This window comes from Coregonus lavaretus (assembly GCF_964263955.1).
Source record: "Coregonus lavaretus genome assembly, contig: HAP1_SCAFFOLD_2368, whole genome shotgun sequence".
NCBI lineage: Eukaryota > Metazoa > Chordata > Actinopteri > Salmoniformes > Salmonidae > Coregonus > Coregonus lavaretus.
The window spans coordinates 6,878-78,966 of record NW_028162129.1 but is presented as its reverse complement, the minus strand read 5'-3'; the positions used below and the strand labels follow the sequence as shown (position 1 = coordinate 78,966).

Genomic DNA, 72,089 nt, shown 5'->3' with positions numbered 1-72,089 from the left:
ATTCAATATGATGTCATCGTTACCTGTAGTATACTGCCGTTAACCCTCTAACTCTTAGAGTATTCAATATGATGTCATCGTTACCTGTAGTATACTGCCGTTAACCCTCTAACTCTTAGAGTATTCAATATGATGTCATCGTTACCTGTAGTATACTGCCGTTAACCCTCTAACTCTTAGAGTATTCAATATGATGTCATCGATACCTGTAGTATACTGCCGTTAACACTCTAACTCTTAGAGTATTCAATATGATGTCATCGTTACCTGTAGTATACTGCCGTTAACCCTCTAACTCTTAGAGTATTCAATATGATGTCATCGTTACCTGTAGTATACTGCCGTTAACCCTCTGACTCTTAGAGTATTCAATATGATGTCATCGATACCTGTAGTATACTGCCGTTAACCCTCTGACTCTTAGAGTATTCAATATGATGTCATCGTTACCTGTAGTATACTGCCGTTAACCCTCTGACTCTTAGAGTATTCAATATGATGTCATCGTTACCTGTAGTATACTGCCGTTAACCCTCTAACTCTTAGAGTATTCAATATGATGTCATCGTTACCTGTAGTATACTGCCGTTAACCCTCTAACTCTTAGAGTATTCAATATGATGTCATCGTTACCTGTAGTATACTGCCGTTAACCCTCTAACTCTTAGAGTATTCAATATGATGTCATCGTTACCTGTAGTATACTGCCGTTAACCCTCTAACTCTTAGAGTATTCAATATGATGTCATCGTTACCTGTAGTATACTGCCGTTAACCCTCTAACTCTTAGAGTATTCAATATGATGTCATCGTTACCTGTAGTATACTGCCGTTAACCCTCTAACTCTTAGAGTATTCAATATGATGTCATCGTTACCTGGCTGAAATAAATCCATTCTTCCTGTAGATAGTAGATGTATCTGTAAAGCTGTGACACTGCATCACCTCTTCCAGTTATTGGTCAATATCGCCAGGGCCTACAGCACCTTACAGAGGTTCCAGATTTCTATACATTTATGTCTGCTAGATGATATCTGCTGAGGGGCTTGCTGAATAGTTGATTTGTTGATCGGGTGTGTTAGTGCTGGGCTAGAACAAATATGTGCAGTCCTGGGAGTCCATTGAGAATCACTGGTCCAGAAGATGATTGTAGCATGAGCTCCTGAGTGGCGCAGTGGTCTAAGAACTGCATCGCAGTGCTAGCTGTGCCACTAGAGATCCTGGTTCGAATCCAGGCTCTGTCGCAGCCGGCCGTGACCGGGAGACTCATGGGCGGCGCACAATTTGCCCAGGGTAGGGGAGGGAATGGCCGGCAGGGATGTAGCTCAGTTGATAGAGCATGGAGTTTGCAACGCCAGGGTTGTGGGTTCGATTCCCACGGGGGCCAGTATAAAAAAATAATATGTAATCACTAACTGTAAGTCGCTCTGGATAAGAGCGTCTGCTAAATGACTAAAATGTAACAGCACAGCGATAGAGTGAGTCTACAGGGGAACTGTAGAATAGTAAGGAGAGCTCCAGTCCAGGGAAGTGTATCCTAACGCTCCAGCCCTGTTAGAGAGATACCTTCAGTCTCTCTATGTCCTGTCCTGCCATACTGCCAAAACACAACGCAGACCAAGCCAGCCTGCAAGATCCACCGTAGAGGAGATAACTTTGTCTGTGAATTAAGTGTGTGCGTCTTGGATCCCGTTCAGAATCTGGAGGTTACGTTTTTAAAGGGTAGAAAATACAATATCATTCATTTCAAAAGGGAAGATGACATTCTAACGGACACAAGATTAATTTGTATTTCTTGTTCAAGCCTTAGTGCCACCTGCTACAGTCATGGTAATATACAACACCCACTGCATAGTGTAGATAAACCAGTCTACTAAGACAATGGTGTGGATGGAAAGGAAGGCTTCAATCATACTAAACAGGCATTATTATATAACATGCTATATTGTTCTTATTCATTCATTCGTTACATATCTTTTTTTTTTCTTCTTTTTTTTTTCTTCTGTTTATATGTAACTGTGTGAAAGCTAGGCAGACAAACAAATAATTGTGTACAGTCCAAACAGAGGAACGCAAAGAGAAAATATACAGGCATAAGTGTACTGTTTTTCATTTGTTTCTCATTGATGAAAGGCACACGGTGTGCTTCGAATCAACCAGCCATTATACCTAATGGTCAAGCAGCTGGTTTTAAAGGATCAAATCTGAATTACACATCCATTATTATTGACTATGCCTCTCAGTCCTCCAGAACTAGTCTCCTTAAATGGTATTGCTGCTGTAGAAGCTAGGGATGCATTCTTTATGGTCTGAAGAGATCCTAATCTCTCTCTTGTTATGATCTTATTATCTCTCTCTGTGTCCTATGTACAGTGCATTCAGTGCACATTTTGTTACGTTACATCTTTATTATAAAATGGATTAAATTGGTTTTTCCCTCATCATAATGACAAAGCAAAAACTGTTTTTTAGAAATGTTTGCACATATTAAAAATAAAAAACTGAAATAATACATTTACATAAATATTCAGACCCTTTACTCAGTACTTTTCAGCGTTTACAGCCTTGAGTCTTCTTGGGTATGACGCTACAAGCTTGGAACACCTGTATTTGGGGAGTTTCTCCCATTTTTCTCTGCATATCCTCTCAAGCTCTGTCAGGTTGGATGGGGAGAGTCGCTGCACAGCTATTTTCAGGTCTCTCCAGAGATGTTGTTTTGGCTGTGTGCTTAGGGTCGTTGTCCTGTTGGAAGGGGATCCTTCGCCCCCAGTCTGAGGTCCTGAGCGCTCTGGAGCAGGTTTTTATCAAGGATTTCTCTGTACTTTGCTCCGTTCATCTTTCCCTCGACCCTGACTAGTCTCCCAGTCCCTGCCGCTGAAAAACACCCCCAGGTTTCCTCCAGACGTGACGCTTGGCATTCAGTCCAAAGAGTTCAATCTTGGTTTTATCAGACCAGAGAATCTTGTTTCTCATGGTCTGAGAGTCTTTAAGTGACTTTTGGCAAACTCCAAGCAGGCTGTCATGTGCCTTTTACTGAGGAGTGGCTTCCGTCTGGCCACTCTACCATAAAGGTCTGACTGGTGGAATGCTGCAGAGATGGTTGTCCTTCTGGAAGGTTCTCCCATCTCCACAGAGGAACTCTAGAGCTCTGTCAGAGTGATCATCGGGATCTTGGTCACCTCCCTGACCAAGGCCCTTCTCTCCCAATTGCTTAGTTTGGCTGGGCGGCCAGCTCTAGGAAGAGTCTTAGTGGTTCAAAACTTCTTCCGTTTAAGAATGATGGAGACAACTGTGTTCTTGAGGAACTTCAATTCTGCAGAATCTTTTGGTACCCTTCCCATCGACACAATCCTGTCTCGGAGCTCTACGGACAATTCCTTCGACCTCATGGCTTGGTTTTTGCTCTGACATGCACTGTCAACTGTGGGACCTTATATAGATAGGTGGGTGCCTTTCCAAACCATGTCCAATCAATTACATTTACCACAGGTGGACTCCAATCAATTTGTAGAAACATCTCAAGGATGATCAATGGAAACAGGATGCACCTGGACTCAATTTCGAGTCTCATAGCAAAGGGTCTGAATACTTATGTAAATAAGATATTTCTGTTTTTAAATTTTTTATAAATTGTATTTCAAAAAATTTGTTTTCGCTTTGTCATTATGAGGTATTTGGTGTAGATTGATGAGGATTTGTATTTATTTAATACATTTTAGAATAAAGCTGTAACATAACAAATTGTGGAAAAAGTCAAGGGGTCTGAATACTGAAGGCAGTGTGCAGTATACTGTGTTCATTTCACCTCACCTCCTTTCTTTCTTTCTTTCTCTGACACTCTTCATATTGTCTTGTATGTCTTATTAGACCTCTCTCTCTCTCTCTCTCTCTCTCTCTCTCTCTCTCTCTCTCTCTCTCTCTCTCTCTCTCTCTCTCTCTCTCTCTCTCGCTCTCTCCCCCTCCCTCCCCACCTCCCTCCCTCTTCCCTCCACTCCTCCACTAATTTGTTCTCTCAGTTCCATCGTCCCCCGCACCCCTTACTGTGGTTGTGTGATATCTGCTGCTGCTCTCTGATACTCCCTGACTCAGTGCCTTTCATTTTCATCATAATCCAGCTACACCTCCGGACTGACAAATCACTTTTACTGCCTTTTCTCTTCTGTTCTCCCTCTCTCTCTCTTTTCCCTAATTTTCCCCCGCTGGTTTATCTCTTTTCCTTGGGGCTTTATTTTGTTCTCTGTAATTAAATGTAATTTCTTCTTCTTCTTCTTCTTCTTCTTCTTCTTCTTCTTCTTCTTCTTCTTCTTCTTCTTCTTCTTCTTCTTCTTATTATTATTATTTTTTTGGGGGAAGGGAAATAAAAACAAGTTTCTTATTTTGTTATGTGATCATTGTCAAAATAGAATGGATGGATACATCCTCGCCCTGTGTCTGTATATGCAGTATGTCCCAAATGGCACCCTATCCCCTACACAGTGCACTATTGTCAAACCCTATGGGGAATAGGGTGCCATTTGGAAAGCAACCTGTGTGTCTTCATGAAATGGAACATGTCTTGGCAGTACACTGAAACGCCACCACCACCAAACTATGGAGTGAAAACAATATAATTCTTTTAAAAAATTCATAATAAAAAATTAAGCCTTTTAACTGAAAACAGCCTCTGTCATCCTGTGTGTGACCCGTACAATGCTGTAACTTCAGTTTTATATTCTACTCCTTTCAAGCTTATCGCCATGGTAATAAGATGGTTTTATCTCACATCATATACAGTGAGGGAAAAAAGTATTTGATCTCCTGTTGATTTTGTACGTTTGCCCACTGACAAAGACATGATCAGTCTATAATTTTAATAGTAGGTTAATTTGAACAGTGAGAGACAGAATAACAAAAAAATCCAGAAAAAACGCATGTCAAAAATGTTATAAATTGATTTGCATTTTAATGAGGGAAATAAGTATTTGACCCCTCTGCAAAACATTACTTAGTACTTGGTGGCAAAACCCTTTTTGGCAATCACAGAGGTCAGACGTTTCTTGTAGTTGGCCACCAGGTTTGCACACATCTCAGGAGGGATTTTGTTCCACTCCTCTTTGCAGATCTTCTCCAAGTCATTAAGGTTTCGTGGCTGACGTTTGGCAACTCGAACCTTCAGCTCCCTCCACAGATTTTCTATGGGATTAAGGTCTGGAGACTGGCTAGGCCACTCCAGGACCTTAATGTGCTTCTTCTTGAGCCACTCCTTTGTTGCCTTGGCCGTGTGTTTTGGGTCATTGTCATGCTGGAATATCCATCCACGACCCATTTTCAATGCCCTGGCTGAGGGAAGGAGGTTCTCACCCAAGATTTGACGGTACATGGCCCCGTAACATCGTCCCTTTGATGTGGTGAAGTTGTCCTGTCCCCTTAGCAGAAAAACACCCCCAAAGCGTAATGTTTCCACCTCCATGTTTGACGGTGGGGATGGTGTTCTTGGGGTCATAGGCAGCATTCCTCCTCCTCCAAACACGGCGAGTTTAGTTGATGCCAAAGAGCTCGATTTTGGTCTCATCTGACCACAACACTTTCACCCAGTTCTCCTCTGAATCATTCAGATGTTCATTGGCAAACTTCAGACGGGCCTGTATATGTTCTTTCTTGAGCAGGGGGACCTTACGGGCACTGCAGAATTTCAGTCCTTCACGGCGTAGTGTGTTACCAATTGTTTTCTTGGTGACTATGGTCCCAGCTGCCTTGAGATCATTGACAAGATCCTCCTGTGTAGTTCTGGGCTGATTCCTCAACGTTCTCATGATCATTGCAACTCCACGAGGTGAGATCTTGCATGGAGCCCCAGGCCGAGGGAGATTGAAAGTTATTTTGTGTTTCTTCCATTTGCGAATAATCGCACCAACTGTTGTTACCTTCTCACCAAGCTGCTTGGCGATGGTCTTGTAGCCCATTCCAGCCTTGTGTAGGTCTACAATCTTGTCCCTGACATCCTTGGAGAGCTCTTTGGTCTTGGCCATGGTGGAGAGTTTGGAATCTGATTGATTGATTGCTTCTGTGGATAGGTGTCTTTTATACAGGTAACAAGCTGAGATTAGAAGCACTCCCTTTAAGAGTGTGCTCCTAATCTCAGCTCGTTACCTGTATAAAAGACACCTGTCCACAGAAGCAATTTCCCTCATTAAGACAGAAATCTTTCTGATTGAGAGGGGGTCAAATACTTATTTCCCTCATTAAAATGCAAATCAATGTATAACATTTTTGACATGCGTTTTTCTGGATTTTGTTGTTGTTATTCTGTCTCTCACTGTTCAAATAAACCTACCATTAAAATGATAGACTGATCATTTCTTTGTCAGTGGGCAAACGTACAAAATCAGCAGGGGATCAAATACTTTTTTCCCTCACTGTAGGCCTGTCCAGGCAGCTAGCTAACAGCAGTACACTAATCAAGACTTACACATCTGTGCCAGTTCCATTTGTGATGATAATTTTAGATCCTACTTCTAGTTTAAAGCAACGTTTGTTTACAACAAGTGTAGCTAAAGAGTATTGTATTGTAGTGTCATAGTAACGGTTATTTACAAGTGTCGTATTTTGGATTCTGTCTCACAGAATGATTCCTTCCTTGCCTGATAGATGAATGTTGTTGCCTCAATTCGTTGGTGCAATTCAGAACTAAAGGGATTATCAAAACATTTTCAGTTGAGAGGAAATCAAACAATAGAGCGAGCAAAAAGCTAAAATGTTTAAATATAGCTACCGAATCTAAAAGACTGCCCGCTCACAGCGGACACAATAAGAGTTATATGTGGAGTGAGCAGAAAGTGAAGAATCTAAACTCCATTCAGCCCAGTGCTCATCTCTATTGTATGTGGGGTGGTAAGTGTGTGTGTGTGTGTGTGTGTGTGTGTGTGTGTGTGTGTGTGTGTGTGTGTGTGTGTGTGTCTGTGTGTGTGTGGACGTGTTTAACCAGAAGTGCCCACAAGAATAATAAACCAAGAGAAATTTGACCAACTGGGGACATTTTGTTGGTCCCCACTAGGTCAAATGCTATTTCTAGGGGGTTTAGGGTTAAGGTTAGAATTAGGTTTAGGGTTAGGAGCTAGGGTTAGTTTTAGGGTTAGGGTTAGGAGCAAGGGTTAGGGTTAGGGTAAGGGTAAGGGTACTGGTTAGGGTTAGGTTTAGGGTTAGGGGTTAGGTAAAATAGGATTTTGAATGGGACTGAATTGTATGTCCCCACAAGGTTAGCTGCGCAAGACTGTGTGTGTGTGTGTGTGTGTGTGGACGTGGGAGGAGGAATGTCCATTTGACTCCACTCAGTAACAGCAGATCAATGGTCGAGAAGAGGGCAGGGGGAGAGATATAAATAAATTGATTATCTGAAATAAAACTCAAATTAAACAAACCAACAGCCTGGTGGCACTCATCCTCCTATTATCACTCCTCAGAGAGAGAGAGAGAGAGAGAGAGAGAGAGAGAGAGAGAGAGAGAGAGAGAGAGAGAGAGAGAGAGAGAGAGAGAGAGAGAGAGAGAGAGAGAGAGAGAGAGAGAGAGAGAGAGAGAGAGAGAGAGAGAGAGAGAGAGAGAGAGAGAGAGACATACACACATATTTATTCTCCTATTACACTTGGAGAGAGAGCCGTGTCAGACGTTGGAAGGCCACATCCTCTGGCCGAGCGCACACACACACACACACACACACACACACACACTCACACACACACACACACACACACACACACTCACACGCACTCTAAGAGGAGGATACGTTTTAAAGGATAATGTGAGTGAACTAGATGGATCAGAGGACCAGAGCAGCCAGCTCATTGATCCAACGCTTCCTAACATGAAAATAAATCTTAACTGTCATTGACAGTTCAGAGGTCAATTCCACCTGACACCTTAACCCCCTAGCATTTGATAAGTTAGTATGAACCCATCTTCTTCCTGCTTCATCGAACATACTCTCACTCTCCAATTACTGCGGATGTAGCCCAAATCGCACCCTATTCCCTATAAAGTGCACTACTTTTGACCAAGGCCCTTGGTATGCACTTAGAACGGCTACCTCTGAAACATGAATACTTTAAGCGGGGTACTCTGCTCTCAAGCGGACAAAAGAGCAGCAAACAAAGGAGTTGCTTCTGCTGCACCATTCTCTGTCAAATATAACGCATTGCGGCGCTGCTCCACGCTGCCCCACGCTGCCCCACGCTGCTCCACGCTGCTCCACGCTGCTCCACGCTGCCCCACGCTGCTCCACGCTGCCCCACGCTGCTCCACGCTGCCCCACGCTGCTCCACGCTGCCCCACGCTGCCCCACGCTGCTCCACGCTGCCCCACGCTGCTCCACGCGGCTCCACGCTGCCCCACGCTGCCCCACGCTGCTCCACGCTGCCCCACGCTGCTCCACACTGCTCCACGCTGCCCCACGCTGCCCCACGCTGCTCCACGCTGCCCCACGCTGCTCCACGCTGCTCCACGCTGCCCCACGCTGCTCCACGCTGCCCCACACTGCTCCACGCTGCCCCACGCTGCTCCACGCTGCCCCACGCTGGTCCACGCTGCCCCACGCTGCCCCACGCTGCCCCACGCTGCTGCACGCTGGCCCACGCTGCCCCACGCTGGTCCACGCTGCTCCACGCTGCCCCACGCTGCTCCACGCTGCCCCACGCTGCTCCACGCTGCCCCACGCTGCCCCACGCTGCTCTTTACATCAACCTTGTTCTGTTTCCTCTTTTACTAAACAACGTGTTAAGGTGTTTTTTGCTCATAGACCCACCAGATGAAGTTAAAGGACTAATGTTTCAACGTCCCCTAGAGAAGGTGTTCTTGCTCCTCTCATCTCTCCTCTATAGCGATAACATTTGTCCTCAGCTTCCTCTCCCGCCTGCTAATCCAATTGTTTTCCTGTTAAATTGCCTGTCATACATGTATAAAAGATTTGACCAGAAAAATCACTCCATCTTCAGAATCCCCCTCCCCCCAAAAGAAAACAGACGAATAAATGGGAGGAGAGAGAGAGGGGGGGGGATCTTGCATAAATCGTCTTAGCAGTGAAAGGTTATTGACCTATTACTGTTGCACTATATACAGAGTATACAAAACATTAAGGATACCTGCTCCAGGTGAAAGTTATGATCCCTTATTGATGTCACTTGTTAAATCCACTTCAATCAGTGTAGATGAAGGGGAGGAGACAGGTTAAAGAAGGATTTTTAAGCATTGAGACAATTGAGACTTGGATTGTGTATGTGTGCCATTCAGAGGGTGAATGGGCAAGACAAAATATTTAAGTGCCTTTGAACGGGGTATGGTAGTAGGTGCCAGGCGCACTGGTTTGTGTCAAGAACTGCAACACTGCTGGGTTTTTCGCGCTCAACAGTTTCCCGTATGTATCAAGAATGGTCCCCCACCAAAAGGACATCCAACCAACTTGACACAACTGTGGGAAGCGTTGGAGTCAACATAGGGCAAGCATCCCTGTGGAACGCTTTCGACATGACTCGGCGAATTGAGGCTGTTCGCTTTCGACATGCCTCTGCGAATTGAGGCTGTTCGCTTTCGACATGCCTCGACGAATTGAGGCAGTTCTGAGGGCATAAAGGGGGGAGGATGCAACTGTACATTAGGAAGGTGTTCTTAATGTTTTGTACACTCAGTGTTGTGCTATGCCAAATAACACAGATGCATTACTTTAATGGACCTGTCTCAGAGGTGAACTCAGTCTTGTGATTATTGGGTTGATGTGAAGAACAGTGGGAAGTTACATCTATTTCTGTCAGAGAAAATGAAAAGTATTTTAACGGTACTGTGAAATTACTTTATATGTATTTATGGAGCTAATTAAGCTTTATGTACCTCCACTGTTCTGGATTTTTCCAGTCTGTGATAATTGGAAAATACACAGTAAAAAAAAATCTAGTTGTATGAACTAAATATTCTGCCACCATGTCGGTGTCAATAACTGATTTCACCTGTATTGCTGCACTTTGCACTTCAAAGTAAATCTCAGCTCTGTTAAAATGTCACTCAAGAAAAATGATTTTATTTATCATAGTGATTAAGGAGTAACATTAAACATTAAACAGAAAAACCTACAATTGCTCAAATAAGAGAATAATCAATGATTAGAGAATAGTCCGATTAATTGATTATTAATACAGACGTGGTGGCACAGCAGGAAGTTCGGAATGCCATGAACCAAGAGGTTGTGAGTTCAAGTCCTAGATGAGGACTTGTTGAATAATAATTACTGCATAAATGAACATGCACAATGTATGTCAAAGTCCGTCAAATACGTCAGTTGAAATCATTGTATGTTATTACAGTGCTGTGTGTGTAACTAGTTCCACACTGTTGTTTTTTTTTTAGGTAAGATGCCAAAAATAATAATGTTAAGTTCAGGTAACACAATATTGAGTAAACTAAAAAAGGCTGTGGAACCAGTTAGTTAATAATAATTAGTGTACTGTGTATATACACAAACAAGTTGTGTCTCAAATTAGAATGAGTCAACACTAGCAACAGTTTACACAGTATATAAACCTCCCTTTCCTCCCGTGTGTGTGTGTGTGTGTGTGTGTGTGTGTGTGTGTGTGTGTGTGTGTGTGTGTAAGAGTGTGTGTGTGTGTGTGTGTGTGTGTGTGTGTGTGTGTGGTTTCGCTGACCCCTAAAACCCAGCGTGGTCTTGAGGTGTAGTAGGGTTCAGGTTCCATGGTGGTGTGATGATCACAGAGCCATAATAACATAATAACGCTATGATCATCACACACACACACACACACACACACACACACACACACACACACACACACACACACACACACACACACACACACACACACACACACACACACACACCACCACCACCACCACCACCACCACCACCACCATCACCACCACCACCACCATCACCATCACCACCATCACCACCACCACCATGGTGTCTCTGCATAACACCATGCTGTCAGAGAGACCTGTGATGATTAGGCCTAATAATGCAGTCTAATTGTGTTAGTCTGACAGATGGCCTCACATGAAGACACCTGACAACACTGCTGACATGGCTGTCAGTGTAGGTTAGTCTCTGCATGCAAGTGTTGCATGTACGTTCATTGCATAGCCAACGTGTATTACTGTAATGATCCTAAAACCTATGTATGCATGATATACAGTGGGGGAAAAAAAGTATTTAGTCAGCCACCAATTATGCAAGTTCTCCCACTTAAAAAGATGAGAGAGGCCTGTAATTTTCATCATAGGTACACGTCAACTATGACAGACAAAATGACAAAAAAAATCCAGAAAATCATATTGTAGGATTTGTTATGAATGTATTTGCAAATTATTGTGGAAAATAAGTATTTGGTCAATAACAAAAGTTTCTCAATACTTTGTTATATACCCTTTGTTGGCAATGACACAGGTCAAACGTTTTCTGTAAGTCTTCACACACTGTTGCTGGTATTTTGGCCCATTCCTCCATGCAGATCTCCTCTAGAGCAGTGATGTTTTGGGGCTGTCGCTGGGCAACACAGACTTTCAACTCCCTCCAAAGATTTTCTATGGGGTTGAAATCTGGAGACTGGGTAGGCCACTCCAAGACCTTGAAGTGCTTCTTACGAAGCCACTCCTTCGTTGCCCGGGAGGTGTGTTTGGGATCATTGTCATGCTGAAAGACCCAGCCACATTTCATCTTCAATGCCCTTGCTGGTGGAAGGAGGTTTTCACTCAAAATCTCACGATACATGGCCCCATTCATTATTTCCTTTACACGGATCAGTCGTCCTGGTCCCTTTGCAGAAAAACAGCCCCAAAGCATGATGTTTCCACCCCCATGCTTCACAGTAGGTATGGTGTTCTTTGGATGCAACTCAGCATTCTTTGTCCTCCAAACACGACGAGTTGAGTTTTTACCAAAAAGTTCTATTTTGATTTCATCTGACCATATGACATTCTCCCAATCCTCTTCTGGATCATCCAAATGCACTCTAGCAAACTTCAGACGGGCCTGGACATGTACTGGCTTAAGCAGGGGGACACGTCTGGCACTGCAGGATTTGAGTCCCTGGCGGCATAGTGTGTTACTGATGGTAGGCTTTGTTACTTTGGTCCCAGCTCTCTGCAGGTCATTCACTAGGTCCCCCCGTGTGGTTCTGGGATTTTTGCTCACCGTTCTTGTGATCATTTTCACCCCACGGGGTGAGATCTTGCGTGGAGCCCCAGATCGAGGGAGATTATCAGTGGTCTTGTATGTCTTCCATTTCCTAATAATTGCTCCGACAGTTGATTTCTTAAAACCAAGCTGCTTACCTATTGCAGATTCAGTCTTCCCAGCCTGGTGCAGGTCTACAATTTTGTTTCTGGTGTCCTTTGACAGCTCTTTGGTCTTGGCCATAGTGGAGTTTGGAGTGTGACTGTTTGAGGTTGTGGACAGGTGTCTTTTATACTGATAACAAGTTCAAACAGGTGCCATTAATACAGGTAACGAGTGGAGGACAGAGGAGCTTCTTAAAGAAGAAGTTACAGGTCTGTGAGAGCCAGAAATCTTGCTTGTTTGTAGGTGACCAAATACTTATTTTCCACCATCATTTGCAAATAAATTCATAAAAAATCCTACAATGTGATTTTCTGGATTTTTTTTCCTCAATTTGTCTGTCATAGTTGACGTGTACCTATGATGAAAATTATAGGCCTCTCTCATCTTTTTAAGTGGGAGAACTTGCACAATTGGTGGCTGACTAAATACTTTTTTTCCCCCACTGTATATTGTCTGTCCAATGTAACCACATGCACTGTAATTACACTATAGCCTACCTACCTACGGGATACAACTGCTGTGCCTTCCATGTAACAACATGGTGTTTACATACCTCCTTGGTCATCTCACAGTCAAGCCCATCCATAGCAAACTTTCATTTAGATTCTGTGAGTTCACTGGCCTCCTCTCTCCCAGGGGACCACACACACACACACACACACACACACACACACACACACACACACACACACACACACACACACACACACACACACACACACAGCGAACCACCCAGGGAATCCGAGCACCTGTTAAAAATCCACCAGCAACTCATTATCAGATCAATAGCCATTCGTCAACATCTGTCTTATAATGGATTCACCCAGCACTCAATATACTTCCAGTTGTTTCACCTCTGATCAATTCACCTTACAAATCGGCCCTCTGAGGCCCTCTGTTAATGAAGTAGGAGAAATAGATACATTAATTGAATGAATGGCTGTGTCCCACATGGCACCTTATATTCCCTATATAGTGCACTACTTTTGACCAGAACCCTATGACCAATCCCTATGGGCCCTGGTCAAAAGTAGTGCACTATATAGGGAATAGGGTGCAATTTGGGATACAATCATAGATTCATTAATTGAATGAGTGAATACATTACGGTCTGTATTGAGTAGTGTAGTTGTTCCCAACTAGGGGTACTTGAGAAGACGTATGAGACCATAGGCCTACTGGTAAAATGTACATGAAGGGGTACTTCAGGCAGAGCAACGTTCAGCTGGTGGTAGAGTAGCAGAGAACGGTTGGGAACCACTGGAGCACTGTAGCGCCAGCTGCCGCTCGCTGCACGAGACAAAATAGCACCGTATCCCCTTTATAGTATTGGCCCTGATCAATTTATTTTTATTTTTTTTTATTTTTATCATTTAGCAGACGCTCTTATCCAGAGCGACTTACAGGAGCAATTAGGGTTAAGTGCCTTGCTCAAGGGCACATCGACAGATTTGTTCACCTAGTCGGCTCAGGGATTAGAACCAGCGACCTTTCGGTTACTGGCACAACGCTCTTACCCACTAAGCTACCTGCCGCCCTAGTAGTGCGCTACTTAGGGGATAGGATGCCATTTGTGATGCAGTCATTGTATACATTAAAGGTCCAATGCAGCCATTTTAATTCAATATCAAATCATTTCTGGGTAACAGCATGCGCTGTAATTACACTATAGCCTACCTACCTACAGTTTAATTGTGTTACATTTACATTTACAGTCATTTAGCAGACGCTCTTATCCAGAGCGACTTACAGGAGCAATTAGGGTTAAGTGCCTTGCTCAAGGGCACATCGACAGATTTTTCACCTAGTCGGCTCGGGGATTAGAACCAGCGACCTTTCGGTTACTGGCACAACGCTCTTACCCACTAAGCTACCTGCCGCCCCATAATTTAGTTAGTCTGACAGATGGCCTCAAATGAAGACACCTGACAACAATTAACTACCTTCCTGTGATTGTTTTCAATTAAAATGGTCAAAAAAATTAATAAAACATAGCTTGTAATCAAAGAGTAGTTTTTCAAGCAAGAATTTTGCTAGGACTGTCTGGAAGTTGTCTGAGTGAATACATGTGTGTGTGTGTGTGTGTTAGTTACCAGATCTCAACCCAGATCTCAACGCCTGAGACAGAGTTTTCCACCACAATCAACAAAACACCAAATTATGGAATTTCTTGTGGAAGAACGGTGTCGCATCCCTCCAACAGAGTTCCAGACACTTGTAGAATCCATGCCAAGGTGCATCGAAGTTGTTCTTGCGGCTCGTGGTTGGCCCAATGCCCTATTAAGAAACGTTATGTTGGTGTTTCCTTTACTTTGGCAGTTACCTGTACATACTATATGACATGAGAATGATAATTAATACTGTTCGTTGAAACCTTGATTCTGCATCTCCTTGACACTAACTCTCTTTCGCTCTCTCTTTATCCCCTCCTCTCTCTCCCCCCTCTTTTATCTCTCCCCCCTCTCTCTCTCCTTCTCCCTCTCCCTTCTCTCTATCTCTCTCCACAGGTGCAGGGACTGGAGAAGCATGTGGCCAAGGACAACACAGGACTAGACCTAGGTCCAGCAGGCTCAGTGATGAAGACCCTACCGTATGGCATGGGAGGGGGAGCCGTAGGCACCGCAGGGGGAGTCAAACCCCCTTACCAAACCACCTCCCGCATCTTCTCCACAGGCATGGACGGGGTCGGCAACCCGCCCATGAAACCCCCTCTGAAAACCCCCACCTACAGCTTCCTCAACCCTTACGACTGGGCCAGGAATCAGTCTCTTCTCCTGGACCAGACAGGCTATCGTAACAAACGCAAACCCTCACAGAAGACGGCCCAGAAGACCAAGAAGATCTTCGGCTGGGGGGATTTCTACTTCAATGTGAAGACCATGAAGTTCAGCGTCTTGGTCACCGGAAAGATCATTGACCACATCAACGGCACGTTCACCGTCTACTTCCGCCACAACTCGTCCAGTCTCGGTAACGTCTCCGTGAGTATCGTCCCTCCAACTAAAGTAGTGGAGTTCGAGGTTCTCCGGCACCACCAGCCGGGCCTCCACGCCCAGCTCCACCCTGAGCTCCACACCCAGATCACTCAACAACAGACCCCGCACCAGTCCACCATCGACCCCAAGGAGGTAAAGACCTTCAACTGCCGGGTGGAGTATGAGAAGACCAACCGCTCCAAGAAGCCCAAGCCCTGTCTCTACGACCCGTCTCAGACGTGTTTCTCAGAGCACACTCAGTCCCACTCTGCCTGGCTCTGCGCCAAACCCTTCAAAGTCATCTGTATCTTCATCTCCTTCTTTAGCATCGATTATAAGCTGGTTCAGAAAGTGTGTCCGGACTACAACTTCCAGAGCGAACACCCTTACCTTGGATAAGAGAGGAGCGAAGAAAGGGAGGGGAGAAAGTCTTGAGCGTGTTTGTGGGGATCTGTTTAAGCAAAGGGCCAAATGCAGAATCACTCATCTTGATCTCTCGCTTGCTCAGAGAATGTGTAGTTATTTGGGATGCAAGATGATTTGTAGATCAGTGATCCTGCGCAGTCCAATCTCGAACACGCACAATGTCAGGACCAATGACGACGGGGATAGCCTTTTTTCTGCTCTCAACCTCCCGTTGGATTGTGTATATTATTCAAATGAAGTACTGGTAGTCGACATCATAGATTATATAAATATGGCAGATTTTTTCGAACAATTTACGTAAAAACCTTTGTATTATTTGCCTTTGATTTGAATGTAAATAATGTTTAAAAAACATCTATACAGCTCTTACAAATTGGTTATTATCAGTGTTAATTCATTTTTGTCTGTTGGAGAAATCGATTAAAAACTTCAAAACAAGCTTGGAAGTATGGACGTTTGAGTTGATGACTTCATATCCTTCCTGTTGATATAAATGTGTCATGCTGTCCTTGTATAATCTCGGAACCCAGAATCTTGGAACCCGGAACCAAATGTAATATGCTTAACAGTCTGTCACAGGAGACTACTCTTTGTATGGCATTATTGGTTCTAGAAGGTTATCATGGTTTCAGTCTTACTTTTAGAATCCTGGATACAAGATCATTATTATGGAGTCCTGGAGTTATTTGGATACAATACGATATGATATTGTACACCGTACTGGGATTTATTTTCACATCCTATTATATTTTACATTCACTTAACACATTTATTAGACAATGTATGAGGCAAGAGCATTGTATGAGGCAAGAGCATTTTATGAGGCAAGAGCGTTGTATGAGGCATTATATAAGGAAATAAATATTCAACAAATTATCATATCTGATGAGGAATTTATTCAGCTGGGTAATATCAAAACATAACTATTCTATAGGATTTTTCTGTCCAATCAGAATATTGTACATGTATGTCCAAATAAATAAAGATTGTGGATACCCTTTTTGAGAATGTATGAATGTTTTAATTTTACATTAGGAGAGAAATTGAAAGAAATAAAGGAATCTTAAAGGAATCTTTAGTTTGACATCAGGATTTTCTTCATTCAGATTCAGTGTTTTTCTGTCTGTCTGTCTTTCTGTCTTTTTTTCTGTCTTTCTGTCTTTTTTTCTGTCTGTCTGTCTGTCTGTCTGTCTGTCTGTCTGTCTGTCTGTCTGTCTGTCTGTCTTTCTTTCTTTCTTTCTTTCTTTCTTTCTTTCTTTCTTTCTTTCTTTCTTTCTTTCTTTCTTTCTTTCTTTCTTTCTTTCTTTCTTTCTTTCTTTCTTTCTTTCTTTCTTTCTTTCTTTCTTTCTTTCTTTCTCACCATTCCTATACCTCTATTCTTATACTATGTATCAATGTCGGCTCGCTGTCTCTGTCTTGCTACACGTTCAGGGAAATTGCCCAGCCTAGATTGGAGTCTGCAGATTTTCATTAAATAACCCAGTCCTAGTGCTTACTTGGATTGTACTCTATATCCTATTATGTTCTTGATCAATGACGTTCAGATGGAATGAAAGTCCCGGAGCTCTACTACACATGTATCTTCTGGATCCGCTCAGGACACACACACACACACACACACACACACACACACACACACACACCCATGTATCTTGCGGTTCAGGACACAGAGATGTATGTAGTTCTACGTACCAGGAGACCACCTCTTTATCACATACTCACTGACTGTTGTGGTTGGGAAGTGTATCCATGTTATTAGTGAAACAGCGCCGGGAAGATGGCTGCCGTTTTACAGCCCTCTAACCAATTGTACTATTATGTGTGTTTTTCCGCGTTATTTGTAATTTATTTTGTACATAATGTTTCTGCCATCGTCTCTTATAACCAAAAAGAGCTTCTGGATATCAGGACAGCGATTACTCACCTCGCATTGGACGAAGATTTTTTCTTCAACGAGGCGGTCGCGAAGGATATCCTACAGACACCCGACAAGGCCCAGATCCCCGTCATTCGCGTGAGGAAGAGACGGAGATATCGCGGACGCAGATCCGGGTGCCTTGTAAGGATCCGACGGCGAGCGAGTAAACTGCCTCTCCCATCAATCCTACTAGCCAACGTTCAATCTTTTGAGAATAAAATGGACGAGTTAAGATTACGGTTATCCTACCAACGGGACATTAAAAACTGTAATATCTTATGTTTCACGGAGTCGTGGCTGAACGACAACAATGATAACATTCAGCTAGCAGGCTATACGCTACATCGGCAGGACAGAACGTCTGACTCTGGTAAGACAAGGGGCGGCGGTCTGTGTATATTTGTAAACAACAGCTGGTGCACAAAATCAAATACTAAGGAAGTCTCGAGGTTTTGCTCGCCTGAGGTAGAGTATCTTATGATAAGCTGTAGACCACACTATTTACCAAGAGAGTTTTCATCTATATTTTTCATAGCTGTCTATTTACCACCACAAACCAATGCTGGCATTAAGATTGCTCTGAATGAGTTGTACAAGGCCATTAATCAACAGGAAAACGCTCATCCAGATGCAGCGCTCCTAGTGGCCGGGGACTTTAATGCAGGGAAACTTAAATCCGTTCTACCTAATTTCTACCAGCATGTTAAATGTGCAACCAGAGGGAAAAAAACTATAGACCACCTTTACTCCACACACAGAGACGCATACAAAGCTCTCCCTCGCCCTCCATTTGGCAAATCTGACCATAACTCTATCCTCCTGATTCCTGCTTATAAGCAAAAACTGAAGCAGGAAGCACCAGTGATTCGGTTAATAAAAAAGTGGTCAGATGACGCAGATGCTAAGCTACAGGACTGTTTTGCTAGCACAGACTGGAACATGATCCGGGATTCTTCAGACAGCATTGAGGAGTACACCACATCAGTCACTGGCTTCATCAATAAGTGCATCGATGATGTCGTCCCCACAGTGACCGTACGTACATACCCCAACCAGAAGCCATGGATTACAGGAAACATCCGCACTGAGCTAAAGGGTAGAGCTGCCGCTTTCAAGGAACGGGACTCTAACCCGGACGCTTATAAGAAATCCCGCTATGACCTCCGACGAACCATCAAACAGGCAAAGAGTCAATACAGGTCTAAGATTGAATCATACTACACTGGCTCTGACGCTCGTCGGATGTGGCAGGGCTTGAAAACTATTACAGACTACAAAGGGAAGCACAGCCGCGAGCTGCCCAGTGACACAAGCCTACCAGACGAGCTAAACCACTTCTATGCTCGCTTCGAGGCAAGCAACACTGAAGCATGCATGAGAGCACCAGCTGTTCCGGATGACTATGTGATCACGCTCTCCGTAGCCGATGTGAGTAAGACTTTTAAGCAGGTCAACATTCACAAGGCCGCAGGGCCAGACGGATTACCAGGACGTGTACTCCGAGCATGTGCTGACCAACTGGCAAGTGTCTTCACTGACATTTTCAACATGTCCCTGACTGAGTCTGTAATACCAACATGTTTCAAGCAGACCACCATAGTCCCCGTGCCCAAGAACTCTAAGATAACCTGCCTAAATGACTACCGACCCGTAGCACTGACGTCTGTAGCCATGAAGTGCTTTGAAAGACTGGTCATGGCTCACATCAACAGCATAATCCCAGAAACCCTAGACCCACTCCAATTTGCATACCGCCCCAACAGATCCACAGATGATGCAATCTCTATCGCACTCCACACTGCCCTTTCCCACCTGGACAAGAGGAACACCTACGTGAGAATGCTATTCATTGACTACAGCTCAGCATTCAACACCATAGTGCCCTCTAAGCTCATCACTAAGCTAAGGATCCTGGGACTAAACACCTCCCTCTGCAACTGGATCCTGGACTTCCTGACGGGCCGCCCCCAGGTGGTAAGGGTAGGTAACAACACATCTGCCACACTGATCCTCAACACGGGGGCCCCCCAGGGGTGCGTGCTCAGTCCCCTCCTGTACTCTCTGTTCACCCATGACTGCATGGCCAGGCACGACTCCAACACCATCATTAAGTTTGCCGACGACACAACAGTGGTAGGCCTGATCACCGACAACGATGAGACAGCCTATAGGGAGGAGGTCAGAGATCTGGCCGTGTGGTGCCAGGACAACAACCTCTCCCTCAACGTGACCAAGACAAAGGAGATGATTGTGGACTACAGGAAAAAAAAGAGGACTGAGCACGCCCCCATTCTCATCGACGGGGCTGTAGTGGAACAGGTTGAGAGCTTCAAGTTCCTTGGTGTCCACATCACCAACGAACTATCATGGTCCAAACACACCAAGACAGTCGTGAAGAGGGCACGACAAAGCCTATTCCCCCTCAGGAGACTAAAAAGATTTGGCATGGGTCCTCAGATCCTCAAAAAATTCTACAGCTGCACCATCGAGAGCATCCTGACTGGTTGCATCACCGCCTGGTATGGCAACTGCTTGGCCTCTGACCGCAAGGCACTACAGAGGGTAGTGCGTACGGCCCAGTACATCACTGGGGCAAAGCTCCCTGCCATTCAGGACCTCTATACCAGGCGGTGTCAGAGGAAGGCCCTCAAAATTGTCAAAGACTCCAGCCACCCTAGTCATAGACTGTTCTCTCTGCTACCGCACGGCAAGCGGTACCGGAGTGCCAAGTCTAGGTCCAAAAGACTTCTCAACAGCTTCTACCCCCAAGCCATAAGACTCCTGAACAGCTAATCATGGCTACCCCTGAACAGCTAATCATGGCTACCCGGACTATTTGCACTGCCCCCCCACCCCATCCTTTTTACGCTGCTGCTACTCTGTTAAGTATTTATGCATAGTCACTTTAACTCTACCCACATGTACATATTACCTCAACTACCTCAACTAGCCGGTGCCCCCGCACATTGACTCTGCAACGGTACCCCCCTGTATATATAGCCTCCCTACTGTCACTTTATTTTACTGTATATATAGCCTCCCTACTGTCACTTTATTTTACTTCTGCTCTTTTTTTCTCAACACTTTTTTTGTTGTTGTTTTATTCTTACTTTTTTTGTTTAAAATAAATGCACTGTTGGTTAAGGGCTGTAAGTAAGCATTTCACTGTAATGTCTGCACCTGTTGTATTCGGCGCATGTGACCAATAAAATTTGATTTGATTTGATTTGATTTGATCCATGCTATGATAAATCTCCTTGACACCGCGACTCTGTCTCTCTTTCTCTCTTTCTCTCTCTCTCTCTCTCTCTCTCTCTCTCTCTCTCTCTCTCTCTCTCTCTCTCTCTCTCTCTCTCTCTCTCTCACTCCCCCACCCCCTATCTCTGTCTCGAACCCTTTGTGTGTGTGTGTGTGTGTGTGCTTGTGTGTGTTCAATAATAAATTGCCATGTAAAAAAGTAACTACACAGGTCATGCAACAATATCGAGGACAGTTTGTTGATATTGCATTCTCTGTACATATCCACATAAGCAAGGTGAGCAGCCTGTGTCCAGGCCCTAAGGACTGAGGTCAACCAGACTAGACACACTGTCTCGCCAGCCCTTCAGTCTATAGTGCCATGTATTTACAGAGCATATTTATTTTGAAGAATCTTTACAAGGTAAAGGTAAGCAAACATAGTCTACAATGGATGAAGGAGCCCTTGAATGAATACGATATGCAGATATTAAGTAAGGCAGTAAGTATGCATGTCTGATGTAGCCTATGTATTGATATTTCAGTTGAACATGTTTTACAAACAGAAGGATCATATATCATGCAATATATTTGACAAAATAATCACATAACACAAATTACACACCCTCCAGAAGAAGGGAGAAAAGCTGCTCTTATTTTTGATTATTTAGCTGATCATGTCCACACATTTAAAATGTATAATTTTATATTTCATGGGATTTTATAACGTTCACGGCTGATAACACATGTGAAAAAATTACGTCACTCTTGTGTAATGCATAAAAACTACAAATCCCAGATTGGCGATGTAAAAATGCAAAGCGCAAGCATCCGCCTCTTTCCACTGACTGATCAACTTCAAAACAGGCTTTCCTAGCGTGACCCTCTCAGAGAGTGAGGTGGTTAGATTGAACGTTGCTGGCCTTTTGAAAATTTACGAATATGCTGTCATTGACGTTGAGGCAAATTGCACGGGTGAGTGAGTACTTTTTAATTTAGCCAACGTTACTCAATGATAGATCTAGCCAGCCAGCTAGCTTCAAATCAAATTACAGCAAAATAGCATGCATGAGCAGCCAGGTGGCTAGCTAAGCTAGCTAAGGCAGCCACGTTTGCAGCTTTATGTCATTATAAAGCTAGGTAGCTGGTTAGCTTAAAGGCTACTGAACAGTGTGGCAAATTAGGTTGCCTCAGCTAGCTGGCTTGGTATGGTGCATGGACAGCTAGTTAGCTAGGCTATACTCCCGAGAGACCACAAACACACACAGTGTTGTCTTTTAATGGTTGTGTACACACGTTTCAATTTGTTGACATGGTTTTTGATCATAGGAATATGAGATGGTCCCATCATGTGTTTGGCAAGCGATCAACTTTCACTATCTCCCTCCCAGCGCGAGCCCCACGCTTACCTTGCACAACTCTGCACTGGGGACAAAGTTGCAAGGTAGCTGGCCAGTTTCCCAAATGCTTGGTATGACATTGGGAACTGACTGTAACCTTGAGTGCTTACCCCTCTAATGTAAGTAGCTTTCTAATATAGTTAACCCTTAGCGTAGTTACACGATATGGATAGTAACTCGTGAAATGTATACGTTTAGCCAACACAGTTAAACTGGTGAGTGATGACGCAACAGTCTCGTGTCGGTTTCATCATGTCAGCTGGTTGGCACAAAAATTATACTGTTACTTTCCTAGCTACATTCGTGCAGTTTTCAGTTGTTAGACTACTGTTTAGAATTGGACTTGGAATAAAATATTTGTTCTTCTTTTTGAGCTGGGAATAATTTTATATAGTCAGTTTGTAGACTCAATACAATGTTATTGATCCTTTCAGAGGGAGTTTGCGTTGCAAAAATTACAAATGTTCTTTACAAACTTCAAACATTTTTCATAGACAGGGCAGTAGCTGAAAGCTCAAAGTGCAAGAACAGTCAGCAAATATTAACCCTTCTCAAGGTAGTAATTTTACAGTAGTCCTATAGTCTACCTGTTAATTGCACCAGTCAGCTAATAAGGAACCTAATAGCTTGATGTTTATTATGTAAGGATCAAGATAGTATTTCTGTCTGCATGGGGCTAATAAATCAAACTCTGTCACAGCACTTTCAATGACAAGCATAGTATCTCTTTCAATTTGCACCCCAGTATCTCTATTTGCACATCATCTTCTGCACATCTATCACTCCAGTGTTAATACTAAATTGTAATTATTTTGCACTATGGCCTATTTATTGCCTTACCTCCATAACTTACTCCATTTGCACACACTGTATATAGATTTTCTATTGTGTTATTGACTGTACATTTTGTTTACCCCATGTGTAACTCTGTGTTGTTGTTGTTGTTTTTATCGCACTGCTTTGCTTTATCTTGGCCAGGTGGCAGTTGTAAATGAGAACCTGTTCTCAACAAGCCTACCTGGTTAAATAGAAAAATATGCATTCACCTTCTTTCACACTCCACACATGCAACAGGTTTTAGTATCAGAGGCCGCCAGTACAGTAACCTTAAAGAGACAAAGTTATGGATCTGTTAGCATCCAGGATCAGAGCCTAGACACAAACCCTTTGGGAGACAAAAAGATTGTGATGGTGCTTTTGAAAATGGGCTACGTGATCGTTAGCCTAATCTCGGCACCCAGAACCAAATCAAGGTTGGCACGAGAGACTATAGACTACATGATGGGTTAGGGAGGCTATTTCACACTGTGAGCGAGTCTTAACACCTGTGAGTGTCAACCTTCTCAACTTGGATTGCAAGTTTCAGGCTAGACAAGGAAGTAGGAATCTGTTCTGCGCACTAGCAAATGTAGGGCAATTGATGCAAGGCAGCCTGCTCTTTGAGTTGAGGTTTCCTATTAAAGATGCCTGAATGGTTTGCATGCTTCTCCTATTGCGTTAATCCGTTTTGTATGCATCCTAATGCAATTTCAAAGATCTCACGAGTTGTAGTGTGTATGGTGGCGTGCACCCATTTAGAAATAAGGACGTGGGCTGTCCTTAATCACTTTACTGGTTCTTGAGACTCTGGAGTTTTTAGGTCCAAGGCCTATCGTCACTGAACTACTTACGGTCTGTAATCGTATATCTGCCTCCTGGGCTCTCATTTTGCAGGAGTGGCTCTTTTAACTTCAGTAAAGTAGGCCTACCACAACGTATTGAATTAGTTATGCATATGTGGCACTTGAGGAAGACTGCCTTGAAGTTTACACGCAATTCAAAACACACTCACAGCAGCCATTTTAATTTTATTTTGAAAATAAGTGCAATATTGCCATATAGCCTACACGTAACTAGCCTACATTCTGTGAAATGGCCAGTTTCAACGAGTTTAGGACTGTAGCTGGTAGTGTGTCCTGTCTGCACTGTTTCCTCGTGGCCATAACTTAACTTTCTTATCAATCTGCGTCTATAAAGAGCCCCCTGTACTATAACTCTGACATGCTGACTCCACATATTAACTGTGTTGATATTCCCATGTTATTGCCTTTTCGAAGGAGCCAAAGCTCAACTCGGTGTTGGCCAATGAGCTGAGTGGACTGTGTGCACACCCCTCTGTCTCGACTCAAGGCCACTGCAAGGGGGTGAACTGGAGTTAGACGAGCACAAGCTGCGTACTGCATAGCCACATGTGCAGTCAGTATAAGTGACTGTAGCATTTTGATGATCATGGTATTCATTGCATTTGGAATGGGCTGGATTTTAAAATCTGTGCTTGTTTTAGAATCCTTGACTTGCATGTTGGCTTTAATTGGCTAATAGCCTACCTGTCTTTTCAAAGCTTTCCATTGTAGTATGAACTTACAAGTGAATGTTACAGATGTTAGCCTAATTAGCATTTATTTATTTACATTTACTTGAGGAAAGACTGTGCCTCAGTGAGACAGGAGTGTCAGAATTCCGATCTAGTTACGGACATTCTTGTCAGTCTTTTTCCTCCATTTCCCGGTGAGCCCTAACCGTAAGTTCTGTGTTAGGCTTCAGTGACTGGAAAAACACCCCGACCCCTGCCTGTACCCTATCAGTATTCGTTTTGTTTCTGTATATTTGAGAGCCATAATGGGTGATGATACATAGTCGTCTCCCGGTTTCTAAAGACCATTCTAATGTAATACAGTGCCCTGAAACCACCAGATTGTTTGATCGTGATGGCCTTTATTTCTCTCTTTTTTTCAGATCAGTTTCTGAAGAGACAATGTGATTTGTAGAGAGCTGTATTTATATTTACCCAGAAAAAAAGCTGTTTTAAAAAGGCATTGGCAATAATTCTGTTAAGTGTTGCTGCCAATCGCCCAGCACCTGATTTAAAACATTTTCAATAATACAGCAGGCATAACCTAGATGCATATAATTAAAGATGGCCTCTCTAAAACTCATCAATGACAAACCATCATTAACACTCACTGTTGACACTTGCGTTTGAAAAACAAGAGTTTTCACAGATGCCTAAAAAATCCAAAGTAGCGGGAAGGATCCGGTTTGTTTAGCAGAGGCCTACATGTCTATTGGATGTAGAGAACGTAACAGATTTGTTCCTTGAACTGCCCTCACAACTGTCGGTAGCCCTCACAACTGTCGGTAGCCCTCACAACTGTCGGTAGCCTGTAACAAGGGGTTAACGTTATCGTCGTTGTGATGTTTCGGAGGCTCCAAGAAATTGCGCCTCTAGACTGAAGCTGAGCCCTGCCGATTGTCGTGTGACATGGCCTGTGTGTGTGAGAGAGACGCCCGCCTCGTCACACGGGCCGTGTCCAGCCAGACGTCAACCCTCTTCACCCTGGCCAGTTTTCTCCTCTTTTCTCCCTCGCTCTGTCCGCCTTGTCATCCCAGCTGAATCAGAGGGCAATTTGGAAAGGCAGTTCTCCTATTAGTCAGTGACAGGAAGAGAGGGAGGAGTGTCTGTCAGCCTGACTGATACTGCTGCCCTGTTGACACCCCTCTCTTGCCCTCGTCTCCTCCTCGCTCGCTCTTTTCTCTGTCACCCGTGTTACCAGGCTGATTGTGGTTTCACACCAGGCCTGATGGACAGCAGTCATCTGGAAAATGGACTCCTCTTCAACTACCAGAGGAAGATGACACAAATAATGAGTTAAAATGGAATGATAGTGGGATTTTTTTTGCGGCCTAATAGGATAGTAGCAGGCCGGGCCTAGAGGCCGGCCAGACAGGAAATGACAACCCAATGCATCATCAACATCATGAAACAGAGCAGTGTGTGAGTGATGCCTCAGTCCTTCCCTACTAGAAGACAGTAGACAACATGCTGATCTGATGTACCCCCCTCATCACTACTAGTTTCTCATCCAGTTCACCTTCGTCTAAATATAGTGCTGCCAACAACAGTGACAGATCTGGTCCTTAGCATCTATTCATCCTCTCACGACTCCTCTAGGATCAATTAATCATGCAGTTTTTTTAATTAATCCAGTGTAATGATGGGTGGATGCAGCAGGCAGAGCAGGCCTCAGGGAGGAGGAGTTTGATCTGATTGTTTAGAGGAGAGGAGACTGCTACCCAGGCCAGACAGAGAGCAGGTGGGGGCCAGAGGAGGCTGCTGCCCAGGCCAGACAGAGAGCGGGTGGGGGCCAGAGGAGGCTGCTGCCCAGGCCAGACAGAGAGCGGGTGGGGGCCAGAGGAGGCTGCTGCCCAGGCCAGACAGAGAGCAGGTGGGGGCCAGAGGAGACTGCTGCCCAGGCCAGACAGAGAGCAGGTGGGGGCCAGAGGAGACTGCTGCCCAGGCCAGACAGAGAGCGGGTGGGGGTCGGAGGAGACTGCTGCCCAGGCCAGACAGAGAGCGGGTGGGGGCCAGAGGAGGCTGCTGCCCAGGCCAGACAGAGAGCGGGTGGGGGCCAGAGGAGGCTGCTGCCCAGGCCAGACAGAGAGCGGGTGGGGGCCAGAGGAGGCTGCTGCCCAGGCCAGACAGAGAGCGGGTGGGGGCCAGAGGAGGCTGCTGCCCAGGCCAGACAGAGAGCAGGTGGGGGCCAGAGGAGGCTGCTGCCCAGGCCAGACAGAGAGCGGGTGGGGGCCAGAGGAGGCTGCTGCCCAGGCCAGACAGAGAGCGGGTGGGGGCCAGAGGAGGCTGCTGCCCAGGCCAGACAGAGAGCGGGTGGGGGCCAGAGGAGGCTGCTGCCCAGGCCAGACAGAGAGCGGGTGGGGGCCAGAGGAGGCTGCTGCCCAGGCCAGACAGAGAGCAGGTGGGGGCCAGAGGAGGCTGCTGCCCAGGCCAGACAGAGAGCAGGTGGGGGCCAGAGGAGACTGCTGCCCAGGCCAGACAGAGAGCAGGTGGGGGCCAGAGGAGACTGCTGCCCAGGCCAGACAGAGAGCGGGTGGGGGTCGGAGGAGACTGCTGCCCAGGCCAGACAGAGAGCGGGTGGGGGCCAGAGGAGGCTGCTGCCCAGGCCAGACAGAGAGCGGGTGGGGGCCAGAGGAGGCTGCTGCCCAGGCCAGACAGAGAGCGGGTGGGGGCCAGAGGAGGCTGCTGCCCAGGCCAGACAGAGCGTGGGTGGGGGCCAGAGGAGGCTGCTGCCCAGGCCAGACAGAGAGCAGGTGGGGGCCAGAGGAGGCTGCTGCCCAGGCCAGACAGAGAGCGGGTGGGGGCCAGAGGAGGCTGCTGCCCAGGCCAGACAGAGAGCGGGTGGGGGCCAGAGGAGGCTGCTGCCCAGGCCAGACAGAGAGTGGGTGGGGGCCAGAGGAGGCTGCTGCCCAGGCCAGACAGAGAGCGGGTGGGGGCCAGAGGAGGCTGCTGCCCAGGCCAGACAGAGAGAGCTTGATGATGGAGTGAGCATGTAAGGGACTAATAAAAAGGAGGCAGTGCCACTCTGTTTGGCATCTCACAGTGACACCAGCGCAGAGAGGAGGGGACGCCCTCAGCACAGACAGATGGACACCCCTGTCTGCTCTCTCTGAAGTAAGCACGGTTGTGTGGGTGTATGTGCCAGGGTGTGCGCAGACAGCAAAGGACGGATCCCGTCAGAGCTTAATGACCCGTGTGATTTCTGTGTGGAACGTGTCCTCTGAGGGAGCAGGCAGGTGGACCTGAGCTGTCTCCCCAGGACTCCTCTCTCCCTCCTCACCATCCTCTCCCTGGCCCCCAGGCCGCCTCACACACAGCCTGAGTGGCCCGCAGGCTGACAGAAGGCCAGGAGAGCCCATTAATGTGCCAACCTGCCGAGGACAGGATGGGGCCCTAGATATCCTTCCTCATCAGCACCACAGGAGCTAGCTCCGGGGGGAAACAACTGCAGGCTTGCCAGGAAGCTTCTGGAAGGTTTAGGACATGTTTCTTAGAGGAAGCAACTGACCAAGGTGAACGCTCAGTGATAAAGATGTAATGTTGTAGGCTAACAGCTGTGTAAATAACCTGTCATTTAGGATGAACCTGTTCATATCCTCTGGAGATAGTCGTCTGACAATTAGCCTGTAGGATTTATGTCTTTGCAGTATGCTGAATAATTTGTAACCTATTTTTCAAGGCATGAAGTCTGCTCGTTACAAATCTTTTTTTTCAGAAGTGCAGTGTTTTAGTGTGACTAAGTGACTCGAGATGGACACACACACACACACACACCAGACAGTATATAACCCTTACACTCATCTGGATGCCCATAAGTGGTCACCATCATTGTGTTAATTGGTTTTTAATAACACTATTAAAGTGAAGTTGTGCAGTACACCTGAATCGATGAGACCATGTCTAGGTAGGGTCTGGGTAAGTAATATCATCATTATTAGGCTAGTCCTGCTGTTTTAATAAAAAGTGATGAGCTATTTAATTAGCATGCACCCGCCTCTGTAACACAGCACTTTTGTAGTTACTCAAACTGAGGCCCTAGCTCTGTCCCAGATCTATTGTGCTTTTAGCCAGTTCTTCTCTTCCCACTATTGTTGTCATGCCATACTACGGTCAGATAATTTGGCTAAAGTAGAACATCTTGGAAAATCTGACAAGCAGAACCAACAAAATCTTAGTGCGTCAATGCGATCCCTATTTTAACACCCGTGCAGAGAGGGCGAGAGAGTAAACCGAGCTGACTAAACTGGCCAGAACAGGAGCTAGCCTTTATTTAACCAGGAAGTTCCGTTGAGGTCAGAAGACCTCCTTTCCAAGGGGGCTAATAGAAACTATGTATGCACCCACACGATCCAGCAGCTAACAGAATGGAAGAGGACTGTATGGCGAACTAGGCATGGCGGAGAACTAGGCATGGCGCTAGCTGAGATTAGATAAGAGGAAGTGCTGAATAGTGGCCCTGCTGTTCTGCTCTGTGCTGGGTCTGTAAAGCAGTTCGTTAGCTAGCTCCCTTCCCTCAGTACGGCTGATAGAGGCATAATTGAACAACCACGCTGATTGTTATCACACAAACACCCAGCTAACTCTAAATTATATTACAGTTTCCAATTGGAGTGCATAAGAGGGAGATATCTATTAAAAAATGTATATTTTATGTCTGTCTTCTCCATGTGTTTTGAAGTTAACATGGTTTAGATGTATTAATCGTTCAAAAAGAGACGTTGAGAACACACTAGGCCTATGCATTTCAAATTGCACAGTGGCCTATGTTCTGAAACCATTCTGATTGATATAGTATGTGTCTCTGACACTTGTCTTTCTGTAGCTCCAACACTACTGAATAAGGCAGATCAATTTACAGTCTGTTAACAGCTAAGACACACCGTTAGTAAACAGCCAAGAGCTAGCGATGTGTGAGAACCGCTGACTAGGCCGCTAGAGTTGCACTCTTTTGGGAAATTAGGGCCGTGAGAAACATGGCTGAAAATATTGAGATAAATTCCCGTAATTTTACAACCCTAACACCGTTCATTATCCTGTTGTTTTTATAATGACCTTGGTTAATACGTAACGAAACGCCAATAGGATACTACCATTCAGTGGCGGTAGGGCTTTAGGGGTGTTGCCCACTTGTGATTGGTAAAAAAAAAAACGAATACAAATATTTGTATGAAATATATTATATAATTTATGGAATAAGTTTTAAATGCTCATAAAAGTGATAAATGTTTAAATTTTCCTGTTTCAGAAATGTATTGTCCAAAACAAGCTGTTCAGTTACCTACTATGCTGCCCCTCAGTGACTGCTATGAGGGGGAACTGCCCCCAATGAAATCTCACAATTTATCCCAATGAAATCTCACAATTTATCCCAATGAAATCTCACAATTTATCCCAATGAAATCTCACGATTTCATAGCATAAATTATAACGGCACAAAGTAAATGGACTGTCCTGGGGGTGCTCAAATGTGTGCTTAGTCAGAATTTCGGGGTCTAACTTGTAAGTAAATAACAGTCATGTGAGCCTGGGACCTGAAAAAACTGGACAGCTACATCCAATGAGTCGAAGGACCGAGGGATACAGTGGCTTTAACCTACTCATCGCGGATCTGGCAGGACAAAAAAGTCTGACTGTGGCTGGCCAATTGGATTGTTTTCCCCAGTGTCCCATCATGCTCTACTTTAGGTGACCGGTTGTGTACTCTAAAACAGCATACAACCTGGTGTATCACAAAGCAGGATCAAATTAAATAGCCAGCTACAGTCATTTTGAGAAACATTTAGAAATAGTTTTAGAATTTCAATTAACCAGTTAGTGCTTTCAGAAAGTATTCACGCCTTGATTTTTTTCCATATTTTGTTGTTACAGCCTGAATTTCAAACGGATTGAATAACATTCTCCCTCATCTACACACAATGCCCCATAATGACAACGAAAACCTGTTTTTTGAAAATGTTGCTAATTTAATTGAAAATGAAATACATTTTACATTTTAGTCATTTGGCAGATGCTCTTATCCAGAGCGACTTACAGTTAGTGAGTGCATACATTTTTAATACTGGCCCCCCGTGGGAAACGAACCCACAACCCTGGCGTTGCAAGCGCCATGCTCTACCAACTGAGCTACAGGGGACTACAGAAATATCTCATTTAAATAAGTATTCACACCCCTGAGTCAATACTTTGTAGAAGCACCTTAAGCAGCGATACAGCTGTCTGTCTTTCTGGGTAAGCTTTCAACACCTGAATTGTGAAACACTTGCCCATTTTTATTATTTTCAAAATTCAAATCAAATTTTATTTGTCACATGCGCCGAATACAACCGGTGTAGACCTTACCGTGAAATGCTTACTTACAAGCATTTAAGCAACAAGGCAGTTTTAAGAAAATGGAGTTAAGAAAATATTTACTAAATAAACTAAAGTAAAAAAATAAATAAAAAAAGTAACACAATAAAATAACAATAATGAGGCTATATACAGGGGGTACCGGTACAGAGTCAATGTGCGGGGTACAGGTTAGTCGAGGTAATTTGTACATGTACAGTTGAAGTCGGAAGTTTACATACACAACCAGAAGTCAACCACTCCACAAATTTCTTGTTAACAAACTATTGTTTTGGCAAGTCGGTTAGGACATCTACTTTGTGCATGACACAAGTAATCTTTCCAACAATTGTTTACAGACAGATTATTTCACTTATAATTCACTGAATCACAATTCCAGTGGGTCAGAAGTTGACTGTGCCTTTAAACAGCTTGGAAAATTCCAGAAAATGATATCATGGCTTTAGAAGCTTCTGATAGCCTAATTGACATCATTTTAGTCAATTGGAGGTGTACCTGTGGCTGTATTTCAAGGCCTAACTTCAAACTCAGTGCCTCTTTGCTTGACATCATGGGAAAATCTAAAGAAATCAGCCAAGACCTCAGAAAACAATTGTAGACCTCCACAAGTCTGGTTCATCCTTGGGAGGAAGGTACCACGTTCATCTGTACAAACAATAGTACACAAGTATAAACACCATGGGACCACGCAGCCGTCATACCGCTCAGGAAGGAGATGCGTTCTGTCTCCTAGAGATGAACGTACTTTGGTGCGAAAAGTGCAAATCAATCCCAGAACAACAGAAAAGGACCTTGTGAAGATGCTGGAGAAAACCGGTACAAAATATCTATATCCACAGTAAAACAAGTCCTATATCGACATAACCTGAAAGGCCGCTCAGCAAGGAAGAAGCCACTGCTCCAAAACCGCCATAAAAAAGCCAGACTACGGTTTGCAACTGCACATGAAATTCACTTTCATCAGACCAGAGAAATGTCCTCTGGTCTGATGAAACAAAAATAGAACTGTTTGGCCATAATGAACATTGTTATGTTTGGAGGCAAAAGGGGGGGCCTTGCAAGCCGAAGAACACCATCCCAACCGTGAAGCATGGGGGTGGCAGCATCATGCTGTGGGGGTGCTTTGCTGCAGAAGGGATTGGTGCACTTCACAAAATAGATGGTATCATGAGGAAGGAAATTATGTGGATATATTGAAGCAACATCTCAAGACATCAGTCAGGAAGTTAAAGCTTGGTTGTAAATGGGTCTTCCAAATGGACAATGACCCCAAGCATACTTCCAAAGTTGTGGCAAAATGGCTTAAGGACAACAAAGTCAAGGTATTGGAGTGGCCATCAATAAGCCCTGACCTCAATCCTATAGAACATTTGTGGGCAGAACTGGAAAAGCGTGTGCGAGCAAGGAGGCCTACAAACCTGACTCAGTTACACCAGCTCTGTCAGGAGGAATGGGCTAAAATTCACCCAACTTATTGTGGGAAGCTTGTGGAAGGCTACCTGAAACATTTGACCCAAGTTAAACAATTTAAAGGCAATGCTACCAAATACTAATTGAGTGTATGTAAACTTCTGACCCACTGGGAATGTAATGAAAGAAATAAAAGCTGAAATAAATCATTCTCTCTACTATTATTCTGACATTTCACATTCTCCAACTCCAGTGTAGATTTGGCCTTGTGTTTTAGGTTATTGTCCTGCTGAAAGGTGAATTCATCTCACAGTGTCTGGTGGAAAGCAGACTGAAACAGGATTTCCACTAGGATTTTGCCTGTGCTTAGCTCCATTCTTTTTTTTTATCCTGAAAAACTCCCCAATCCTTAACGATTAACATGACGCAGCCACCACTATGCTTGAAGATATGTAGAGTGATACTCAGTAATGTGTTGTATTGTATTTGCCACAAACATAGCACTTTATTCAGGACAAAAAGTTAATTTCTTTGTTTGTAGTATTACTTTAGTGCCTTGTTGCAAACAGGATTCATGTTTTGGAATATTTTTATTCTGTACAGGCTTCTTTCTTTTCTCTCTGTCAATTAGGTTAGTATTGTGGAGTAACTACAATGTTGTTGATCCATCCTCAGTTTTCTCCTATCACAGCCATTAAACTATGTAACTGTTTTAAAGTCACCATTGGCCTTATGGTGAAATCCCTGAGTGGTTTCCTTCCTCTCCAGCAACTGAGTTAGGAAGGACGCCTGTATCTTTGTAGTGACTGGGTGTAATAATACACCATCCAAAGTGTAATTAATAACTTCACCATGCTCAAAGGGATATTCACTGTCTGCTTTTTTTATTTTTTACCCATCTACCAATAGGTGCCCTTCTTTGTGAGGCATTGGAAAACCTCCCTGGTCTTTATGGTTGAATCTGTTTTTGAAATTCACTGCTTGACTGAGGGATGATATAGATAATTGTATGTGTGGGGTACAGAGACGAGGTAGTCATTCAAAAATCATGTTAAACACTATTGCACACAGCGAGTCCACGCAACTTATTATGTGACTTGTTAAGCTAATGTTTACTCCTGAACTTATTTAGGCTTGCCATAACAAATGGGTTGAATACATATTGACTCAAGACATTTCAGATTGTAATTTATAATGAATTTGTAAAAAAAAAAAAAATGTAAAACACAATTCTACTTTCACGTTATGGTGCATTGTGTGTAGACCAGTAACAAAATTCAGGCGGTAACACAACAAAATGTGGAAAAAGTAAAGGGATGTGAATACTATCTGCAGGCTATCTACCTTTTGGTAAGCAGCTAGCTGGTTGATAGCTATAGCTAGCTAGTTAGCTCCCTGGTAGCTTGCTCCCATGCCAATTTCAAGACCAGCTAAACTAATATCTGACTAACTCGGAAATATGAAGTTATTTCAGAATAAAAGTTTAACTGGCTAGTGCATCATGCTTTGTGACATTGTTAGCTATCCCTAGTTGGATAATGTATTTTCACTTATTGCATCTGTGTGCGTGTTGTGTTTTTCCTGGTGCATTCATTCGTAAACCGGCTGCTCGTTCTAAATAGTATAATCTAATCTGTTCAGAACAGTGGCAGCTGTGGTCATTCGGTTTTTGACATGCACAAGTAAAATGGGTGTATTTATGCTGTTGTTCAAATGCACAGATCGCTTTATATATCTTCTCCAAAAAACTACCGGTAGTTCGAAAACTTGGCATCATATTTTAATGTCATGCTGCTTTGTTGACAACTCCAACCACCACCACCCCTCCCCGCGTCCCAGGTATTCAGAAAATAAGCTGCTGCCACTGCTACTATTGTCTTAACCAATGGGATTTGTAGATCAGAGGTGTGTTCTTGTGAAATTGCCATTTTTAGCATGCTAACGCCGCCTCTGTTTCTAAAAACCTTTTTGTGCCCGCTGCATCAAGTGAACACAACCCAGTTATTTTTGTCATGGATCCATAAATTACCTCTTCCCTTCTCTGTTCCTCTCTATCTGTGTTCTCCCTACCAGCCGTTGTGCCAGCGTGCCCCGGTGGCCCTGAGCAGCGTGGGGGCGAGGAGGGGTCAGCATGCGGCTACCCGTAGTGTGGAGCAGGAGGCCCCATGGACAGGGCAGGACAGTCTGGCCCAGGACGACCCAGAGATGTGGGACCTGCTGCGGAAAGAGAAGGACAGGCAGTGTCGGGGACTGGAGCTCATCGCCTCTGAGGTGCAGTAAGATGTGTGTGTGGCTGGCTGTCTGGTGCGCTGCTTGTCTTTCTGTCTGTCTGTGTTTGGCTGGCTAGCTAGCTGTCTTTCTGGCTTGCTGGTTGGCTGCCTGTCATAAAGAGAAGGCCTCATGGCCTCTGAGGTAAGCTTTATGTAAGTCCGTCTAGTATGGGCAGTTGAGAAAGAGCTACTTCGGTAGGCCCAGAGTCATACTAGGGATGTGCATCTCTCCTTTCATGGAAGGTTCGATACACATCTAGATACAGTGGGGAAAAAAAGTATTTAGTCAGCCACCAATTGTGCAAGTTCTCCCACTTAAAAAGATGAGAGAGGCCTGTAATTTTCATCATAGGTACACGTCAACTATGACAGACAAATTGAGGAAAAAAATTCCAGAAAATCACATTGTAGGATTTTTTATGAATTTATTTGCAAATGATGGTGGAAAATAAGTATTTGGTCACCTACAAACAAGCAAGATTTCTGGCTCTCACAGACCTGTAACTTCTTCTTTAAGAAGCTCCTCTGTCCTCCACTCGTTACCTGTATTAATGGCACCTGTTTGAACTTGTTAACAGTATAAAAGACACCTGTCCACAACCTCAAACAGTCACACTCCAAACTCTACTATGGCCAAGACCAAAGAGCTGTCAAAGGACAGCAGAAACAAAATTGTAGACCTGCACCAGGCTGGGAAGACTGAATCTGCAATAGGTAAGCAGCTTGGTTTGAAGAAATCAACTGTGGGAGCAATTATTAGGAAATGGAAGACATACAAGACCACTGATAATCTCCCTCGATCTGGGGCTCCACGCAAGATCTCACCCTGTGGGGTCAAAATGATCACAAGAACGGTGAGCAAAAATCCCAGAACCACACGGGGGGACCTAGTGAATGACCTGCAGAGAGCTGGGACCAAAGTAACAAAGCCTACCATCAGTAACACACTACGCCGCCAGGGACTCAAATCCTGCAGTGCCAGACGTGTCCCCCTGCTTAAGCCAGTACATGTCCAGGCCCGTCTGAAGTTTGCTAGAGTGCATTTGGATGATCCAGAAGAGGATTGGGAGAATGTCATATGGTCAGATGAAACCAAAATAGAACTTTTTGGTAAAAACTCAACTCGTCGTGTTTGGAGGACAAAGAATGCTGAGTTGCATCCAAAGAACACCATACCTACTGTGAAGCATGGGGGTGGAAACATCATGCTTTGGGGCTGTTTTTCTGCAAAGGGACCAGGACAACTGATCCGTGTAAAGGAAAGAATGAATGGGGCCATGTATCGTGAGATTTTGAGTGAAAACCTCCTTCCATCAGCAAGGGCATTGAAGATGAAACGTGGCTGGGTCTTTCAGCATGACAATGATCCCAAACACACCGCCCGGGCAACGAAGGAGTGGCTTCGTAAGAAGCATTTCAAGGTTCTGGAATGGCCTAGCCAGTCTCCAGATCTCAACCCCATAGAAAATCTTTGGAGGGAGTTGAAAGTCTGTGTTGCCCAGCGACAGCCCCAAAACATCACTGCTCTAGAGGAGATCTGCATGGAGGAATGGGCCAAAATACCAGCAACAGTGTGTGAAAACCTTGTGAAGACTTACAGAAAACGTTTGACCTGTGTCATTGCCAACAAAGGGTATATAACAAAGTATTGAGAAACTTTTGTTATTGACCAAATACTTATTTTTCCACCATAATTTGCAAATAAATTCATTAAAAATCCTACAATGTGATTTTCTGGAGAAATTTTTTTTCTCATTTTGTCTGTCATAGTTGACGTGTACCTATGATGAAAATTACAGGCCTCTCTCATCTTTTTAAGTGGGAGAACTTGCACAATTGGTGGCTGACTAAATACTTTTTTCCCCCACTGTATTAGAGCAGGGATAGGCCTACCTCTCATTGCCGTGAGCAGCTGTGTCTCCCGCACTGTGCGCCCAGTTATCTGACAGTCAAATGCATAAAAACTCGATAGGCTACTGAACTGAAGGAGAGGACACATCAATTCAGTCAACAGATAACTTGACTTTTTCCACATTTTGTTACATTACAGCCTTATTCTAAAATTGATTAAATCGTTTTTTTCCCATCATCAATCTACACACAATACCCCATAATGACAAAGGAAAAACTGGTTATTAGAAATAAAAAATGGAAATATCACATTTACATAAGTGTTCAGACATTTTACTCAGTACTTTATTGAAACGCCTTTGGCAGTGATTACAGCCTGGAGTCTTCTTGGGTATGACGCTACAAGCTTGGCACACCTGTATTTGGGCAGTTTCTCCCTTTCAAGCTCTGTCAGGTTGGATGGGGAGTGTCGCTGCACAGCTATTTTCAGGTCTCTCCAGAGATGTTCGATCGGGTTCAAGTCCGGGCCCTGGCTGGGCCACTCAAGGACATTCAGAGACTTGTCGCGAAGCTACTCCTGCATTGTCTTGGTTGTGTGCTTAGGGTCGTTGTCCTGTTGGAAGGGGAACCTGCGCGCCAGTCTGAGGTCCTGAGTGCTCTGGAGCAGGTTTCCTCCAGACGTGACACTTGGCATTTAGGCCAAAGAGTTCAATCTTGGTTTCATCAGACCAGAGGATCTTGTTTCTCATGGTCTGAGATTCCTTTAGGTGCCTTTTGGCAAACTCCAAGTGGGCTGTCATGTGCTTTTTTTACTGAGGAGTGGCTTCCGTCTGGCCACTCTACCATAAAGGCCTGATTGGTGGAGTGCTGCAGAGATGGTTGTCCTTCTGGAAGGTTCTTCCATCTCCACAGAGGAGCTCTGTCGGAGTGACCATCGGGTTCTTGGTCACCTCCCTGACCAAGGCCCTTCTACCCCAACTTCTCAGTTTGGCCAGGCGGCCAGCTCTAGGAAGAGTCTTGGTGGTTCCAAACATCTTCCATTTAAGAATGATGGAGGCCACTGTGTTCTGGAATTAAACCTGTTCGCTTTGTCATTATGGGGTATTGTGTGTAGATTGAGGGGGAAAAATTGAATTTAATCCATTTTAGAATAAAGCTGTAAGGTAACAAAATGTGGAAGAAGTCAAGGGGTCTGAATACTTTCCGAATGCACTGTATATATTAGGTAGACCTAATCAACACACTCACTCTCTGACCTCACTCGGTCAGTCACTCACCGTACACAAGGGGAGTGTCATCAGGTCAATCAATACATCTTTTGGTTTCAATCCCATAAACAAGTGGTGTTTTACTATTCAAATAAAGACACACCGGTCCTTTATTCAGTGTTGATCCCTTGGTCTTCCTCCCTCCTTATCAACCCTCCTTTCTCTCTGTCTCTGTCTCTCTGTCTCTGTCTCTCTCTCTCTCTGTCTGTCTCTCTCTCTCTGTCTCTGTCTCTCTCTCTCTCTCAGCTCAGTGGAATAGATCAGCCGCCTCTCAACACAAAGCAGCCCACTGTAGTGTGAGATAAAGCTGATATCTTCATACCACCCCCTTCTCTCCTCGCAAAACACAAACGCACACCCTCCCCTCCTCTCTGCAGGCAGGCTACAGCAAAGGCCTCCTGCTTGACGTTCCACTAGCTCGGCCTGGTTGTTTTTTAAGAGGAAAACACACAGGCAGCGATTTGCATTTCCAAGTCTAATGTGAAGTGCTTTCTCAGTGTGGCACACAGCAGAAAGCTGTGTGTGTGTGTGTGTAAGCTGTTATCTCTCCTCACCTCCTCCTCAGTGGAGGTGACGTCTGAGAGGCATTAGCATACAACTCTGTAGGGAGGCCCCCCGTGCTGTGTGTGACTGTAGCAGCATTTGTGACGCGACCTGACACCTGACAGGCGCTGTGATAATCTGAGCTGAGGAGTCCAGATGCCACACTGAGGTGTCAATCCCCTGTCACCTTTCTCTCACTGACACTGTCCAGTAGTGGTTACAGACAGTCCCTTCCCTCTCCATGGGTGGGTCTGACACTACTTATGGTTGTTATAGCAGGGCACCTAAACTGTCCTTAGAAACACTGTAACATCCAGGCTCTCTGCCACCTAAGCTGTCAAATGGACTAAGACGCTCTTAGTTGGTGGCAACAGAGTTGGGACTATTTTAGGTCTGACCCCATTTAGTCGACTGGTCCATTGTTTGGTCGATAGGCTGTTGGTCGACCTGAGATTTATTTAGTTGAGCAGTAGCACAAAAAAATAGAATCATGGTGTACAAGACACCTGTCTGATTTTAGCTCCTGTCTGAGTGGACTGATCCACTGTGGAGGCCGTGGGGATGGGGCAGTCCATCACTCAAAAACGTGCTACTGAAATTGTATATGGTTATGTTATTTAAGAATAATGGTGCAACACTAATACAAATTAATATTTTCTAACAAATGCGCTTTCGACCGCGTTGGATAGCTGTCGCTGTCCGTGGCTCTGAAACACATCAGTGAGTTGTTTAATTTGCCGCCTTTTTCTAGACCATGTTGCTATGCGCATAATAGCACATTTAACCAGCATATTGGTGTTGAGAACAATGTGGCGGAAACAGGTAGGAGACGAGAAAACAGCCCTTGCCTTAATTGTTTAAGAAAAGTGAGGAGAGCGGAAACCCCAACTTTTAATTAGGTCTATAATCAATAGCCTAACTGTTAAATGTGCCTGTCTTTTATAAATCAAATACTTTGCCTTCGGAAAGTATTCAGACCCTTTCACCTTTTCCACATTTTGTTACGTTACAGCCTTATTCTAAACTTCTGTTCTGTTGAAATTGTTAAAAGTAGTCATTGTGCATAGAGTTGTATGGTTTGTTTAACTTTGCAATCATTGGTTTTTGTTTGGCAATACATCTTTAAGTGAAAAATCGGGAGTCTCCATGTCGCTCGATTACCATGGAATTGCCCTGCTGTTATCAGAATTTCTGCAGAGCGTATCGCCGTAGGATTGCATTGACCGGCAGAGCGGTCTTTCAGTCATCCCGGCTGCGAGATGCACTAGTGAGATCAAAGAGCAGATCCACATTTAGCCGCGTGCGCACATTTTGTTGATATTGCTTGTTAATGAGTGAATTATTTGCACAGTTATAGCACATTTTTGGTCAGCAAACAGGCTTTGTACGGTCATGACAATCCTGGAAAATGTAAATGTGATAATTCAGTTTTGTATTTTTTGATAAATTAGCAAATATTTATAAGCCTGTGTTTCCTTTGTCATTATGGGGTATTGTGTGTAGATTGATGAAGGGGGGGGGGGGAACAATTTAATCAATTTTAGAATAAGTCTGTAACCTAACAAAATGTGGAAAAAGTCAAGGGGTCTGAATACTTTCCGAATGCACTGTATATCTACAGAAATAAGACGGATCCTGATTCTGTTGCCTGTTTGAGTGTTTGTTAATAACCTACTGATTCCTTGGAGCACCAAACCTCACGCGGCCACAACATGTCGGATAAACAATTTCACAAATGTGGCTGTTTTTTATATTTTGCTATTCCGTAATAAAGGCTTTACACTTTTTTTTTTGTTTTAAGTTCAACAGCCTCTCTTGTATTATTTATAATTTATTTAGTGTTTACACGGTTCCAAATGGTCAAAAATAATATTTATTCTTGATATACTTATTGTTATTATTATGATCATAATAATAAGTAATGTAATTATCATTAGTAGGCTTAGTATAGAAGCCTTGTATAACCACCATCGAGCTGTAGGCCTAAGAGCGCATCCTGTTTAGCCTTACATTTACATTTACATTTTAGTCATTTAGCAGACGCTCTTATCCAGAGCGACTTACATATATATATATTTTTTTTATACTGGCCCCCTGTGGGAATCGAACCCACAACCCTGGCGTTGCAAACGCCATGCTCTATCAACTGAGCTACATCCCTGCCGGCCATTCCCTCCCCTACCCTGGACGACGCTGGGCCAATTGTGCGCCGCCCATGAGTCTCCCGGTCGCGGCCGGCTGCGACAGAGCCTGGATTCGAACCAGGATCTCTAGTGACACAGTTAGCACTGCGATGCAGTGCCTTAGACCACTGCGCCACTCAGGAGACACAGGAGCCTTAATACCGTAACTTACTTAGGCCTATGTTTCAATACTTATATAGGCTACTGTATCAATCATTCATTCGGTCATGTCATCACACAGCATACGAGTCATTCATGATTTGAAATGCGATCAAGGATTTTAGTTTTTAAATAAAATCACAAAGCGACCCTTGAATCATTTAGTGTAAACAATAAATAAACCGTTCCATTTCGGAAATTGGATTCACGAATGAATGCGACTGTTTTTAGTCTTTTTAATAAAGGCTTTACCATTGCTTTTTACAACACACTCTCTGGTACATTTTATAGTTGATTTAGTCTTTTTACATTTGTTCCAAATGGTCAGAAAAATATTAATCTAACAGCACCTGTTTGGCGTAACATAATATGACGCCAAACAGGTGTGTGTGTGTATATATAAATATCCTACCTTATTTTTCTTGATCTCCAGTATTTTCCACAACTAGTCACATCTATTCCACACATCTGACTTCCCCTTTACCTCCTGAACAACCAGTAAACATGACCCAGTTTCGAGTTCACGTCCTCTGCATCCATTTTGCTGTCACATGTTAGTGTTCTCCTAATCACTTTTTAACAGTTTTGAATTTGCCTTGGCATGTTCCATCTGTCTCCTGCATTGATCTGATCCTGATGTGCAGCCTCTGGTTTGCCTCTCCTCTCCAGAACTTCTGCAGTCGGGCTGCCCTGGAGGCCCAAGGATCCTGCCTCAATAACAAGTACTCAGAGGGCTACCCAGGCAGGAGGTAAGGATACTACTTAACAATGTCCATACTAGGCTAGCGCACACCACTTAGAATGCATGCCCAATGCATTGCTTCATTAGAAGTAGCATGCTAGTGTGGCTATTGGAACACTGTGAGCAAGACTTACTCTGCTTTGTACTGCTGTTACTTTGATTCCCCACTGTTTTGACTGCACTTATTGAAATGACTGTAATGATCAGATTGAAAATGACGACTGTATCCTGTCGATCTGTTGTCCTATTCCCATTTCCCCTCCAACATACTGTACCTAGGCACCTTTTCCTTTTTCACCCAATTCCCCAGAACAGTTTTAATCAGTATTAGGATTATAATTCCTGCGTTGGCAATTAGGCACAGCTATTGTTCTGACCCATTTTATTTATGGCACTCAACGGAAAGTGGATGAGTGTTTCTAATCGGACAAGTACCGGTAGATCGTCCTTGTTTCAGTCTGTTTTCTTCTGTTGTGTGATCTAATGAACATGGCCCTGTTCTCACTATAGTGGAGCTGAGGGGGGTTAGTAGATGGTGTTAACCCTCTCCTCTAGGTACTATGGTGGAGCTGAGGGGGGTTAGTAGATGGTGTTAACCCTCTCCTCTAGGTACTATGGTGGAGCTGAGGGGGGTTAGTAGATGGTGTTAACCCTCTCCTCTAGGTACTATGGTGGAGCTGAGGGGGGTTAGTAGATGGTGTTAACCCTCTCCTCTCCTCTAGGTACTATGGTGGAGCTGAGGGGGGTTTAGTAGATGGTGTTAACCCTCTCCTCTAGGTACTATGGTGGAGCTGAGGGGGGTTAGTAGATAGTGTTAACCCTCTCCTAGGTACTATGGTGGAGCTGAGGGGGTTTAGTAGATGGTGTTAACCCTCTCCTAGGTATTATGGTGGAGCTGAGGGGGGTTTAGTAGATGGTGTTAACCCTCTCCTCTCCTCTAGGTATTATGGTGGAGCTGAGGGGGGTTTAGTAGATGGTGTTAACCCTCTCCTCTAGGTACTATGGTGGAGCTGAGGGGGGTTAGTAGATGGTGTTAACCCTCTCCTCTAGGTACTATAGTGGAGCTGAGGGGGGTTAGTAGATGGTGTTAACCCTCTCCTCTAGGTACAATAGTGGAGCTGAGGGGGGTTAGTAGATGGTGTTAACCCTCTCCTCTAGGTACTATAGTGGAGCTGAGGGGGGTTAGTAGATGGTGTTAACCCTCTCCTCTAGGTACAATAGTGGAGCTGAGGGGGGTTAGTAGATGGTGTTAACCCTCTCCTCTAGGTATTATGGTGGAGCTGAGGGGGGTTAGTAGATGGTGTTAACCCTCTCCTCTCCTCTAGGTATTATGGTGGAGCTGAGGTGGTTTAGTAGATGGTGTTAACCCTCTCCTCTCCTCTAGGTACTATGGTGGAGCTGAGGGGGTTTAGTAGATGGTGTTAACCCTCTCCTCTAGGTACTATAGTGGAGCTGAGGGGGGTTAGTAGATGGTGTTAACCCTCTCCTCTAGGTACTATAGTGGAGCTGAGGGGGGTTAGTAGATGGTGTTAACCCTCTCCTCTCCTCTAGGTATTATGGTGGAGCTGAGGGGGTTTAGTAGATGGTGTTAACCCTCTCCTCTCCTCTAGGTATTATGGTGGAGCTGAGGGGGTTTAGTAGATGGTGTTAACCCTCTCCTCTCCTCTAGGTATTATGGTGGAGCTGAGGGGGTTTAGTAGATGGTGTTAACCCTCTCCTCTCCTCTAGGTATTATGGTGGAGCTGAGGGGGGTTTAGTAGATAGTGTTAACCCTCTCCTCTCCTCTAGGTATTATGGTGGAGCTGAGGGGGTTTAGTAGATGGTGTTAACCCTCTCCTCTCCTCTAGGTATTATGGTGGAGCTGAGGGGGGTTAGTAGATAGTGTTAACCCTCTCCTCTCCTCTAGGTATTATGGTGGAGCTGAGGGGGGTTAGTAGATAGTGTTAACCCTCTCCTCTAGGTACTATGGTGGAGCTGAGGGGGGTTAGTAGATGGTGTTAACCCTCTCCTGGGTACTATGGTGGAGCTGAGGGGGGTTAGTAGATGGTGTTAACCCTCTCCTCTCCTCTAGGTACTATGGTGGAGCTGAGGGGGTTTAGTAGATGGTGTTAACCCTCTCCTCTAGGTACTATAGTGGAGCTGAGGGGGGTTAGTAGATGGTGTTAACCCTCTCCTCTAGGTACTATAGTGGAGCTGAGGGGGGTTAGTAGATGGTGTTAACCCTCTCCTCTCCTCTAGGTATTATGGTGGAGCTGAGGGGGTTTAGTAGATGGTGTTAACCCTCTCCTCTCCTCTAGGTATTATGGTGGAGCTGAGGGGGTTTAGTAGATGGTGTTAACCCTCTCCTCTCCTCTAGGTATTATGGTGGAGCTGAGGGGGGTTTAGTAGATAGTGTTAACCCTCTCCTCTCCTCTAGGTATTATGGTGGAGCTGAGGGGGGTTAGTAGATGGTGTTAACCCTCTCCTCTCCTCTAGGTATTATGGTGGAGCTGAGGGGGGTTAGTAGATAGTGTTAACCCTCTCCTCTAGGTACTATGGTGGAGCTGAGGGGGGTTAGTAGATGGTGTTAACCCTCTCCTGGGTACTATGGTGGAGCTGAGGGGGGTTAGTAGATGGTGTTAACCCTCTCCTGGGTACTATGGTGGAGCTGAGGGGGGTTTAGTAGATGGTGTTAACCCTCTCCTCTCCTCTAGGTACTATGGTGGAGCTGAGGGGGGTTAGTAGATGGTGTTAACCCTCTCCTGGGTACTATGGTGGAGCTGAGGGGGGTTTAGTAGATGGTGTTAACCCTCTCCTCTCCTCTAGGTACTATGGTGGAGCTGAGGGGGGTTAGTAGATGGTGTTAACCCTCTCCTGGGTACTATGGTGGAGCTGAGGGGGGTTAGTAGATGGTGTTAACCCTCTCCTCTCCTCTAGGTACTATGGTGGAGCTGAGGGGGGTTTAGTAGATGGTGTTAACCCTCTCCTAGGTATTATGGTGGAGCTGAGGGGGGTTAGTAGATGGTGTTAACCCTCTCCTAGGTACTATGGTGGAGCTGAGGGGGGTTAGTAGATGGTGTTAACCCTCTCCTGGGTACTATGGTGGAGCTGAGGGGGGTTAGTAGATGGTGTTAACCCTCTCCTCTCCTCTAGGTACTATGGTGGAGCTGAGGGGGGTTAGTAGATGGTGTTAACCCTCTCCTAGGTACTATGGTGGAGCTGAGGGGGGTTAGTAGATGGTGTTAACCCTCTCCTAGGTACTATGGTGGAGCTGAGGGGGGTTAGTAGATGGTGTTAACCCTCTCCTTTAGGTACTATGGTGGAGCTGAGGGGGGTTAGTAGATGGTGTTAACCCTCTCCTCTCCTCCAGGTATTATGGTGGAGCTGAGGGGGGTTAGTAGATGGTGTTAACCCTCTCCTCTCCTAGGTACTATGGTGGAGCTGAGGGGGGTTAGTAGATGGTGTTAACCCTCTCCTCTAGGTATTATGGTGGAGCTGAGGGGGGTTAGTAGATGGTGTTAACCCTCTCCTGGGTATTATGGTGGAGCTGAGGGGGTTAGTAGATGGTGTTAACCCTCTCCTCTAGGTACTATGGTGGAGCTGAGGGTGGTTAGTAGATGGTGTTAACCCTCTCCTCTAGGTACTATGGTGGAGCTGAGGGGGTTTAGTAGATGGTGTTAACCCTCTCCTCTAGGTATTATGGTGGAGCTGAGGGGGTTTAGTACAGTGCATTTGGGAAGTATACAGCTCCCTTGACCTTTTCCACATTTTGTTACGTTACAGCCTTATTAAAAAAAAAAATTTGTTTATCCTCAATCGACACACAATACCCCATAATGACAAAACAAAAAAAGTTTTTTTAGAAATGTTTGCAAATGAAATATCACATTTACATACACTACCTGTCAAGTTTTAGAACTCCTACTCATTCAAGGGTTTTTCTTTATATTTACTATTTTTTACATTGTAGGATAATAGTGAAGACAGCAAAACTATGAGATAACCAATCAGTTGTGTTGTGACAAGGTAGGGGTGGTATACAGAAGATAGCCCTATTTGGTAAAATACCAAATCCATATTATGGCAAGAACAGCTCAAAATAAGCAAAGAGAAACAACAGTCCATCATTACTTTAAGACATGGTCCATCAATACGGAACATTTCAAGAACTTTGAAAGTTTCTTCAAGTGCCGTCGCAAAAACCATCAAGCGCTATGACACAACTGGCTCTCATGAGGACCGCAACGGGAATGGAAGATCCAGAGTTACCTCTGCTGCAGAGGATATGTTTATTAGAGTTACCAGCCTCAGAAATTGCAGGCCAAATAAATGCTTCAGAGTTCAATTAACGGACACATCGCAACATCAACTGTTCAGAGGAGACTGTGTGAATCAGGCCTTCATGGTCAAATTGTTGCAAAGAAACCACTACTAAAGGACACCAATAATTAGAAGAGACTTGCTTGGGCCAAGAAACATGAGCAATGGACATTAGACCGGTGGAAATGTGTCCTTTAGTCTGGAGTCCAAATTGGAGATTTTTCATTCCAACCGCCGTGTCTTTGTGAGACACGGTGTGGGTGAACGTATGATCCCTGCATGTGTATTTCACACCGTAAAGCATGGAGGTGTTATGGTCTGGGGGTGCTTTGCAGGTGACACTGTCTGATTTTATTTAGAATTCAAGGCACACTTAACCAGCATGGCTACCACAGCATTCTGCAGCGATACGCAATCCCATCTGGTTTGGGCTTAGTTGGACTATCATTTGTTTTTCAACAGGACAATGACCCAACACACCTCCAGGCTGTGTAAGGGCTATTTTACCAAGAAGGGGAGTGATGGAGTGCTGCATCAGATGACCTGGCCTCCACAATCCCTCGACCTCAACCCAATTGAGATGGTTTGGGATGAGTTGGACGGCAGAGTGAAGGAAAAGCAGCCAACTAGTGCTCAGCATATGTGGGAACTCCTTCAAGACTGTTGAAAAAGCATTCCAGGTGAAGCTGGTTGAGAGAATGCCAAGAGTGTGCAAAGCTGTCATCAAGGCAAAGGGTGGCTGTTTGAAGCATCTCAAATATAACATATATTTTGATATGTTTAATGCTTTTTTGGTTACTACATGATTCCATATGTGTTATTCTACAATGTAGAAAATAGTAAAATAAAGAAAAACCCTTGAATGTGTAATACACTTTTTGACAGGTAGTGTAAGTATTCAGACCCTTGACTCAGTACTTTGTTGAAGAACCTTTGGCAGCGTTTACAGCCTGGAGTCTTCTTGGGTATGACGCTACAAGCTTGGCACACTTGTATTTGGGTAGTTTCTCCCATTCTTCTCTGCAGATTCTCTCAAGCTCTGTCAGGTTGGATGGGGAGCGTCGCTGCACAGGTATTTTCAGGTCTCTCCAGAGATGTTCGATAGGGTTCAAGTCCGGGCTCTGGCTGGGCCACTCAAGGACATTCAGAGAATTGTCCCGAAACCACTCCTGCATTGTCTTGGCTGTGTGCTTACGGTCGTTGTCCTATTGGAAGGGGAACCTTCACCCCAGTCTGAGGTCCTGAGCACTCTGGAGCAGGTTTTCATCAAGGATCTCTCTGTACTTTGCTCCATTCATCTTTCCCTCGATCCTGACTAGTCTCACAGTCCCTGCCGCTGAAAAACATCCTCACAGCATGATTCTGCCACCACCATGCTTCACCGTAGGGATGGTGCCAGGTTTCCTCCAGACGTGACGCTTGGCATTCAGGCCAAAGAGTTCAATCTTGGTTTCATCAGACCAGAGGATCTTGTTTCTCATGGTCTGAGAGTCCTTTAGGTGCCTTTTGGCAAACTCCAAACAGGCTGTCATGTGCCTTTTACTGAGGAGTGGCTTCCGTCTGGCCACTCTACCATAAAGGCCTGGTTGGTGGAGTGCTGCAGAGATGGTTGTCCTTCTGGAAGTTTCTTCCATCTCCACAGAGGAACTCTGGAGCTCTGTCAGAGTGACCATCGGGTTCTTGGTCACCTCCCTAACAAAGGTCCGTCTCCCCCGATTGCTCAGTTTGGCTGGGCGGCCAACTCTAGGAAGAGTCTTGGTGGTTCCAAACATCTTCCATTTAAGAATGATGGAGGGCACTGTGTTCTTGGGGACCTTCAATGCTGCAGACATTTTTTGGTACCCTTCCCCAGGTCTGTGCCTCGACACAATCCTGTCTCGGAGCTCTACGGACAATTCCTTCGACCTAATTTCTTGGTTTTTGCTCTGACATGCACTGTGAACTGTGGGACCTTATAAAGACAGGTATGTGCCTTTCCAAATCTTGTCCAATCAACGTCATTTACCAATGGAAACAGGATGCACCTGAGCTCAATTTCGAGTCACATAGCAAAGGGTCTGAATACTTATGTAAATAAGGTATTTCTGTTTTTTTATTTTTAATACAGGTATTTTGGTGGAGCTGAGGGAGTTTAGTAGATGGTGTTAACCCTCTCCTCTCCTCTAGGTACTATGGTGGAGCTGAGGGGGGTTAGTAGATAGTGTTAACCCTCTCCTCTCCTCTATGTATTATGGTGGAGCTGAGGGAGTTTAGTAGATGGTGTTAACCCTCTCCTCTAGGTACTATGGTGGAGCTGAGGGGGGTTAGTAGATGGTGTTAACCCTCTCCTCTCCTCTATGTATTATGGTGGAGCTGAGGGGGTTTAGTAGATGGTGTTAACCCTCTCCTCTAGGTACTATGGTGGAGCTGAGGGGGGTTAGTAGATGGTGTTAACCCTCTCCTAGGTACTATGGTGTAGCTGAGGGGGGTTAGTAGATGGTGTTAACCCTCTCCTCTAGGTACTATGGTGGAGCTGAGGGGGGTTAGTAGATGGTGTTAACCCTTTCCTCTAGGTACTATGGTGGAGCTGAGGGGGGTTAGTAGATGGTGTTAACCCTCTCCTCTCCTCCAGGTATTATGGTGGAGCTGAGGGGGGTTTAGTAGATAGTGTTAACCCTCTCCTCTCCTCTAGGTATTATGGTGGAGCTGAGGTGGTGGACCAGATAGAGTTGTTGTGCCAGAAGAGAGCCTTGGAGGCCTTTGACCTGGACCCTGCCCTGTGGGGGGTGAACGTCCAGCCCTACTCTGGCTCTCCCGCAAACTTTGCTGCCTACACCGCCGTCCTCAACCCTCATGACCGCATCATGGGCCTAGACCTGCCTGACGGTGGACAGTATGTAGCTGTCTTCCTCTCTCTTTCTGTCTATTCATCTCTCGTTATCTCTCACTGTCTCTCTCACTGTCTCTCTCACTGTCTCTCTCACTGTCCCCTTGTCTCTCTCTGTTTCTCTCACTTTCTCTGTCTCAATCTCTATCTTGATTTCTCTCCCTCACCAAGTCACGGACTACCAGTCCCTCACTCACTCACCTTTTACTGTCATAGTGTGCACCATATTTTTGCAAGGTGTTGTCTTGTTAATTCGAACTTATATTGAGGAAAAATATTAATTAGATTATGTTTATTGTAAGTAACTTATATACGGTTATCTTACCAAGCAGGCTGACTGTAAATCACTGTAGATAAGAGCGTCTGCTAAATGACCAAAGGGTAATGTAAATGTATATTGAATAACATAAATATTGTCATGTTGCCTAACATGCTGTTGTTGTTGTTGTTGTCCTTCTGCAGTCTGACCCATGGTTATATGTCTGACACCAAGAGGATCTCTGCTACCTCCATCTATTTTGAATCCATGCCCTACAAGCTCAATGTAAGTAGAGCCACACTCCACTCCTTCCAGGTCCCTCTCTCCTTGTCTCCTCAAAACCCATTGGAGGAGAAGGTCTGAGGGGAGGGACCTTTTGATCTTCTCCTCCACCAATACGTTTTGAGAAAGAGCAATCAAGGAAAGACCAGTTCGGAGCCATATAGTAACCCTGTCCAGTGTCCACACCCTATGATCTAGACACCATGCCACCCTCACTTGTCTGCTAGTGGGGAACATTCTTCCCCTTACCTCTCCTCATCTGTAGTGACAGTAGCTACTATAAACGCTACTCATCACTAATGCAATGAAAGAAAATGGATTCGAATACATTTACATTTACATTTAAGTCATTTAGCAGATGCTCTTATCCAGAGCGACTTACAAATTGGGTCATTCAACTTAGGATAGCCAATGGGACAACCACCACTGGGTGGGGGGGTGTAGAAGGATTACTGTTATACTATTCCAGGTATTCCTTAAAGAGGTAGGGCTTCAAGTGTCTCCGGAAGGTGGTCAGTGACTCCGCTGTCCTGGCGTCGTGGGGGAGCTTGTTCCACCATTGGGGTGCCAGAGCAGCGAATAGCTTTGACTGGGCTGAGCGGGAACTGTGCTTCCGTAGAGGTAGGGGGGCTAGCAGGCCAGAGGTGGATGAACGTAGTGCCCTCGTTTGGGTGTAGGGTCTGATCAGAGCCTGAAGGGAAGGAAGTGACGTTCCCCTCACAGCTCCGTAGGCAAGCACCATGGTCTTGTAACAGATGCGAGCTTCAACTGGAAGCCAGTGGAGTGTGCGGAGGAGTGGGGTGACATGAGAGAACTTGGGAAGGTTGAACACCAGATGGCTGCAGCGTTCTGGATGAGTTGTAGGGGTTTAATGGCACAGGCAGGGAGCCCAGCCAACAGCGAGTTGCAGTAATCCAGATGGGAGATGACAAGTGCCTGGATTAGGACCTGTGCCGCTTTCTGTGTAAGGTAGGGTCGTACTCTGCGAATGTTGTAGAGCATGAACCTGCAGGATCGGGTCACCGCTTTGATGTTAGCGGAGAACGACAGGGTGTTGTCCAGGGTCACGCCAAGGTTCCTTGCACTCTGGGAGGAGGACACAATGGAGTTGTCAACCGTGATGGCGAGACAGTCCTTCCCCGGGAGGAAGAGCAGCTCCGTCTTGCCGAGGTTCAGCTTGAGGTGGTGATCCGACATCCACACTGATATGTCCGCCAGAGATGCGATTCGCCAACTGGTTATCAGAATAATTAATTGTGTGTCGTCTGCGTAGCAATGATAGGAGAGACGATGTGAGGATATGACAGAGCCAAGTGACTTGGTGTATAGAGAGAATAGGAGAGGGCCTAGAACTGAGTCCTCAAGGACACCAGTGGTGAGAGCACATGGTGATGAGACAGATTCTCGCCACGCAACCTGGTAGGAGCAACCTGTCAGGTAGGACGCAATCCAAGAGTGAGCAGGGCCGGAGATTCCCAACTCGGAGAGGGTGGAGAGCAGGATCTGATGGTTCACAGTATCAAAGGCAGCAGACAGGTCTAGAAGGACAAGAGCAGAGGAGAGAGAGTTAGCTTTAGCAGTGCGGAGAGCCTCCGTGACACAGAGAAGAGAGTCTCAGTTGAATGACCAGTCTTGAAACCTGACTGGTTTGGATCAAGAAGGTCATTCTGCGAGAGATAGCAGGAGAGTTGGCTAGACACGGCACGCTCAAGAGTTTTGGAGAGAAAAGAAAGAAGGGATACTGGTCTGTAGTTGTTGACATCGGAGGGATCGAGTGTAGGTTTTTTGAGGAGGGGTGCAACTCTCGCTGTCTTGAAGACGGAAGGGACATAGCCAGCGGTCAAGAATGAGTTGATGAGCGAGGTGAGGTAAGGGAGAAGGTCTCCGGAAATGGTCTGGAGAAGAGAGGAGGGGATAGGGTCAAGCGGGCAGGTTGTTGGGCGGCCGGCCGTCACAAGTTGCAAGATTTCATCTGGAGAGAGAGGGGAGAAAGAAGTCAAAGCATAGGGTAGGGCAGTGTGAGCAGGACCAGCGGTGTCATTTGACTTAATGAATGAGGATTGGATGTCGTCAACCTTCTTTTCAAAATGGTTGACGAAGTCATCCACAGAGGGGGAGGAGGAGGAGGATTCAGGAGGGAGGAGAAGGTGGCAAAGAGATTCCTAGGGTTAGAGGCAGAGGCTTGAAATTTAGTGTGGTAGAAAGTGGCTTTAGCGGCAGAAATAGAGGAAGAAAATGTAGAGAGGAGGGAGTGAAAAGATGCCAGGTCCGCAGGGAGTCCAGTTTTCCTCCATTTCCGCTCGGCTGCCCGGAGCCCTGTTCTGTGAGCTCGCAATGAGTCGTCAAGCCACGGAGCAGGAGGGGAGGACCGAGCCGGCCGGGAGGATAGGGGACATGGAGAGTCAAAGAATGCAGAAAGGGAGGAGAGGAGGGTTGAGGAGGCAGATTCAGGAGATCGGAGGGAGAAGGATTTAGCAGAGGGAAGAGATGATAGGATGGAAGAGGAGAGAGTAGCGGGAGAGAGAGAGCGAAGGTTGCGACTGCACGTTACCATCTGAGTAGGGGCAGAGTGAGTAGTGTTGGAGGAGAGAAAAGGATACAAAGTAGTGGTCGGAGACTTGGAGGGGAGTTGCAGTGAGATTAGTAGAACAACAGCATCTGGTAAAGATGAAGTCAAGCGTATTGCCTGCCTTGTGAGTAGGGGGGGACGGTGAGAGGGTGAGGTCAAAAGAGGAAAGGAGTAGAAAGAAGGAGAAAGAGAGAAATTGGTCAAAGGCAGACGTAGGGAGGTTAAAGTCAGAACTGTGAGGGGGGAGCCATCCTCAGGAAAGGAACATATCAAGGCGTCAAGCTCATTGATGAACTCTCCAAGGGAACCTGGAGGGCGATAAATTACAAGGATGTTAAGCTTGAATGGGCTAGTGACTGACAGCATGGAATTCAAATGAGGAGATAGACAGATGGGTCAGGGGAAAAAGAGAGAATGTCCACTTTGGAGAGATGAGGATTCCTGTGCCACCGCCGCGCTGACCAGATGCTCTCGGGGTATGCGAGAACACATGATCAGACGAGGAAAGAGCAGTAGGGGTAGCAGTGTTTTCTGATCTAATCCATGTTTCCGTCAGCGCCAAGAAGTCGAGGGACTGGAGGGTAGCATAGGCTGAGATGAACTCTGCCTTGTTGGCCGCAGAACGGCAGATTTCCAGAGGCTGCCGGAGACCTGGAACTCCACGTGGGTCGTGCGCGCAGGGACCACCAGATTAGAGTGGCAGCAACCACGCGGTGTGAAGCGTTTGTATGGCCTGTGCAGAGAGGAGAGAACAGGGATAGACAGACACATAGTTGACAAGCTACAGAAAAGGCTACAATAATGCAAAAGAGATCGGAATAAAATTAACTAAACATCTGGGGAAGCGAGAGAGCGGGGCCTCCCTCACTTACCTTTCACTGAAACACTCAAATATAACAATAGAATACAATAGAAAAGTTACAATAAATATTTTACTTTTCAGTTTATTAAAAAGTCATTGAAAATATATTGCCTTTTTTCGATTATTGAATTGTAATTTTAGTTTACTTCCTGAATTGACTGTGAGTGCGCGTGTGTGCAATGCTTGGGTGTGTGTGCTTATCTGTGTGTGTTGAGGTAATGTGATCAATGTTATGGTGTGTAGGCTTGGGCAGTATCCAGATTGTCACACCTTCATACCGAACTTCTGCCATACCTGGATATTCGGTAATACCGGCACTGAACACAAGGGGCACTGTTTTCAAACAATATAATAATAATAATAATATGCCATTTAGCAGACGCTTTTATCCAAAGCGACTTACAGTCATGCGTGCATACATTTTTTTTTTGTGTATGGGTGGTCCCGGGGATCAAACCCACTACCTTGGCGTTACAAGCGCCGTGCTCTACCAGCTGAGCTACAGAGAACCACAAACCCCACTGATACTCTGTAATCTGAACTTTAGCAATGCTAACAACTACATGTAAAATCCTATAGAGAATGCTAACGAAATGCTAATGAGTGCATTGTGAACATTTTGTACAGTATTAGACCTAAACTATACAAGTGACTCAAAGTGCTACTCAGAGTTTTCTGCATGCGCAAAAAAAAATATTAGCCAGCAAGGCTCTTGGTCCAGAAGGAGATTCTCTGCTGTTACCAAGCGAATGCTTGATTTTGGAAGAAGCTAACCACGTAGCAAGATAGCTAACTAGCTACTAAATTAGCAAACCAAATGCACAACTGCAGAGCATTTAACACATTTTAGACAGTTAATAGTTATAAGACAGCTAGCTGGAAAACATTTAGTTGTGAATTCCATACTGAGCGTGACGTATGTTGTTGAACGCTGAAAGCTGAACAAGGTTTATTGTTTTTGTAAAGCTGACAGTGTTTTTATATAAATAAATAAATAAATAAATAAATAGGTCATTTAGCAGACGCTCTTATCCAGAGCCACTTACATGAGCAATTAGGGTTAAGTGCCTTGCTCAAGGGCACATCGACAGATTTTTCACCTAGTCGGCTCAGGGATTAGAACCAGCGACCTTTCGGTTACTGGCACAACGCTCTTACCCACTAAGCTATATACTTTTATTTTATTACTGCGGCTCTTTTGGGCTTAGTTGCTGTGAGCGCTGCCGTCTGTCCTGTCTGATCCTGCCAGATTCCGCATAGGGGGAGAGACACGGAAGCCCAGCTAGCCTAGCTAGCTATTGAACATTTCCAGCACTGCAGGAGCTGTGTTTATTTTGCTTTGTTCCGGGACATTGTGGACCGCGCTGACTTTCAATATAGCAACTGCTTGCTTGCAGAGGACTACGGGGCAAAGTGGCTACTCTTAGCAAGCAAGTAGCAAACCTACACAAGCTACTGGGGAATCCACGCCCGCCTACTTTTCATTTTTCTTCCACCCCAGTAGCCGGACGCCGCTCTGGTCTGGTGGAAGTGTCGCCGCCGTGTCGGCTCTCCACAGCCGACTGGCCGGTGCTAAAGCAGGGATCCATCCCCGAAGGGGTGTCCCCCTTCCCTGGAGAACGGAGCTGTTCTCGACCCAACCAACCAGCCATGGAGATAAGTCACTCGCCGTGGAAATCGAAGACTGATATCACTTTTGCCTTATGGCAAGGTGCTCCATCATGCTAGAAAAGGCATTGTTCGTCACCAAACTGTTCTTGGATGGTTGGGAGAAGTTGCTCTCGGAGGATGTGTTGGTACCATTCTTTATTCATGGCTGTGTTCTTAGGCAAAAATGTGAGTGAGCCCACTCCCTTGGCTGAGAAGCAACCCCACACATGAATGGTCTCAGGATGCTTTACTGTTGGCATGACAAAGGACTGATGGTAGCGCTCACCTTGTCTTCTCCGGACAAGAAGTTTTCCGGATGCCCCAAACCATCGGAAAGGGGATTCATCAGAGAAAATGACTTTACCCTAATCCTCAGCAGTCCAATCCCTGTACCTTTTGCAGAATATCAGTCTGTCCCTGATGTTTTTCCTGGAGAGAAGTGGCTTATTTGCTGCCCTTCTTGACACCAGGCCATCCTCCAAAAGTCTTCGCCTCACTGTGCGTGCAGATGCACTCACACCTGCCTGCTGCCATTCCTGAGCAAGCTCTGCACTGGTGGTGCCCCGATCTCGGAGCTGAATCAACTTTAGGAGACGGTCCTGGCGCTTGCTGGACTTTCTTGGGCGCCCTGAAGCCTTCTTCACAACAATTGAACCTCTCTCCTTGAAGTTCTTGATGATCCGATAAATGGTTGATTTAGGTGCAATCTTACTAGCAGCAATATCCTTGCCTGTGAAGTCCTTTTTGTGCAAAGCAATGATGACGGCACGTGTTTCCTTGCACGTAACCATGGTTAACAGAGGAAGAACAATGATTTCAAGCACCACCCTCCTTTTAAAGCTTCCAGTCTGTTATTCTAACTCAATCAGCATGACAGAGTGATCTCCAGCCTTGTCCTCGTCAACACTCTCACCTGTGTTAACGAGAGAATCACTGACATGATGGGAGCTGGTCCTTTTGTGGCAGGGCTGAAATGCAGTGGAAATGTTTTTTGGGGATTAAGTTCATTTTCATGGCAAATTTATATTTGTGTAATTCTCAAAACGTTTGAAATAACTGCAACACTTGAGCTGTAGTTAGTTTCAGAATGGATAGCAAGGAATAAGTTAGTCCTAATTATTTCCAAAACTAAAAGCATTGTATTTGGGACAAATCATTCACTAAACCCTAAACCTCAACTACATCTCGTAATGAATAAAGTGGAAATTGAGCAAGTTGAGGTGACTAAACTGCTTGGAGTAACCCTGGATTGTAAACTGTCATCGTCAAAACATTGATACAACAGTAGCTAAGATGGGGAGAAGTCTGTCCATAACAAAGCGCTACTCTGCCTTCTTAACAACACTATCAACAAGGCAGGTCAGTAGTGTGGTCAGGTGCCACAAAGAGGGACTTGGGGAAATTGCAGTCGGTTCAGAACAGGGAGCACGGCTGGCCCTTAAAAGTACACGGAGAGCTAACATTAATGACATGCATGTCAATCTCTCATGGCTTAAAGTGAAAGAGAGATTGACTTCATCACTACTTGTTTTTGTAAGCAGTGTTGACAAGCTGAATGTACCGAGCTGTCTGTTTTTAAAATACTAGCGCAGAGCTCGGACACCCATGCCTACCCCACAAGACATGCCACCAGAGGTCTCTTCACAGTCCCCAAGTCCAGAACAGACTATGGGAGGCGCACAGTACTACATAGAGCCATGGACTACATGGAACTCTATACTACATCAGGTAACTGATGCAAGCAGTAGAATCAGATTGAAAAAAAATTAAACAGGCACAAATACACCTTATGGAACAACGGCGACTGTGAAGAGACACACACACACACACACACACAGGTACAGACACATGCATACGCAAACATTGTGATATTGTTGTATGGTGGTATTAAACATGTTGTATTGTAGTTGTGTAATAATGTGAAATGATGTGCTGTTTTATCTTTTGTTTTAAATGTAATGTAAGTGCAGCTAATGGGGATCCCTAATAAATACAAAATACTGTAGCTAGATCACCTGGCGCATGCTGCCCAACAGTGAGTGACTCACAAGGCTCCGGTCTCTCGTCATGGTGTGCTTGTAAACAAACCCTAAGCTTCATAATAATGTGACAGGTGAAATATAGAAGGCAGTCTTCTTTATCTCCTAAAGCATTGCACAAGTTGACTGCAGGCATTTACTTAAGTATCTACAAATATTAAAATGTATTAAAATAATTAAAATACATAGTTTCAACGGTTTTGACTGTATTGGAAAAACCATCCCAAGGCTATTTCCAAATACCATGGTATACGGTATATACTGCCCAAGCCTAGTGGTGTGTGTCCTCTGTGATGGATGACGGGGCAAGCCCCCACTACAGGAGAGATAATAGGAGATCAACATGGCGGCCAGCGGGGGTCTATCCAGACCAGGGACCACTCTGTCTTCCGTCTGGGGAGGGTGGGCTGTCTCTGTCTGTCTGATCACCTTGATGGAGTGACGGTGGATCTGGAGATGGGAGAGAGTTCCTCTGTCTAAATAAAGCAGGTTTCTCTCTTTCCTGTGTGGGGCTGAATGAATGTAAATAAATAAATGATTGAATGGGACCCATATGGAGAAACATCCATCTTGGGCTTTCTGTCTTTTATTCATAATTCTCCCACTGTCGCTGCTGTGACGCTTCAGTTTCCTCTTAACAGGTGTATGTCTCTACCTTTCTCTCTCCCTCCCTCTCTCCCTCTCTCCCTCCCTCTCTCCCTCTCTCTCTCCAGCCTGCCACAGGACTCATTGACTATGACCAGCTGGAGATGACTGCCCGTCTCTTCCGGCCCAAGTTGATCATTGCAGGCACCAGCGCCTACGCTCGCCTCATTGACTACGCTCGCATCAAGAAGGTACAGACACTTTCTCCCTCCATCTCTGACTACCTACCTCCCTACCCCTCTCTCTTCACCTTCTTCTTGTCCTTCTCTTCCCCCTGCAGTATCTCCTTTGTGAGTCTGAAGGCACTTCTATTTTTCTTTAGGCCTATAGTACAGTAGCTACATTCTGCTTTATAAGGCGTTACCCAAATTGCACCATATGCCCTATATAGTGCACTACTTTTGACCAAGGCACATAGGGCTCTGGTCAAAAGTAGTGCACTATAAAGGGAATGGGGTGCCATTTGGTACGCAACCTAACACTCCCAAGATGGCTACCGCTGACCTGATTTTTATATCTGATGTAATCAAGGGGAGAGAATTAGGATTCTGCATATTACATGAGATCTCTATATAGCTGCTTTATGACTGTGATCCTTTGCCAAGGAACCATTTACACGTTATCTGACTGTTTTGGTGCTTTATCAGAAAGAGTTGACAGGGAGCGGCAACGCACCATTAAAGATGGCATTCTGTATCTTTTCTGGTTTAGAAAGCCCGTACAGGATAGCCACTCTTTTGTCATGAAAAGTGTACAGCCTTATCAAAACTCAAATTAATTGTATCCTTGTTTCAATGCGTGTTATGTTTTCAGTAATATAAACAGTATTTTCTTTCGTTGTGGTGCTGGGAATAAAAAGCCCCAATCCTTAGTGCAACTAAGCCTTGTTCGAGACAGAACGGCCCATAGGGGCAGGAGACAGAACGGCCCATAGGGGCAGGAGACAGAACGGCCCATAGGGGCAGGAGACAGAACGGCCCATAGGGGCAGGAGACAGAACGGCCCATAGGGGCAGGAGACAGAACGGCCCATAGGGGCAGGAGCCTGTGTCCGAAATCTGTCTCGCCTCCTACTTACTAAAACTACATACTGTGTACTAATGGTAGTACATACTGTTTAGAACGCACTGTTTAGTAAAAAAAAAATGCAGTAAGCAACGAATATCAACATACTACTCATCCATACTGAGATGGCGTACTATAATGCACAATCGTGCGTGTTCCCGTTCATTTTGGTGACCCCTATTCTGGTTTATCAGCTGTTGTCATGTGAGTGTGAAAAGACGATTCTCTTCCTCAATAGTGCGCGGTGAATTCTACTAGATGAAAAGCCAAAATGAGTGACTTCCTGGCATTTTAAGGCATTCTCAATTTTCAGAATTTCACATACTATTAAACGTTCTATTTTCACATACCCCAAAAGCCTACTATTTAGAACGCAAGGACATGGCCTATCTCCTGTTTCTGTAGTGTGAGGCAGCTTGATGTTCAAGTACTCTCGCTGGAAAGGACGCTAGTCTGTGGCAGTCCTTAGTGATGAATTATAAAATGGCTCCTGATCTGTAAACCTATTTACCACTTTCTGCATGTTTGTCTCTTTTCCCCCTGTTTATTCAGTTGTGTACGGAGGTGAAGGCCTACCTGCTGGCTGACATGGCCCACATCAGTGGCCTGGTGGCTGCGAAGGCTGTCCCCTCTCCGTTCAAGTACGCTGACATGGTCACCTCCACAACACACAAGTCCCTCCGAGGAGCCAGGTACGTGCTTGTTGGGGAGAGATTAGTCCCCTGTAGCTCAGTTGGTAGAGCATGGCGCTTGCAACGCCAGGGTTGTGGGTTCGTTTCCCACGGTGGGCCAGTATGAAAAATGTATGCACTCACTAACTGTAAGTCGCTCTGGATAAGAGATTGGATTAGCAGAAAGGAAAAAAATGTAGAAGCTAATCTGAACATTATTGCACGTGTAGATGATCATTGTAGTTTACCTAATGAATTGAATTAAATTAAAGCAAAATCTGGAAAGTAGAGATTGAACATATTTGTGGACAAAAGGAAAGGGGTTCTATTCAACTTACAGTTTACAGTTTAGTCATTTAGCAGACGCTCTCATCCAGAGCCACTTCCAGTTAGTTAGTGTATACATTTTATTTCATACTGGCCCCCCGTGGGAATCGAACCCACAACCCTGGCGTTGCAAACGCCATGCTCTACCAACTGAGCTACACGGGGCCACTTCTCCTGCAGTGTGCACTTTTTTTTTATTAGGTCTGTTTGTCCATGAAGGTGTTGTTGAGTTGCAAATGTCTTAGCTTAAACTCCAGACAGACCTGTCCGAATATCTCTCTCTCTCTCTCTCCTCCAGGGCTGGTCTGATCTTCTACCGTAAGGGCGTGCGTTCTGTGGACAAGAAGGGGAAGGAGATCCATTATGACCTTGAGGACAGGATCAACTTCGCTGTGTTCCCCTCTCTGCAGGGGGGACCCCACAACCACGCCATCGCTGGGGTGGCCGTCGCACTCAAACAGGTACCTTCTCTCTCTCTCTCTCTCTCACCATAAATCCATAACTCCACACCCCGTCTCTGTGGCTGTATCTCTACCTACATGTACATATTACCTGGACTAACCTGTGCCCCCGCACACTGACTCTGTACCGGTACCCCCTGTATATAGCCTCCTTATGACTAACCTGTGCCCCCGCACACTGACTCTGTTCCGGTACCCCCTGTATATAGCCTCCCTACTGTTATTTTACTGCTGCTCTTTAAAAAAAATTATTTAAATGTTTTACTTATCTATTTTTTATTTAACACTTATTTTTCTTAAAACTGCATTGTTGGTTAAGGGCTTGTAAGTCAGCATTTCACCTGTTGTATTCGGCGCATGTGACAAATACATTTTTGATTTGATTTGCACCCCCCAATTCTTCACTCTTCTCCCAAAGTGTGCACTGACACTCACACTTTTCCCTCTGTGTTTCTTTAGGCACAGACGCCGATGTTCAGAGAATACATCGGCCAGGTGATGCGGAACTCCAAGGCCATGGCTGAAGCCCTACTGGGCAAAGGATACACCCTGGTGTCAGGTACTAATCCACCGCACACCATCACTTTACTTTGCGCTTTCTAACCAATTACCTGGTGACTGTTTTTTTTCGCTCAGGAGGTATCTCATCAAAAATGTGGAAAGCGCTCACGTAAACAAAGAAATGGTATGCTCAGTAAACGAATGTTTCCCCCTCAGGGGGGACGGAGAACCACTTGGTGCTGGTGGACCTGAGGCCTAAGGGCATCGACGGAGCCAGAGCAGAGAGGGTTTTAGAGCTGGTGTCCATCACAGCCAACAAGAACACCTGCCCTGGGGACAAGAGTGCTCTGGCGCCTGGGGGCCTCAGGCTAGGTGGGTCACTCACTGTCTGGAGCACTTGGCCCAGAATATAACACCTGAGTGTGTGTGTGTGATGTACAGGCTGGAACCCTGTTTTACCACATATAGAACACCTCAGGCTGGAACCCTGTTTTACCACATATAGAACACCTCAGGCTGGAACCCTGTTTTACCACATATAGAACACCTCAGGCTGGAACCCTGTTTTACCACATATAGAACACCTCAGGCTGGAACCCTGTTTTACCACATATAGAACACCTCAGGCAGGAACCCTGTTTTACCACATATAGAACACCTCAGACCTCAGGCTGGAACCCTGTTTTACCACATATAGAACACCTCAGGCTGGAACCCTGTTTTACCACATATAGAACACCTCAGGCTGGAACCCTGTTTTACCACATATAGAACACCTCAGACCTCAGGCTGGAACCCTGTTTTACCACATATAGAACACCTCAGGCTGGAACCCTGTTTTACCACATATAGAACACCTCAGGCTGGAACCCTGTTTTACCACATATAGAACACCTCAGACCTCAGGCTGGAACCCTGTTTTACCACATATAGAACACCTCAGGCTGGAACCCTGTTTTACCACATATAGAACACCTCAGGCTGGAACCCTGTTTTACCACATATAGAACACCTCAGGCTGGAACCCTGTTTTACCACATATAGAACACCTCAGACCTCAGGCTGGAACCCTGTTTTACCACATATAGAACACCTCAGGCTGGAACCCTGTTTTACCACATATAGAACACCTCAGGCTGGAACCCTGTTTTACCACATATAGAACACCTCAGACCTCAGGCTGGAACCCTGTTTTACCACATATAGAACACCTCAGGCTGGAACCCTGTTCTACCACATATAGAACACCTCAGGCTGGAACCCTGTTTTACCACATATAGAACACCTCAGGCTGGAACCCTGTTTTACCACATATAGAACACCTCAGGCTGGAACCCTGTTTTACCACATATAGAACACCTCAGACCTCAGGCTGGAACCCTGTTTTACCACATATAGAACACCTCAGGCTGGAACCCTGTTTTACCACATATAGAACACCTCAGGCTGGAACCCTGTTTTACCACATATAGAACACCTCAGACCTCAGGCTGGAACCCTGTTTTACCACATATAGAACACCTCAGGCTGGAACCCTGTTTTACCACATATAGAACACCTCAGGCTGGAACCCTGTTTTACCACATATAGAACACCTCAGGCTGGAACCCTGTTTTACCACATATAGAACACCTCAGGCTGGAACCCTGTTTTACCACATATAGAACACCTCAGGCTGGAACCCTGTTTTACCACATATAGAACACCTCAGGCTGGAACCCTGTTTTACCACATATAGAACACCTCAGGCTGGAACCCTGTTTTACCACATATAGAACACCTCAGGCTGGAACCCTGTTTTACCACATATAGAACACCTCAGGCTGGAACCCTGTTTTACCACATATAGAACACCTCAGACCTCAGGCTGGAACCCTGTTTTACCACATATAGAACACCTCAGGCTGGAACCCTGTTTTACCACATATAGAACACCTCAGGCTGGAACCCTGTTTTACCACATATAGAACACCTCAGGCTGGAACCCTGTTTTACCACATATAGAACACCTCAGACCTCAGGCTGGAACCCTGTTTTACCACATATAGAACACCTCAGGCTGGAACCCTGTTTTACCACATATAGAACACCTCAGACCTCAGGCTGGAACCCTGTTTTACCACATATAGAACACCTCAGGCTGGAACCCTGTTTTACCACATATAGAACACCTCAGGCTGGAACCCTGTTTTACCACATATAGAACACCTCAGGCTGGAACCCTGTTTTACCACATATAGAACACCTCAGACCTCAGGCTGGAACCCTGTTTTACCACATATAGAACACCTCAGGCTGGAACCCTGTTTTATCACATATAGAACACCTCAGACCTCAGGCTGGAACCCTGTTTTACCACATATAGAACACCTCAGGCTGGAACCCTGTTTTACCACATATAGAACACCTCAGGCTGGAACCCTGTTTTACCACATATAGAACACCTCAGGCTGGAACCCTGTTTTACCACATATAGAACACCTCAGGCTGGAACCCTGTTTTATCACATATAGAACACCTCAGGCTGGAACCCTGTTTTACCACATATAGAACACCTCAGACCTCAGGCTGGAACCCTGTTTTACCACATATAGAACACCTCAGGCTGGAACCCTGTTTTACCACATATAGAACACCTCAGGCTGGAACCCTGTTTTACCACATATAGAACACCTCAGGCTGGAACCCTGTTTTACCACATATAGAACACCTCAGGCTGGAACCCTGTTTTACCACATATAGAACACCTCAGGCTGGAACCCTGTTTTACCACATATAGAACACCTCAGGCTGGAACCCTGTTTTACCACATATAGAACACCTCAGGCTGGAACCCTGTTTTATCACATATAGAACACCTCAGGCTGGAACCCTGTTTTACCACATATAGAACACCTCAGACCTCAGGCTGGAACCCTGTTTTACCACATATAGAACACCTCAGGCTGGAACCCTGTTTTACCACATATAGAACACCTCAGGCTGGAACCCTGTTTTATCACATATAGAACACCTCAGGCTGGAACCCTGTTTTACCACATATAGAACACCTCAGGCTGGAACCCTGTTTTACCACATATAGAACACCTCAGGCTGGAACCCTGTTTTATCACATATAGAACACCTCAGGCTGGAACCCTGTTTTACCACATATAGAACACCTCAGGCTGGAACCCTGTTTTACCACATATAGAACACCTCAGGCTGGAACCCTGTTTTATCACATATAGAACACCTCAGGCTGGAACCCTGTTTTACCACATATAGAACACCTCAGACCTCAGGCTGGAACCCTGTTTTACCACATATAGAACACCTCAGGCTGGAACCCTGTTTTATTATTCAGAATATAATGGCAACACATGCTCAGTGTTTTGAACTATTAGTTTATTTTATTTATTTAGCACTACTAAAAGAACCAAATGCTGCTTTAATGTTTGTCAGGACGTAAAAATAAAAGCGGTCCAAGAATCAATCTCTGTGGAACGCCACATTTTATGAATATAATCAAATCTATCCGGAGTAAACGTTAACCCTGAATTACCATGCATATAACACCTGAGCTTTCTGTGTCCCTGGTTATCACTGACATGCTCCTCCTATTCCTAACTCCCAGGTGCCCCGGCGCTGACCTCCAGACAGTTCAAGGAGACAGACTTTGTCAAGGTGGTGGAGTTTATGGATGAAGGCTTCAAGATCGCCCTGGACGTCAAGAAGAAGACTGGTGAGTTAATCTCTTTTACCAGCTGTGTGTACTTAATCAGTTAACCTAATCAGTCAAGCCTTTTCTGCATCCCAAATGCCAACCCATTACCTTCATTGCACACTACTTTTGACCAGAGCCCTATTCGCCCTGGTGCCATTTGGGACGGGCCTAAGTCTGTGTGTTTGTACATTCTGATGGTGTCCATGATGCCGGAAACTTTGTTTTAAATCTAAAGTCAGGGTTTTTTCTTATCACAGTTCCTCCATCTCCTGTAGTGATCTGGAAGAAGTGCCAGTTAAATTCATTAGCTAACCCAAAGAGTGACTCAGTCAAGAAAATGTAAGCCATTGGCGTTAAAATACAGGAAGTGACACAAAAGCTGAAAACATCTACTGTCTTCTCTCCAGGGAAACTTGCAGACTTTAAGAACTTCTTGTTGGAGGATCCAGAGACAGTGGCCCGCATGGCAGAGCTGAGGAAACGAGTGGAGGCCTTCGCACGGCCCTTCCCCATGCCCGGCTTCGAGGATCACTAGACCCTCCACACACAGAGAGAGAGAAGCAGCTCTGTTCCAATATCCAACACAAGCATACTACTTAGAATGAAGCAGCAATGTATTTGGATGTGAGTTTTAAGTGGTAGGCTATTATGGACATTGGAACTTGGTGGTGGTCAGTGATTGGAGTCAGACTCGGCGGAACCTCGCAGACTTATCCAAACAGATGGGAGACCTTGGTTAATCCTTTGATGTCATCTGTTGACCTCTGACCTAACGTGAGGGTAATTCTGTAGCTTGTAATCCCTTTTGGACGTTTCTACTCTGTATGTTTACACACAAAAAAAATCATTATTTTCCAAGTGTTATTTTCTGCATGTTTTAACATTGTAGTGTAGAAGAAAGAGCTCAACGTCACCCCTGAGAGAAATCAGTCATCTAATCTTAAACTCCCCTGTGACATTGGCTGTCACCGCAAAGGGTAGTGACTTGGATAACATTTATTTGAAGCACAAAGTCTTAAGCTGTAAATTTAACACATTGTCTTAACTTGGTGGCTAGATGTTCATGATTTGAGATTTGATAATACACGTCTGTCGTACTACCCTATACTGTTGTAAATGTGTGTGTAACCAACTCCATTCAAATTCATCTGAAGCAGACCTGGGCCCCAAATCCTATTTTAAAATCGTTCAAATATTTTGCGTCTTTGCTCTAGCCTGCCTACAGCGCCAGATAGGGTTTGCAGTTTTGTGACGGTTCTATTGTTCCATGACGTAAGGCAAGATTAATCAAGCACAGATAAAGTATATAATAATATATTTTTTCATTGAACCCAAGTCAGATCTGAAGTCAAGGGGTCCGACGCCAGAGGTCGGGGTTGACTGGTGAACTCTATAACAGGACAGTTCCCCTGTTGTTAAACCGTCTACGTATATCAGACCAGAGCCTCACTATCCTTCTACATCGGTGGTCACCGAGTCAAGATCACTTTCTCAGTCAAAAAGCAAGCCAAGATCTACTGCTCAGATTGCTTTTTAAAACTTGACTTAAAAAATATAACATTAACCTAAAAAAGAATTTGCTTTTTTATTTTACTGGACTGATGGTACCTGCATCTGATGGTCATGATGCTTTCAAGACAACTGAGAACTCTAAAAAAAACTAGGTCAAATCATGACGTCAGTGAACTTCAGATCGGAAAGTCGGAGCTCTAAGAAGATGCCCAAAGTTTCCAAGTTGGATGACCGTTCAAAAAGATTTTTCCCAGTCGGATCTCGTTTTTTTCCCCAGCTGTCTTGAACGCACTGAAGTTGGAGATTTCCAAGTTCCCAGTTGTTTTGAACACAGCATTATTCTCAGCGGAGGGAGGGAGAGAGCAGCAGAGGGTCCACCTCTCATGGTCCCTGCTCTCTCCTTCCTTTCCTCCGGTGAGACTGACCAGAGAGAGGGGGCACCGTCTTCCACATGATGGCCAAACTCGACCCGCACCGCATCTGCATCAGGCACAAATTTATGTTGTTCCTATGACCAGAGAAAGTGAAATACTCCTCAATTTATTAAAACGGACTCGATGAGCTTCTATTAATAATAAAAACGCAGGGCTATCGATACACTTGACTACTCATTCATTGCAGCTGCAGCGCGAGAGGAAGTAGAGAGAAGCGGGTTTTGTGTTTTTTTGTAATAGTGTTGAATAGACCTTAGACATGAACTCACTCATAAAAACAGCAGCTCTTTGCTGTATTCTTTGACAGTCTCTCTCTGGTCATGGTTTTAGAAGTAGGCTAGTATCACACTTTGCTGTGGCCAGGGTCATGGAAGGTGTTGGTAGACACAGTAATTTGAGTTATCCAATTTGCCAGCGCAGTAGGCACACTAGATTTAGTCACAGGTCTGCCGGGTAGGCGGAGTTTGTATTTTCAGACAAATGAAATGGTTCAAACTGGGAACACTTTGTCTACCCGGTGAGCAGGGCTTCTGAATCAAGTGCACCTACCACCATCAGGGCTTCTGAATCAAGTGAACCTACCACCATCAGGGCTTCTGAATCAAATGCACCTACCACCATCAGGGCTTCTGAATCAAGTGCACCTACCACCATCAGGGCTTCTGAATCAAGTGCACCTACCACCATCAGGGCTTCTGAATCAAGTGCACCTACCACCATCAGGGCTTCTGAATCAAGTGCACCTACCACCATCAGGGCTTCTGAATCAAGTGCACCTACCACCATCAGGGCTTCTGAATCAAGTGCACCTACCACCATCAGGGCTTCTGAATCAAATGCACCTACCACCATCAGGGCTTCTGAATCAAGTGCATCTACCACCATCAGGGCTTCTGAATCAAGTGCACCTACCACCATCAGGGCTTCTGAATCAAATGCACCTACCACCATCAGGGCTTCTGAATCAAATGCACCTACCACCATCAGGGCTTCTGAATCAAGTGCATCTACCACCATCAGGGCTTCTGAATCAAGTGCACCTACCACCATCAGGGCTTCTGAATCAAATGCACCTACCACCATCAGGGCTTCTGAATCAAATGCACCTACCACCATCAGGGCTTCTGAATCAAATGCACCTACCACCATCAGGGCTTCTGAATCAAATGCACCTACCACCATCAGGGCTACACAAATAAAAAAAAGGTAATGCCTTTTAAGATCGCGATCAATCGGTTGGTGACCACTGTTCTACAGAGATCAGACCAGAGCTTCACTATCCTTCTACAGAGATCAGACCAGAGCTTCACTATCCATCTACAGAGATCAGACCAGAGCTTCACTATCCTTCTACAGATATCAGACCAGAGCATCACTATCCTTCTACAGATATCAGACCAGAGCTTCACTATCCATCTACAGATATCAGACCAGAGCTTCACTATGTATGGACCCTTTTCACACTATCATGCCAACCCCAACCAAACTGCTGGCTCTGATGGCTTTTCACACTGTCCTTTCCAGCATGGTTCTAACTGTGGTGGATGTGTAACCAGGTCAGCTCAATACAACTCGATTTGGCTCAGTAGTGTATGATCCAACAACCTGCTGCATATATTGCGTAAAAGACTAATGGTCCATAATGACAATACATTAAATAGTCAGCCATTTCATGCCAGTGCTGGCTTTCAAAGTGTTAACGAAGAAGAAATGGTTTTGTATGTATTGTAACTTTACAGAATTAAAGAATTATTTACTTTCTAACACTGGTTAAAAAAAATATCTGAAGGTTTTTAATGCTTATATTGCTGCTTTTGGGGAGGAAGTATTTGATAAAAAAAAAAAAAAAAAAATATATATATATATATATATATATATATATATATATATATATATATATATATATATGATATTACTACAAAAATGTGCTTGTTAATTTAGCTGAGGTCACCCTATGTAGAGACTACAGTGTGAGGGAATGGTTTGAGTTCGGTTTATTTCATAGTATTATTTTTGTTGTTGGCTGATTTCTCAAATTGCTTCACAAAATTGAGGGGGTGTTATCACTGCATCAGTGAACCAGTGAGAATTCCTCCATTTGAGGAGTAGAGTGGACGGTCTGTACAGAACCACTCCGATCAGAACAGGGAGGGATAGCACATCAATATTAATAATGAAGAGACGGGTTGACTTACACTGACTTCACAGTGAACAGTAACTACCAGGGGCTGTATGTACCTGTGTCAAACATCTCCGAGTAGAAGTGCTGATCTAGGATCGGGTCCACCCTGTCTATGAAATCTTATTCATTGTAATCTAAAAGGCTAAACTGATCCCAGATCGGCACTACTACTCCGAGACCATTTTATGAATATGGGCCCAGACATACCTAAAATAAGATCCAAATCATTATCTGGCTCTGGGGCCTGTACCTGTCATTTCCAGACCTATGTGACCTGTCATTTCCAGACCTATGTGACAACCTGCTATTTAATGGCACTACCTTAAACCCCTTTCTGATGATCTTTCCAGGATGCTGATGTTACCTAAACTAATGTTTTAATGTCTGCACAGTAAAAAAAAAAAAAAAAAAAAAAAAGTCAATACATTTTAGAGATTAAAGCTTAATCCTAATAAATATATGCACTAATTAATGTCTGGACTGTAACATGTTATTTGTCTTCTCTGAATAACTGTAAACAAGTCTTGTGTGGTGTGTGTGCAGCTCTCGTGTTCAAACCCTTTCCAGAATATACACATTGTCTAGAATGATGGCTGCAGCAGGTTGCAGTCTACTTTAACACTACGTAGTGAACTCACTGAAGCCTTACTAAGTGGTACGGTCTGTCACTCAGTAGCAGCTTGTGTAGAACAGCAACATTACTGACACAGCCCCTCGTCTCCTGTCCTCTCCTCTCCTCACCACTCCTCTCTGCTGACTTGACAATGAATCATCAGTGTTTAATGAGGGGGGGGTGACAGCGACAGCGTCGCCAATTAATTGGATTCATGTATTTAGAGCAGCGTTGTCATAATTAAACGTTGCGGAAAATGAGACGGCATTAACGTCAGGGAGAGCGAGGATGGAACGACAACTGCCTGCCCGCCTGTGAATCGCTCGCCCGGGTTTAATGGCATTTGAAATCATATTTAAACACAACCCTACGCTAATGTACAGTAATTATCTCAATAAAACTGTAGTGGTGTGTTCGTTACTGGCGTAATAGCCGTCTGTCGCCGCCAGTCTAGTGTGTCTGTGTGTGGATGGATCACACACTGGGGAGAGTAAGGAAATATTCAGCTCATCAATTCGCAAGTTTACAGCCCCAGCTGAGAGAGAGGTGCCGAAGTGCAGCAGGCATATCTCACACAACTGGCAGAGGTGTGTGTGAGAGAGAGAGAGAGAGCCACATCTCCACACACAATCTCGGTAAACAGATTTTCACATCCAACATCTGGTTGCAACCAACAACTCCTTCAAACCGTTTTCACCTCGTCTCTCACGAAACACCCCTCCTGCCTGCCACCCGCCTCCCTGCGATGTGAAGGGATACTGTAAAAGTGCCATGGCAGCAGAAATCTTCGTCCTGTTTTTCTCACTGTGATCTATTCAGATCCATCCAGTGACTCAACATGCTTGTGGCATGTTTAGGGAGCAATGCACAGGAGAACAATTTATATATATATATATATATATATATATATATATATATATATATATATATATATATATATATATATATATATATACACAGTTGAAGTCGGAAGTTTACATACACCTTAGCCAAATACATTTAAACTCAGTTTTTCACAATTCCTGACATTTAATCCTAGTAAAAATTCCCTGTCTTAGGTCAGTTAGAATCACCACTTTATTTTAAGAATGTGAAATGTCAGAATAATAGTAGAGAAAATGATTTATTTAAGCTTTTATTTATTTCATCACATTCCCAGTGGGTCAGAAGTTTACATACACTCAATTAGTATTTGGTAGCATTGCCTTTAAATTGTTTAACTTGGGTCAAATGTTTCGGGTAGCCTTCCACAAGCTTCCCACAATAAGTTGGGTGAATTTTAGCCCATTCCTCCTGACAGAGCTGGTGTAACTGAGTCAGGTTTGTAGGCCTCCTTGCTCACACACGCTTTTTCAGTTCTGCCCACAAATGTTCTATAGGATTGAGGTCAGGGCTTATTGATGGCCACTCCAATACCTTGACTTTGTGTCCTTAAGCCATTTTGCCACAACTTTGGAAGTATGCTTGGGGTCATTGTCCATTTGGAAGACCCATTTGCGACCAAGCTTTAACTTACTGACTGAAGTCTTGAGATGTTGCTTCAATATATCAACATAATTTTCCTTCATCATGATGCCATCTATTTTGTGAAGTGCACCAGTCCCTCATGCAGCAAAGCACCCCCACAGCATGATGCTGCCGCTCCTGTCCTTCACGGTTGGGATGGTGTTCTTCAGCTTGCAAGTAGCCCCCTTTTTCCTCTAAACATAACGATGGTCATTATGGCCAAACAGTTCTATTTTTGTTTCATCAGACCAGAGGACATTTCTCCAAAAAGTACGATCTTTGTCCCCATGTGCAGTTGCAAACCGTAGTCTGTTTTTTTATGGCGGTTTTGGAGCAGTGGCTTCTTCCTTGCTGAGCGGCCTTTCAGGTTATGTCGATATAGGACTTGTTTTACTGTGGATATAGATACTTTTGTACCTGTTTCCTCCAGCATCTTCACAAGGTCCTTTGCTGTTGTTCTGGGATTGATTTGCACTTTTCACACCAAAATACGTTCATCTCTAGGAGACAGAACGCGTCTCCTTCATGAGCGGTATGACGTCTGCGTGGTCCCATCGCGTTTATACTTGCATACTATTGTTTGTACAGATGAACGTGGTACCTTCAAGCGTTTGGAAATTGCTCCCAAGGATGAACCAGACTTGTGGAGGTCTACAATATTCTTTCTGAGGTCTTGGCTGATTTATAATAATAATAATAATATGCCATTTAGCAGACGCTTTTATCCAAAGCGACTTACAGTCATGCGTGCATACATTTTTGTGTATGGGTGGTCCCGGGGATCGAACCCACTACCTTGGCGTTACAAGCGCCGTGCTCTACCAGCTGATTTCTTTTGATTTTCCCATGATGTCAAGCAAAGAGGCACTGAGTTTGAAGGGAGGCCTTGAAATACATCCACAGGTACACCTCCAATTGACTCAAATGATGTCAATTAGCCTATTAGAAGCTTCTAAAGCCATGACATCATTTTCTGGAATTTTCCAAGCTGTTTAAAGGTACAGTCAACTTGGTGTACGTAAACTTCTGACCCACTGGAATTGTGATACAGTGAATTAGTGGTTGAAAAACAAGTTTTAATGACACCAACCTAAGTGTATGTAAACTTCCGACTTCAACTGTATGTATATATTCTTAAATTCCATTCCTTACTAGATTTGTGTGTATTGGGTATATGTTGTCAAATTGTTAGATATTACTGCACTGTCGGAGCTAGAAGCACAAGCATTTCACTACACCCGCAATAACATCTGCTAAACACGTGTATGTGACAAATAGAATTTGATTTGACATTGTGACTGCAGTACCGTTTCCATTCAGAGCAGTAGACTACAGTACCAAGAGAAACTGGGCTCTAGTCATAACTGTTTAATTAGGGCCTTACCAGGAAAAACTCCAGGCCCTAAATGTGAGGCCAGTGGGGAATGTCTGTCCCAGACAGCGTGTAGTCTGGTCAGTCCAGTTATACTTAGTATGCCCAGTAACTAACTGCCACCACCTAATTTAGTAGGAAGATGAAAGCATCTGCTAGATGGTATAAATTATATTATTATATGTTATGAAAAGGAGAATCTTATCTCTGCTGGATAAGTATATACACCCAGTATATACACCCGCCCTGGGCATCTCCTCTCTTCCTCTCCTGTCTCCCATTCCTTCCCTCCCTTTTCCTGGCGTCTTCTCGCCTCCTCCTGTCTCCTCTCCTGTCTCCCATTAATTCCCCTCCCTTTTCCTGGCGTCTTCTCGCCTCCTCTCCTCTCATCCTCTCTCTTCTCCTGTTCTCTCCTTTCCTCCTGACTCCTCTCCTGTGCTCTCCTCTCCTCCTGACTCCTCTCCTGCTATCTCCTCCTCCTGTTCTCTTCTCTCCTGCTATCTCCTCCTCCTGATCTCTCATCTCCTCCTGTCTTCTCTCCTCCCATCTCCTCCTCCTGATCTCTCCTCTCCTCCTGTCTCCTCTCCTGTTCTCTCCTCTCCTCCCCTCCTGTCTCCTCCTCCTGTTCTCTCCTCTCCTCCTGTCTCCTCTCCTGTTCTCTCCTCTCCTCCTCTCTCCTCTCCTCCTGTCTCCTCTCCTGTTCTCTCCTCTCCTCTCCTCCCCTCCTGTCTCCTCTTTCTTCACCTCCTCATCTTTGCTCTCCCTCACTTCGTATTAACCAACAACACTGTTTGGTACCTAGCTGGCCTATTTACTTTTTTTTTATTTGTGCAT

At 44.9% G+C, this 72,089-nt stretch overlaps 2 protein-coding genes and 1 long non-coding RNA gene across 10 annotated transcripts; 2 read left to right on the top strand and 1 right to left on the bottom strand.

The window, feature by feature from the left end:
• Nucleotides 1-13,499: 13,499 nt before the first annotated feature.
• LOC311116512 (neurexophilin-2-like) lies at nucleotides 13,500-15,687 on the top strand (the record flags this gene model as incomplete). The annotated part of the gene is made up of 2 exons (XM_084191600.1): nucleotides 13,500-13,544; nucleotides 14,821-15,687. 2 exons carry the CDS (start codon nucleotides 13,500-13,502, stop codon nucleotides 15,685-15,687), a joined length of 912 nt encoding a protein of 303 aa, XP_084047726.1.
• A 6,018-nt stretch (nucleotides 15,688-21,705) lies between these two features.
• LOC311116513 (serine hydroxymethyltransferase, mitochondrial-like) lies at nucleotides 21,706-64,741 on the top strand. Of its 2 annotated transcripts, none has more exons than XM_084191601.1 (12): nucleotides 21,706-21,844; nucleotides 34,493-34,690; nucleotides 41,363-41,442; nucleotides 48,406-48,606; nucleotides 49,063-49,144; nucleotides 56,975-57,097; nucleotides 58,523-58,662; nucleotides 59,267-59,429; nucleotides 59,889-59,988; nucleotides 60,147-60,302; nucleotides 63,547-63,654; nucleotides 64,044-64,741. In XM_084191601.1, the coding sequence occupies exons 1-12, from the start codon at nucleotides 21,812-21,814 to the stop codon at nucleotides 64,169-64,171; spliced, it is 1,512 nt and encodes a 503-aa protein (XP_084047727.1). In that variant the 5' UTR covers nucleotides 21,706-21,811; the 3' UTR covers nucleotides 64,172-64,741. The 2 variants fall into 2 exon arrangements, with proteins under 2 accessions (XP_084047727.1, XP_084047728.1); XM_084191602.1 differs by lacking the exon at nucleotides 21,706-21,844 and adding an exon at nucleotides 22,199-22,388.
• On the bottom strand, nucleotides 60,309-63,530 carry LOC311116514. 7 transcript variants are annotated; one of them, XR_014611430.1, is made up of 6 exons: nucleotides 62,826-63,530; nucleotides 62,486-62,751; nucleotides 62,257-62,411; nucleotides 61,290-62,219; nucleotides 60,589-61,141; nucleotides 60,309-60,551 (listed from the first exon to the last, which is right to left on the bottom strand). It is a non-coding gene; the product is annotated as an uncharacterized lncRNA (long non-coding RNA). The 7 variants fall into 7 exon arrangements; XR_014611431.1 differs by lacking the exon at nucleotides 60,309-60,551 and having other exon boundaries at nucleotides 60,560-60,632; nucleotides 60,707-61,141; XR_014611433.1 differs by lacking the exon at nucleotides 60,309-60,551 and having other exon boundaries at nucleotides 60,570-60,868; nucleotides 60,980-61,141.
• Nucleotides 64,742-72,089: the final 7,348 nt, after the last annotated feature.

Excerpts from the sequence above, each read along its gene's own strand:
- LOC311116513 (XM_084191601.1), top strand. The coding sequence starts at position 21,812 with ATGCTGTCATTGACGTTGAGGCAAATTGCACGG. Across the intron at positions 41,443-48,405 it reads GAGGGCTACCCAGGCAGGAG|GTATTATGGTGGAGCTGAGG; the intron begins GTAAGGATACTA and ends CCTCTCCTCTAG. Across the intron at positions 60,303-63,546 it reads GCCTGGGGGCCTCAGGCTAG|GTGCCCCGGCGCTGACCTCC; the intron begins GTGGGTCACTCA and ends CCTAACTCCCAG.